Source organism: Physcomitrium patens, chromosome 20 (genome assembly GCF_059467195.1).
Source record: "Physcomitrium patens ecotype Gransden chromosome 20, ASM5946719v1, whole genome shotgun sequence".
NCBI lineage: Eukaryota > Viridiplantae > Streptophyta > Bryopsida > Funariales > Funariaceae > Physcomitrium > Physcomitrium patens.
In genome coordinates, this window is record NC_143429.1 from 15,700,450 (window position 1) to 15,772,538 (window position 72,089).

The window sequence follows — 72,089 nt, forward strand, 5'->3', positions numbered from 1 at the left end:
CTTATTTCAATCTCAATAGAAATAAAAAAGGTTAAAAAGTAAAAATGATCATTTAAAAAAAGTATATTGCCAATCCATGACTCCAACCATATAACCTGATATTCCTAGAAGAATGAACCATAAACAATAAAAGTAGCTATTTCTGTGTGTCCAAAGGTCCTTGCTTTACGGAGCTCTTACATAGAAATACAATTTGGGAAGTTACAATGCAATCATCCAAGTCGATGTAAACAATTCTTTTACTTTATGGGTTGAAGCCAGAACTGTCCTTTTAAACAGAATGATATGAATGTACATAATAATACATTGAAGAAAACAGGAATTCATGCACATTTGTCTGAGTTTCTATGAATCGCCATAAGGAGCTTGGAACTGCACCCATGTCCATTGTTGATGATACGTTGCGAAGCACAGTTTGATGCAGTAAGTGTAAGCATATGAATGCATGGAATGAATCAATCATCTCTCCCTTCCAATGTCCTAGTTAGGCCAGAGTGGAGAATTGAATCACTCGGCGTCTGGTTGTCAAAAACATACTGATATTGGTGACTTCAGAGCATATCCCCGTACTTCAAAAATACCATAGTGTACAGCTCAAAGAGTAAAACTGCATCGAGACACACTTGCAACAGCTTCGTGAAGAGCAAACTTTACTCTCTCCTCCCACGCTTCAAGTCTAGCATTATTTGCTATATTCTCTTCCATTGTTCAAGTTTTCACATACCGTTGCTGCGCTAGATCGGTATGTAATGCTCCATCTCTTGCTGTCTAAGCGCACACCATGGTCCTGAGATTTCATCACCGAGTCAGGTACTGGGTTCACTAGCTCAAGAGGCTGAAAAGACACATTTGTGAGACATATGGTCTAGGCGCAAAAATAAGTAGCTTCCATACAAGTTACACCAAAGAGATCTCGAACCGTCATCAGAAGCGATTCTACTCCATAACTCGCGCTGCTTGTTTTCGCCAACTTTTTTGGCCTCTTAAGCCTGTCTTTCGACATCTACCTCGTTCTCCTCTTGCAACTCATTAACAAACTTTGTTTTCTCATGAGAGGCAAGCAATGGTTCTTCCACATAGTTTCATGAATTTCTATCAGAAAGAAGATCATATCATTTCAAACCGTGCAAAGAGATGATTAACCTAGACACAGCTTTCGGAAGTCCCACTGAGCACTTTAATCCTTGTGAATTGAATCCCAAAGCTTTACACATAGAGCGCTGGGAAGAGAAAGGATACCAGTCTTCCGACGACAATAGAAACCCACGCATCCAAAAACTTTAAAAAGCAGTGTGTTGGTCCCCATCCTTCTCTCCTCATCCTTCAAGTGTTATTTCTTCCCTGTTCTTCCCTGCCTGGCACTGCTTTGTGTATCTGACGTGTCGCTGACCCTACTCCACATATAGCTAGACCTCTTTTGAAAGCTTACAAGGTTTTGAGGTGATGCATAAACAGTATCCACTCCTTCAACACCATTCGACATCAAATCCAGCTCGTGTCCAGGCTGATGGTTTAGGAACATGATAAAATACATAGTTGTCCACAAGTTTTCTGTCAGGCTGATGGGTCAAATTCACTGACTCTGAAAATTTCAATACTTCTTGATCAACAGAAGCTTCGGCTTCATCTGCTTGCGCTAATGTGTGCCTTCGGAGATCTAAAATCTATCAAATCAAGTTCAACCCAATTCTTGGATTCTGAACCACAGCTACTCTGCAAACATTGGTGGAGCAGGATATGATGTTTACATGGCCTCGTTGTACTATTTATCTGCTGCATTTCCCAAGTTTTCCCACTTGACCTTCAGAGGACTGTTCTGGTGTTTGTGACTTTCGTAGACGGTGTGTTCACGTTCATTTCACCTCATCCAAAGAACTCGAATGAATCTACATGCCAAACATTGTACCCAATTATTTCCTGATCCGCTAAAGGTGTATTACATCACCTGGTTCGCAAATAATAGACTGGCTTCAAAACTCACCCTCAAACCACCTTTCGTCGGTCTTCAACAACGCTTACATTCAAATGAAAAGATGTTTGTTCAACTCTTTCCCCTCGCTCCCAGCCGATCAAACCGATGTTGCCAAACAACCCAACGAACCTCTTCCACAAGCTCATATTCAACAAAACGGCATCTAAATATCAAACAGGGCAGCATGCAACTATCAAAGGCAATTGGAATGAACGTCTTATTAAAATGGAACTTCATTCAAGTTGTAAACATGAATGTGCCAAAATAAAGAAAAGAAGTTATATTTTGTGGAACTTGTTATAATGTTAGATAAGTCTTAACTTGTAGTACAAACAATATGGTATCATTCAATACTCCTCCTTTAGAAGTGGGACTTAGTTCTTTATTAAAACAAGACCTAACATATCTTTGAAAGCTAGAAATTTATCTCTAAAAAGAGATTTTGTGAAGATATTTTTTGCCATTTGCTCCGTAGGATAATATTCCAATCCAATTTGTCTTTTTTCTATATATTATCTAATGAAATGATGTTCTATAGCAATCATAGTATGCTAGATTTGTGGCAATAGCAATAGCATTCTGTTTATCTTCATAAATAAGGATCTTTTTTGGCTCAAAAATATTATAATTCCCAAATATTTTATAAATCCACAAAGTCTTTGTTGCTATAGCAGACAAAGCTGCATACATTATTTTTGTTGAAAAAATATAAACTAATGATTGTTCGTGCTTGACCAAGTAATAACTATGGCACATAATACAAATGCATATCCACCTACTAAATGGTGTCTCTCCACACAACCTATTCTATCTATATCACTATACTCCACAAGTTATGAATATGTTTTTTTACATCTATATTCCTACACCAAATCTTTTCTTCTTTACAAGTAATAAAATTTATGCTTTATCACTTGCCAATACAAAACATATAGGTGTACCATGTATTGAGTAAAATATTGATAAGCAAATGCATTGTTGTACTTTATACCATTTGTAAGATATAATAATAAGTCTAAAGCTTTTTGATAAAGTTTTACACTTTTTGCATCCAAAAGATTGTCATTTTTATACTCAATGAAATGACCTTATACTATTGGTGTGGTAATTGCTTTTGCATCTTTCATTCCAAATTCCTCTTACTTTTGATAAATGTACTTAGTTTGGCTTAAATTAATAATATCATTTTTTTATCTAAAAAGAAATTAATGTAAAGAAAATGACTTGATTCATGAAGGTCTTTCATCTTGTAGAACTCTTGTAATTTATTTTTATATTTCATAAAGATCTTAAAGTTCTTGCTACCAATCAATACATCATTCATATTGATAATCAATGCAAAGAATAATTTCTTAATATATATTATGTATAAATAAGGATTTGATTTTGAATGCTCTCAACTAAAATTCAATAAAGATCCATCTAAACTTTTATTCTATTTGTATTCAGATTGCTTCAAATCAAATAAAGTTTTTAGCAATCACAATATCTTAGCTTTATATTCAAATAGAACCTTTAATCCTATTGGAACCTTCATATAGATGTCTTTTTTTTGCGTTCACTATTCAAATAAGCTAAAATAATATCAAGTTGTAATACATTTCAATAAAAGATAGCAACAATTATAACAAATATGCAAATTATTTAAAGATGAGTAATTAGTGCAAAAATCTCTTTGTAATCAAGATCCTTTACTTGAATAAAATCCTTTGCAACCAAATATATTTTAAAATGCTCAATAGAACCATCACTAGTAAGTATTTTTTTTAAAAAATATTTTATATTTACAACCTTCATGCCATTTGATAAAAATGGCATAAATCTTTTATATACCATAATCTTTCAAAAAATAAAATTTTTCTTTCATGGCATAATTCCATTATTTACAAAGGATTAAGCTCATAGCTTATTTAATAGTTTATGGTTCTATATATTTATTAATATAAACATCTATTGTTTCAATTGGTAAGTTATAATCTTTTCAAACAAAATTATTATTATTTTTTCAAGACATACAATACATCTTACTACCACTTATGATATTTGTCAAGTCAATTTGATATATATAATCACTTCTTGGTGATAGAGCTTGAATAATTGCTTCCACTTCTAATTAATAGAATTCTACTAAATTTACTTGTAGAAAGTTTGTTTCTTTGTCAACCATTTTTTCACCAAATCCATTATATACATGTAATCTCAAGGCTTGAGGTTTGAATACTTCTAATTCACTTGGATATTAAAGATCAAGCAAATTAAGCTTGTTTTTATTATTTCTATCTTCTCTATTTTTTACTTCTACTTTCCAAATCTAATATGCAATATATATGTGGTCATTAGTTTAAAAAAATATAAGGCTATAATAACCAAAGTATTCATTAATCCACACAACTAGTAATTTGATAGCATTAAAATTAGTTGAATAAGAATAACTAAGATAAAATACTATTATATCTAAAATACTACTAATATATTTGTGCTTGTATAGATATGATTACATATGGACCTTACTAGTAATGCACAATTCACATATAGGTACCTTATTCTTTTCATCCTTGATTTTCAATGCTTCAATACTATTCATTTTTTTTGCCTCTATTAAAATAAGAATAAGATATAATTATTTTAAATAAGTTGCTAATGGTCAAAAGATAATAAAAAAATGAAAATAATTTAATAATGTAATATCTAGGATTTGATGTGGTGGCTAGGTTAAGAAGAATCTAAGATTAAGTTAGATGGATGAATTCAATTATAGATGAAGTTTAACTATAATAGATATAAACTCCTCCTATAAGTAAAAGATGTTGCAAGAAAAAAACATCTCATTCCACATTTCTCTTGTGTGCAATCATTCTGATTTCTACTTACTTGTGTCTTATTTATTATATTTCTTCAATAGGTTATGGACCCACATACACTTTGTTGTGCCATTCAAGTAAGTTGATGTTATTCTCTAGTGATTTTACTTGTGTGGAATAGATCTTATGGTATTTGCTGATGTTAGAATTTATAAGATCTAAACTTGTATTTTGACATAAGAAGATGCTGATTTTGACCTTATAGATCTCTAGTATTATTTGGTGGATTCTTAATCCTTAAAATTGCGAGTTTAAGACCTTATAGAAAGACTTTAATAGTGTCTTTTTGTATTGTTGAAGTTATTTCACTTATCTTATTTGTATTGTGAAATAATTGCCTATGAAGTAACTAAGAGAAAAGAAAAAGAGCCTCAAAGTAAAGATTTGGCTCTCTTTTCAAGAAAAGACAAGAGAAGCTATTCTAATCAATGTGGCAATGTGAAAACTTGCTTCATTTGTAAAAAACCAAGTCTTTTTGTACTAAATTATTATAAAGCAAAAAAAAAAGAGATAGAGAAAGTGCCAAAAATGTACATGAGCAATTTAGAAGACAAGATTTTTTTATTTATGGCAGTACTTCAATAGCTGCCATATCCAAGCGTATTGTTGATTTGGGTGCCACCAAGCACATGATTCTATACAAGTGTTCATTTGACACTTATGAAGAAATTTGAGCAACAAATATTTCTATGGGCGACAATGGCATTGTACAAGCCATTGATATGGGCTCCATTTTAGTAAACATTGTTGTGAGAGGACAAAATAAGATCAAATTGAAAGGCATCTTACATGTATTCAAGATCAAGAAAAACCTCCTTTTGGTGAATAAATTAATTTCACATGGTTATAAAGTACAATTTGATAAGAATGGATGCTTTGTAAAGATATTTAATAGAGATGATGTTGCCAAGGGCTTTAGAGATGGCAACCTCTACTTCATTAAGTGTAAAAAAGTGAATGGAGTTGAAGTAGACGTATTTGTTGAGTTTCCACATGTTCAAGTCAAATTTGGCATTAAACATCAACGCCTTGATTATTTGAATGCCAAGAGCATGAAAGAACTCCAATCCATAGTAATTAGCTTGGATCTTAGTCAATTTAACTACAATGCCATGATATTTGCTTGTGAAGGTTATATTCAAGGCAAATAACTAAAGGCATCATTTTCAACTAGAGTTGCAACATGTACAAGCAAATTATTAGAGATTGTGTATTTAGATGTTTGTGGATCAATGAAGATACCATTAATTAGAGGAGCAAGGTACTTTGTTATATTTATTGATGATTTTTTAAAGAAGATGTGGATTTTCATCTTCAAATCTAAGAATGAGTGTATTTCAAGGTTTAAGGAATTTAAGGCATTTGTGGAAAAGTAATATGAATGCAAGATCAAGGTGTTGCACATAGACAATGGAGGTAAGTACTTATCAAAGCAATTTGATGACTTCTTAAAGTTTCAAGGTATTTTAAGATAAATCTCTACTCTTTATATTCTACAAAAAAATGGAATTGGTGAAAGAAAAATCTAATCATTATAGAGATGGCAAAGAGTATGCTACATGCTCAATATCTTGGATATGAGTTTTAGATAGAAGCCATGGTAAATGCTATATATACAAAGAATAAATGCCCTACAAGTGCATTCACAACAATGACTTCAGAAGAAGCATGGAGAAGGAAGAAAACTTATATTTTATATATAAAGACTTTTGAATGCATTACTTATACAGAGATACCAGATTGTATGAGGTCTAAACTTGATGCAAAACATATAAAATGTATTTTTTTTGGATATTGTGCAAGTACCAAGTGTCAAGGACAAAGACTCGATGAGGGAAAATATACAAAAAGGCTATCTCGATATAATAAGTCAAAATATAAACAAGTAGGTATATTAAAAGGAAACTGGAATGGCTATTGCCACAAGACAAGAAACTAAAGACTCTTGAACCTAGATTAGAAGCAAGAAAGGAGTTGACAAGAGTGAAGAAGCCTTCACTCTTGTCTCTATATATACTATCTAACTAGGGGCTACATGGCGACGTTCTATAGGACCTCTAATATGTGTTGACTTTGTAGGACACATGCCTTGACTTACAAGGCAAGTTTTTCTACGTGTGGGCCACATAGTTAGCTTTATCTTCAAGCTAATAATATGTGTGGCACATGGCCAACTTGTTGACCACGTTTCTAATCCAAAAAGTCAATTAAAGACACCTATGAAATCAAAGTAGCTTCTAGGAAGTTTCTAGGAAGCTTCTATATTAAATATTATAGAATTAACTTACTTTTATCTACTTTTACTTACTTCTACCTATTTCTATATGTAATTATTAGCTTACATGATTATGGCCGTGACATTACCCCCCCTTCTAGAGACGAGTTCCACGAGGAGCGGTCATCATATGTTGAGGAAATCTATGATGCGACGAATTGTATTCGCCACATACTCTGATCTCTGTTCTCTTCGAAGATGATTGATAGGGCCTCTCAACCATCGGTAGTGTCCCATACCAGGGCGGGAAGACCACTCAGTTATTTGATCATTGTTGAGGCCTTCGTAACTTCCTTCGAATAGAATATTTGGAACACCATCAGGAGTTGTTCCTACCTCTAGCAAAATCACCAAACATCAGGAGTCCCTTCCCAAATTGTGATACCAAACGCGTTGTATCTCACCATCTATTCGAGGAAGAACATGTCGTTCTTGAAGATGTTCATCTCGATTGCGTCGTCTTGAAGGTTGTGACAATCGTAATGTCTCGTCCGGCAGGTCAGCAAACGAAGGTTCTTGAGTTGAATCCGCTGGTTGTTGGTTCTCCATCTAATTAGCATCACAAATGTAAAGAAGTTACAAACAAGGATAGGAAATTGAATGTTATCTTGCCTCAATCTTGTCTCTTTTATAAGAGAGATTTTCATCTTGGTTTCGATGGATGTCATTGATGAAAAACTTTGACTTTAGCTGATGCATTTGCTAGATTCCTGGATGGCTCCCATGTGCGTTCACTAATATCATATCCGCGCCAATGAACAAGATATTCCAGCTTATTTCGGCGCCGCCTTGAGTCTAATATCTCTTCCACCTCAAATTCTTCATTATTATCTACTTCTATAGGAGGCGGAGGCATTTGTCTTCTTCCTTGTATATCCATTGTCTTATATGGTTCAAGAAGAAACACGTGGAATACAGGATGGATCTTCATTGACTCCGGTAGATGTAATTGATATGCAACTGGGTTGATCTGTTCAGAAACAAAAAAGGGGCCAAGCCTACGATAGTCCAACTTATCACAAGGTCGAGTAGTCTTGATATTGCGACGAAGTAGCCATACCTTATCACCCACATTGAGTTGTGGTTGCTCCTTACGATATAGATCTGCGTTTATCTTTTGTCGTTCTTGAGCTTCCTTCAATTACGTCTTCATTATTGCATGTAACTCTGACAACCGATTTGCCATATCTTCTGCTGTAGGATTATCAACTTTTGAAAAATCAAAAGTATCAAGTCGTGGATGATAGCCATAATTGGCAAAGAAAGGTGTTTGTTGCGTGGAAGAATGTACCGTATTATTATAAGCAAACTCTGCCAATGGCAGAAGGGTTGTCCAATCATCTTGTTGGTAGTTGATAGTACACCTTAAATATTGCTCCAAGACTTAGTTTACGCGCTCTGTTTGTCCATCAGTTTGAGGATGGAAAGCCGAAGATAGCTTTATGTCCACTTTTAAAATCTTGAAAAGGGTCCTCCAAAATCTTGACACAAATTGAGTTCCCCTATCCGATATGATATCTTTAGGTAATCCATGATAGCGATAGATATTATCAATGAAAAGCTTAGCTGTTTCTTCACCTGTGATAGATTTTGTACATGGCACAAAATGTGCCATCTTGGTGAAACGATCTACTATCACAAATATAGAATCATAAGATCTTGAGCTTGGAAGATCTGTGATGAAATCCATAGAAACAGAAGACCATGGTTGTTCTGGTATAGGTAATGGCTGAAGAAGTCCGTAAGGTCGATGACGAGGAATTTTTGATCTTGAACAAATATCACATGATTGTACAAAGTCTTTGACTGACTTCCACATTTGTGGCCACCAAAAATCTCTTGATATGAGTTCCAAAGTCTTATTATATCCAAAGTACCCTGCTACTGGAAAGTCATGACGTGCTTGAAGAACACGTAAACGTGCTTCTCCTTCTGGAATATATAGGCGTCCTTCAAAATATAATAGATTATTCTTGAACTCGAACTTAGAAGGATCATGAGATTTGGAAGAATTATTCTCGATATCATAAACAAGAGGGTTTGAGGACATACTGGACTGGATTTGCTTGAGAAAAGTTGAATCAACAGTCAATGTTGATTTCATTGCTCGGAGATGAAATTACTCCGGTTTCAAGAGGACCGTTCTTTGTTGCTCAAAAGCTGCATCTCCTTCTTTTGGTGCAAAATAAGAACGTCTAGATAGAGCATCAGACAAACCTTGTTGTTTTCCTCGCCAATAAGTGATAATGAACTCGAATCTTGACAAAGACATACTCCAACGAGCTTGACGACGATTCAACACGCATGCTGACATGAAATACTCGAGGTTCTTGTGATCTGTATACACAGTGACTGGACTAGAAGCGTCTTCTAGATAATGACGCCATTCTTGAAAGGAATCCATGATCGCAAGAAGTTCTTTATCGTGGATCTCATAATTGATCTCGGTTGCTAAGAATTTTCTTGAATGAAAAGCTATCGGATGAAGTTTGTCATCTGTTCCCATTTGTGATAAAACTGCACCCAAGGCAAAATCTGATGCATCTGTTTCCATAAAAAATGCCTTGGAAAAGTCAACACGATATAAGACTGGTGCAGAGACAAACGATGTCTTCAAGGCTTCAAATGCTGCTTCCGCTTCTTGATTCCATTGAAATTTATCTTTACTAGTCAAGCGTGTAAGTGGAGCTGCAACTCGTGAGAAATCTTTGATGAAGATCCGATAGTAATTGGCAAATCCCAAGAAACATTGGACATCTCTTACCGTCCTTGGAATCTTTCAATCCATGATTTTTTGGACTTTCTTAGAATCCATCATGAGACCATCATTTGAAATGATGTATCCTAAAAAGTCAACTTGAGTAGTGTGAAATACACACTTTTCCATCTTGGCGTACAATCCTGCATCTCTAAGTTTTTGTAATACTTGACGAACATGTATTTCATGTTCTTCGACATTCTTAGAATAGATCAAGATATCGTCTAGATAGCAGACGACAAAATTGTCTAAGAATTCATGAAATACATCATTCATGAGATGTTGAAAAGCAGCTGGTGTATTCGTGAGTCCAAAGGGCATGACATTATATTCGAAATGTCCATACCTGGTTCGAAACGCAGTCTTCCATTCATCTCCTTCTTTGATCCGTACTAGATTATATGCTCCTCTTAGATCTATTTTTGTATAGATCTTAGCTTGATTCAACTGGTCAAGGAGTCCTGATATCAAAGGTAATGGATACTTGTTCTTGATTGTGATCTTGTTGAGTCCTCGATAATCAACACACATTCGTAAAGATCCATCTTTTTTCTTTACGAATAGAATTGGAGCTCCTGCTGGAGATTTTGAATGGCGTATGAAATTCTTCGCTAAATTCTCGTCAATATATGTCTTGAGTTCAGCCATCTCATCTTGCGATAAACTGTAAATTGGTCCAAATAGTGGCTGAGTTCCTTCCTTGAGGTCGATTGAACAATCATATGGACGATGCTTAGGAAGAATATCTGTATTCTTTTTCTCAAAAACGTCTTGATACTCGTGATATTGACTTGGAATGCCACTTGAAGTCTTTACGTTTTGAGAAATAGGTGCAGCATAAATAGCAAAAGTTGATCCTTCTTTTGCTGCGTGTATAAATGCTTTTGCACCTATCAGTACGGATTTTACTATACTAGACTTATAATTTTTTACTTGGTTAGTAGAACTATTAATAACGCTCTGGGAAAAGTCAAGTTTACGCGAATTCCAATCTATTCGAGGGTTATATTTTTCTAGCCAGGATAAACCTAAAATAATTGGATTGGACGGGGATTTAATTATGTTAAAAGCTATGTAGCTATCATGACCGTCTATTGTTACTTTTATAGGATGAGTTTCATGAGTGACATCTCCAGAAGACAAGAGACGACCATCTATGACTTCTACATGTACTGGTTTAGGTTTCTGTACAAAGGGTATTTTACGACTTTTAACAAATTGTTCATCTAAAAAACATGCTGAGGCTCCCGAATCTAATAAAGCAGAGGCTTTGTAATTCTTAGGTCCTAAATATAAGTCTATTATAAAACAAGGAGAGGGTTCTGAGGAGAGGATAGGACCTTCATTAGGAATTGTACAAGGTTCCAGCTGCACGGTCCCTATTGTAGCTGGACGAATCCGTTTTCCGACATGTTGTCTTCTTTGACCGTCGTACCCCTCATTTTATAGTTGCGTCGTTTCTTTGGACAATGTTGAGTAGTGTGCTTAGGTTCTCCGCAATATAAACATAATCCTTCTTGACGACGACGAATCTTTTCTTGCTCAGTTAGAGGTTTAAAACGTACCGCATCAATTTGCATGTCTTCTACTTCCGAATGTACGTTTGGCAAAGATGTTGATGTTGCCATTGAGTAATAACGTTGAGGTTCCCGTGAATGATTCTCAGATCGAAATTCGAAAAGTTGATTATCACATTTTACCGCAAAATCGATTGCTTGACTCAAAGTTTGAAGATCAGGTAAGTTGAGCATCAATTTCTTTACTTCGTATTACAATCTATAAAGAAATTGACTAATGAGTGCAGCATCATCCCACTTGATGTCAATTGTAAGTTGTCAAAATTGTGAAGCATACACTGTTACTGAGCGATTTCCTTGTCGTAGAATTCGGATCTTATTTGTTGCAATACGAGTTGCATCGTGTTCACCATACATAGATCGAAATTCCGCCAAAAAAGCTTCCAAATTGTCCAATATTGGATTTCGTTGTTCAAGAAAAGACGAAAACCATGATAATGCAGAACCAGAAAGTAGAGTGCCAATAAACCTGACTTGTGATCCTGGAGTTGGATAGCTTTGCGGTTGAAGTTCAATTGCCAATTGTACTTGATTGATGAACCCTCGAAACTTAGATCTCGTACCATCAAATTTCTCGGGTAAGGCAATTCTTGGTTCTCTAGTGCTTACAGGGTGTTGTACAATTAGAGAAGGAACGTGATTTGTTGTAGATGTTGAAGCAGCTCCGATCATCTCTATATCTCCACTTTCTGCTATTCTTGTTCTTTCATGTGTTGGTGAATTGAGTTGATGCATCGCAAGCATTAACTCCCTCATTTGCTCTTGCATTTGTGCCATTGCACTCTTCATTTCAACAAGCTCTGCCATAATGACACTAAGAAAAATTTGTTTGATACTGCTCAAGACAAAAGAAAAGAAAGACTTGATAACAAAGAAGATACTAAGAACAATATCAGTTTAGAAGTGGGTAATCCGCAAACTTCTAATACGCTTATGTCTTGTCAAGAGAAAGGGGTAATCCACTCTCACTCAAGAAAAACAAAGCTCTGATATTGTAAGTGTACTCTTGTGAATCTGTCAAGGACAAAGACTCGATGAGGGAAAATATACAAAAAGGCTATCTCGATATAATAAGTCAAAATATAAACAAGTAGGTATATTAAAAGGAAACTGGAATGGCTATTGCCACAAGACAAGAAACTAAAGACTCTTGAACCTAGATTAGAAGCAAGAAAGGAGTTGACAAGAGTGAAGAAGCCTTCACTCTTGTCTCTATATATACTATCTAACTAGGGGCTACGTGGCGACGTTCTATAGGACCTCCAATATGTGTTGACTTTGTAGGACACATGCCTTGACTTACAAGGCAAGTTTTTCTACGTGTGGGCCACATAGTTAGCTTGATCTTCAAGCTAACAACATGTGTGGCACATGGCCAACTTGTTGACCACGTTTCTAATCCAAAAAGTCAATTAAAGACACCTATGAAATCAAAGTAGCTTCTAGGAAGTTTCTAGGAAGCTTCTATATTAAATATTATAGAATTAACTTACTTTTATCTACTTTTACTTACTTCTACCTATTTCTATATGTAATTATTAGCTTACATGATTATGGCCGTGACACCAAGGCATATAAGGTAATGTGTTTAGATACCAAGAAGATCATCAAAAATCATGATGTAGAATTTTTGGAATATAAGAGTGTTTGTAAGTACTCAGAGATATGTCCAAATAGAATTAATGGTGTATTTGTAAATACATCTTTAAATTTAGCAAAAAAGAAGATAAAGATGATGTCAAAAAAGATGGTAGAAGTATGAATAAAAGTAAAAAGAAAATAAGGATGAAGAAAATTCCTTGATAATTCCTAGGACCAGCAATCAAGATGTTAAAGATTATGATGATGATGATGATGATGATGATGATGATGAAAAATACCATCTTTTGAGTAAGAAAAGATAAGCTTTAAAAGACAAGAAGCTTAGAAGAGAGCATGGAATGGAAGAAGATGAATCTTCTGCAAATAAAAAGATGTATCTTTTGAAAGAAAAAAGACCATGTGGTGAATAGTAGAAGAACTCTATCTTTCTTCAAGTAAGTGAAGAACATACCAATATTATACTTCTTGCTGATCCATTGAATTTGTGTGATGCAATGAAATCCAGGGATGCTATGAAGTAAGAAAAAACCATAGAAGAAGAGTACAAATCACTTACGGACAATGAAACATGGAAATTGATTCAACTTCCATCAAATCAATATTTGATTGGTTATAAGTGGGTGTTTAGAATCAAAAGGAATGCAATGGAAAAAATTGTAAGATATAAGGCAAGCTTAATTGCTAAAGGCTATTCATAAGTTGATAGAGTTGATTTCAATAAAATATTTGCTTATATTGTCATATTGTAACATGACTATATAGTAAAAGATGATAATACAGATCTTATTATAGAAGGACTAAGTTAAAAGATAAAGTAGAAAAATATAGATAAAAGATAAGAAGGTAGTAAAATATTTGGTAGTAATATTGCTTTTTTAAAAAAGTGACTTCTACTTACTTTGTAAGACCATAAATAAGACAAAAAAAAGTATTTTGAAAAAATAAATAATATAAGCATCTTTAAGAAGAAGTTAAGAATAAATTCTAATAAAAATTACATAGAAAAACTAGATATTGATATCCGGAGAGTGCCAGTTATGAACCAAGGTTGAAATCAGACCCTAAGGCACAAAACTGAGCTTTGACAAAGATTTAGATGTTCTTTAGTAGATCAAAGATTAGAATTAGAAAAAAAAATTAATAAGATTTTGATGACCATTAGTTTTGGATGATTTGAATTTGTATTGACTTTGTAAGAGCTTTACAAAGTCAAGGTTTGTTTTTGATGATTCTAGATTTGTGAAATAAAATGAGAGATACTTTTTGGAGAATTCCATAAGTTTGGCAATAGATCTACAAGATAAATTTTGATGGTTTTGTGGGTTTATATGTGTTCAATATATGTTGTGAGTTTGAACTTGATTAAAGGGTTGGATTGAGGATTATTGAGGTTTATGTGGGTTGAGATCTTGGAAAATAAAGTTTCAGGCCTAGTGAGGGTTTCTAAGATTTCTTACAATTTATTAGTTGAATTGGAGTGAAAATTATGTGCATAGGTAGTAGACTTATTTTCCTATATATATGAAAAATTTGAAATCAATTGAATGGTTTGATAAGGAAATATTAGCATTGGAAATTCAATATTCAGATTGGAGAAGGAGGCTGGCCAACATCCGAGCAAATATTAGGATTGATCTTCTTTTTGGTGATTTTGATCTTCTTCAAAAAATTTGTACTTGTTGTCAACTTAATTGTTAAGAGGTGTGCAAATTTTGAGTTATAAAAAATAGTTCATTCATTAGTTATTGAGGTTTAAATTTGCTATAGAAATTACTTGGAATTATTTAGGATTTGATTAGGATTTGTTTAGAATATGGTTAAGATTTATTTAGGATTTATTTAGGGTATATTTAGGATTTTTTTAGGATTTTTTTAGGATTTGGTTAAGATTTAGTTAGAATCTATTTAAAATTTGTTTAGGATTTGGTTAGAATTTATTTAAGATTTATTTAGGATTTGACTAAGATTTGTCTAGGGTTTGATTAGGGTTTGGTTAGGATTTTCCTAGGATTTATTTAGGATTTGATTACGATTTGACGAGGGTTTGACTAGAATTTGATTAGTTTTTTATTAAGATTTAATTAAAATTTCTATTTTAATATTTTATTAAGGTTCTTATTTTATTATATTTTTAAATTTCTATGTTATTTCTTTATGATTCTTTAAAGGATCTCTATGAATAATTTGTATTTCCTACATAATTTCTTTGGAATTTTGATTGAATTTGATTGATATTTGATTATATTTACTAATCTTTAATTATAATTTGTTTAAAAATCTATTAGAGTTGTTAGGGCTTGTTGTTACAATTTTTCTTTTATCTTCCACAACTAGGTGCCCGGTGCATTTTCAAGCCAAACGCCATGTAATACGACAGCATAGCCAAATTCACTATCATTAAAATCATTGTAGCCATTGAAAAAGCAATGAACTTTGAGATATATCAAATAGATGTGAAGATGGCTTTCTTGAATGAAAAATTAGAAGAAGATATTTATATGAATCAATCTTAAAGAATTGTTAAAGAAGGCATACAAAACCTTGTTTGTAAGTTGAAGAAATCCTTGTATGGACTAAAATCAAGGATATGGTACTAATGTATTGACACATTTTTTGTAAATGAGGGATTTATAAGGAATGAAGCTGATTATTTTTTATATGTGATATAATTAAATGAATTCATATTGATTTTCATCTTCTATGTTAATGATTTAATCCTATTGAGTATTATCATGAAGAAGATAGATTGATTGAAGGTAAAGTTAGAAAAAGAATATAAGATGAGAAATTTGGGAGATTTCTATTATTGTTTAAGAGTGGAATTTGTAAAAAATCATGGTAATAAGACCAAAATAAGTACATTAAAGAGGTATTGAAAAAATTCAATATAGAAGAATGCAAGTCTATTGGAATATCTTTGAAAGCCTATTTGAAGTTGATGAAGCTTGCGGATAAGGAATTTGCTGAAGTTGAAGATGAAATAAAAGTTATTCTATATAAGACAGTAGTAGGCTCACTTATATATGCAATGGTTGGCACAAGGATGGATCTTACATATTCAATCCATTAGGCAACCATTAAGAATATTATGAAGTATTTGAAAGGCGTTTTGAACTTTAAATTATATTTTGGAGGAAAAAATATTGCATTGCATGGTTATTATGATGCAAATTGGGCTAGAAATTCAAATGATAGAAGATAAATAATAGAATATGTACTATTAGTTGGAGTAGGAGTAATTTCATGGAATTCCAAGAGACAATCAATAATTGCAAGGTCCATAATAAAGGCGGAATATATAGCAGCAAGTCAAGGTGCAATGGAAGGAATTTGCTTAAGACAAATTTTAAAAGACATTGAACTTGAGCAATTGGAAGTAACTCCAATGAAGTGTCATAATCAAAGATGTCTTCTTTTTGCAAAGAATTCAAAGCATCACTCAAAAACCAAGTACATTGACATTCAATATCACTTCATAAAAGAGAAGATTGAAATAGGAGTGATTGACCTAAAGTATTGAGCAACAAAAGACATGCTTATTAATTTGTTAATAAAAGTATTAATAAAAGATAGGCATCAAAACTTAACAAAGGCTCTAGGCTTAAAAGTATTTGATCAATAGCAAAGTGAGAGTGTTAAAATAAGAATAAGATACAATTACTTTAAATAAGCTGCTTATGATCAAAAGATAGTAAAAGAATGAAGATAACTTAGTAATATCGCAGTTAGAATTTGATGTGGCAGCTAAGTTAAGAAGAATCTAATGTTAAGTTAAATAGATGAAGATGATTATAGATGAAGTTCATCTATAATAGATATAAATTCCTATACAATAATTCAAAAAATTATTTCAATGTTGACATATTTTAGAAAGAATGGTATATTATAGATGAATTGTAATAAATAATGACACATGGTTTTTATAGCAAATAAAGTACTCTTTTACATCTATCAAATGAGCTTAGATTGAAAAAAATCCATCAAGTAATTGTGGAGCTATGACCAATCCAATTTGGAACAATATTGAAACATTTTTTTAAGTTTGATATCCAATTACATATCAGTACTTTGTAGGATTTCTTTTGCCTTGACAACTGCTTTCAACCTCCTAGGCATACTTTCTATTAACTTTTGGCTCAAAATTATTTTAATATTATTTCATTCTATAACTATTCTTTCGTATAATTTCTAAACTCCTTTTGGTTTTATCTTCCAAGTATTGAACTGGCATTTAAGGTGCTCCTAAAGATGTTCAATGGAATTAAGATCACAAGACTAAGTACGCCAATCTATTACTTTAATTCCATGATGATTAAACCACTTCCATACTAGTTTTGAGTTATGCTTGGGGTTATTATCTTGCTGAAAAATCACCTCTTCGACAAAAATACCAAATTCTTCAATACTAGGAGATAGATTTTTTTCAAGAATTTCCACAAATTACTTGGCATCTATCCTTCCTTCAACCTTTGCCATCTTTTCAATTCTATTCTATCCTATATAATTCCATACCATTATATTTTGACCTCCATGCTTAACTATTTTTTGAATTTTCTTATGAAGCAAGGGCTAAACTTTTTGTTTCTACATCCATTTTTTGCCATCTAATCCAAATCTACTAATTTTTGTCTCATTTGACCAAATAACCGTCTTTTAATCCTCTATAGTCCATTCTTTGTATTTCAGAGTAAAATCCAAGGATTGTTTTCAATGGTAGATAGATAGTAGTGGCTTTTTTTTCTTCACCACGGCTTTTATATTCTATTTCTTAAGAACATTTTAAATGGTTTGGATTGATATAAGATTATTGATAATATTGTTAAGATTTTTAGCAATCTCAATAGCATTTTTAGCCTTCTTAGTGTTGATTTGGCAAATGATTGTCCTTTCATCTATTATAGTGAGCTTCTTTGATCTATCTAATTTAAGATTCTTTCTATTAAAAATAATCTTTTTTATTAGCCTAAGAATAGTAACTTTATTATAACAAAGTTTAAAAGAAATTTGGCCATAAGATTTTTGAGAATGAAGAAGAATAGAAGAGATGTTGTTTTAGAGAGAGCGGGAAATATGTATCATAGTTGTTCAAAGAATTGACAAGGATACAAGAATCTGAAAAAAAAATATGTCAAGATTAAAGACAAATAATGAAATTGATAGCAAAAGTGGTTCCAAAGATTCCTATTTATATTATAATGAAGATTACAAAAGTCTATGGTACTTTCTATGGAAGTTTTTAGAAATCTAAAGCAGCTTCTAGAAGCCTATGGAACTTTTTAAAAGATTGTAGAAGATTCTGTAAGTATTTAAAAGGTTCTAAAATTTTACAAAAGATTCTATAAGGTCTTAGAATGTGGTAATTTGGAATATGTTTGTGCCAAAAATTATGATTAAAAATGGTATTTTTATAGGTACTAATAAATATTAATGATGTCATTAAATTAATGATAATATTTTCATAATAAATCTGATGATGATAGAATGTTGTAATGTTGAGTAATTGATAGAATCCAAAAATTAGATACCATACTCAAAAAATTGTTTCAATACTATTTGAAATTAGATTGGTCATAGCTCTATAATTATTTAATGGATATATTTCAACCTAGGCTCATTTGGTAGTTGTAAAAGAATACTTTATTTGCTATACAAACCATGTGTCACTCTTCACTATAATTCATCTATAATGTACTATTCTTTCCAAAATATGTCAACATTGAAATAATTTTTTGAATCACTATAAGCAAAAGGTGTTGGAAGAGAGAAGCATCTCATTCTAGATTTTTCTTGTGTGCAACCATTTTGATTTCTACTTACTTGTGTCTTATTTATTATATTTCTATAATAGCCTCTTATATTATATATATTGAAGATGTGCTAATGCTTGATGTTATTTAATAAGTATATAATTCAAAATAGATAAACTAAAAATTGTAGTAATTTCTTCAATTTTACAAGGCATAAGATAAGTTTTACTATTAAATGTACTTTGTGTCACTAAGTCATTCAAAAAAAGAATAAAATTAACTCTATTATCATCCAAACTAAATTTGCAACCTTTCTTCTACAAGATTGTGACTAACAAGAAAATATTACATGTTGTAAGAACCGAGAATATATCCTTCATAACTACAAGAATGTATTTTCTTTTAGGATCCAAAATTGTAAGGTGCATCTTATTCCAGTCTTTTAATTTACTAATGTCACAATTATAGATTTGGAATAAAATAATCATATTTTTACTAAAATAAAAAAACTTAATTTTGCCTCTTTGGACGTATACATCTATTACATTGTCAATAAAAATATAATGATGTAATTAAATCAGTAATACAATCATTGTTTGTAACTTATATGATATCTTTTGAGCTAAGAGATAATAACTCTAATATTTATTAAACCACCACTATTTTTTCATCTGTTTTGAATTAAAAAAAAATACATATGCTTTTAAGTTATTCTACATTATTTTGTCAATGTTTCTTTTATTCATGATCATTAGTTTGAAGAAATACATATGTTTTAGATTTATCAATCTTAAGCTTTTACTTTTATTATGAATGGTACTTTTTTGAGTTTTTTTTTTTTTTTTTTTTTTTTTTTTTTCTTCATGCAATGCTAAAGCAAAAAATAAAAAATTAATCTTTTTTTTTATAGCTCCTCTTTAAAGAATATAGAGTGTATTATTTCTTCCATTATTTTATCTTATTTTTTTAATGTAATCAATTAAACAACAAATTCTATGATTTTGGCAATGTAAAAAGTATAAAAAATATCATCTTTTCATCTAATCAATCAATATAATGGTCAATTGAAGATGATGTTTTATTAAAAAAATCAATCCAATAGCAACAAGCAATAATATTCTATAATAATAATAAATATTGTACAAAATGAAATAGTAGAAAATGATGATACTAAGCTATGATGGAACAACACTTCTATAATATCAGCAAAAAACCAACTCGAGTAGAAGTTAGAATCGACAATAGTAGGAAGACAAGGCTCTTGTAGCAACAAGACATGAATAGTTTATTTGGAAAGAAAATTTATCTAAATACATCATCTACAAAATTTATTTAATTTTTTCATCTAATAATTTTCATCTATAGCACTTATTCATTCAAGGTTCTAATATTATATTAAAAAAATGGAACTTCATTTAAGTTGAAAACATGAATGGGCCAAAACAAAGTTGTTATGCTTGTTTTTATCAACCATTTTTGAAAACATTTCACTTGTCTGCACTTAAAAAAATTTAAAATTGCTACTACATGTAAAATTAGGCCAAGAGTTATAAAAAGATTCTAACTTTTGTTTTTTTAGCTGAAGAACTTACAAACTATTTTTTATATTAACTTCTTTTCTTGGAGTTACAAATTGTAATATTAAGCAACTTAGAAATTGAGATCAATTATAATTTGAGTAATAAGTCTAATTTTTTTTTATTTTATTTTATTTTTGATCAATTCTTTTTATTATAGATTTTATTAAATTTTTTAGTAATTATTTATTTTTTTGATATAAATATATAATTATTAAAAAATATTATATTTATATATTTTTAAAGCTAATATAATTTATTTATTATCAAATAAATTATATATATATATATATATATATATATATATATAAAGTATTAAAAAAATTTTGAAGTTACAATATATAGTATCAATAGGATTGTATACAAAGAGAGTATAGAATAAAATATCTCTCACTTCCAACATCCTTTACTTATAGGTGGTATTTGCTCACTTCAAAGACAACTTCCATTCTTTGATTTTTATAAATATGTTTCTAGGATCTTTTGGCATCTAACTTACCATGAAGATATCCTATGGTCCTAGGATCTTTTAGCATATCACTATTAGTAACTTATCTAAGATAATATTTTATATAAGGTAATTTATTCTACTTTCATTTTTATTCACTTGCTTTAACATTCCTAGTAAACTTATATGATATAGTTTTATACAATCTGATATCTTTGCATAAGTAATGTATGAAAAAATCTTCATATATAAAATACAAGATTTCTTGCCACTCTAAGCTTCTTGTGGAGTCATTGATATGAGTGTACTTATAGGGCAACTATTTCTTATATACACTACATTTACAATGACTTCTATTCAATATTCATGTCCAAGGTTTTGTATATGAAGCATATTCTTTATTATCTCTAAAATAGTATAATTTTTTCTTTCAACAATTTCATTTTTTTATAGAGTGTAAAGTATAGAAGTTTGTCTTGTTATACCTTAAACCTTTAAAAATTCATCAAAATGTTTTGACATATACTCACTTCTATTTTTCATAGACAATACTTTGATCTTGCACTTATATTGTTTTTTTATAAGTCCTTTAAATTTCTTAAATCTTAAAAAACATTCATTCTTGACTTTAAAGTTATAAATCCATATCTTTCTTGAAAAATCATCAATAAATGTAACAAAGTACCTTACTATTTCAATTAATGGCATCCTCATTGGTCTATAAATATCTTAATACATAATCTCTAATAATTTGTTAATATGTGTTACAAATCCATTTAAAAATGAAGTTTTTTATTCTTTGACTTAGATACAACCTTCACAAATAAGTATCATGGTATTATAGCTAAATTAACTAAGATTCAAGCCATTTATTATAAATTAGAATTTTTTCATGTTTTTATAATTCAAATGACAAAGTTTTTGATGCCAAATTCCAAACTTGTCTTAATCTTGTAGAAAATCAACAAATACTATCACTTCAAGTCTATTGACCTTCTGACAATTGATAAAGTAGAGGTTGTTATTTTTAAAGCCATTGGCAATATCTTATCCATCCAATGTCTTCATAAAACATCCATTCATATCAAATCAAACCTTACAACCATATAATACAAGTTTACTCACCAAAACAAAGTTCTTTTTCATCTTTGGCACATATAAGACTTCTTCTAATTTAATCTTCTTTACTTGATCCTTCACAATAATCTCCACCATAATGGAGCCAATTCCAATTACTTACACCATGCCATTGCCTTTCAACCAAACTTTTTATTGTTGAAATTACTTTATAAGTATCAAATAAATACTTATATGAGATCATGTGCTTAGTAGCACTTGAATCTATAATCCACTTGGATATGGCAGCCATAGAGGCTCATTCATTTGTTATGAAAGCATAGTCATTTCTACCAAAACTATCACAAGCATTTTTTTTATTCTTTCTATTTCTATTTTTTTTTATCTTATAGCAATTATTTGTAAAGTGATCTGATTTTTTATAAATAAAGTAATTTTTATATTACTTTTTAAATTATCATATTAGTGAAAATAACAACTTTTGCCTTGTCTTGAAAATAGAACCAAATTGTCACTTTGAAGCTCTTTTTCTTTTTTCTTAGTCACTTCATGGACAAGTTTTGACGTAATATACTTCATGATAAGTTCTTTTATGTTGATAGATTCTAATGCCATAATAAAATAGTTTTAGGACTCCAAATGCTCATGAGCAATATCAACATGATTTTTCTATTGCCAACTCGCATGTAAATAACTACTAATTGATTTGTAAGTGTTTTTACCTTATTGATATAAGCCATGAGGTCATTTCTTTCTTCCATCTTTATCATTAAGAACTTCTTTATTATCCATAAAATATTGGCAAGGTTTCTACTTTTGTAGATATTGCAAAAAATCTTCTATTCTTTTGCTAACCTATTTTAAGCAATTACATATGAAAAGTTGGCATCATTAAGATTTATTGCAATCAATTCAAAAGTCTTCTTTTCATAATGTTTGTACTTCTTCTTTATCTTGATACTAGCATTGTTTCTTAGACACTCTTCACTTTCATCAACAATGTTTCAAAGATCTAATAAAATCAATATAAGCTCTATTTTTTTTTAATAATAAATTTTTTTACCTCTAAATTTTTCAATTACTTTTTAACCTTCATTAAAAGAAGACCAGTCTATCTTCAGAGTCTAAGACCTTTCTATCTACAGCAACATAAAATTTTATTACAAAATAAGACAAAATGAACCAAAACAAAACTTTAAGAAACTAAATAGAATAAGACATGAAAGAAAAAATTAAGAAAAAAAAAATAGAACAAAATTGAGTTTAACAAGAAGATGCAAAACCAAATTTTACTAAGAAAAAAGGTCCAAAGCTATACTTACTCAGATGCTTGAAAAGCCCTAGCTAATTTTATATATATTTTATTCTATTATCCTAGGCTTTTTAGAATGTTTTTAGATCATAGATCTCACTTAGATAACCACCTTAAATTCTTTCTAGAAGGTTCTATGGTAGATCCTACCTAAATAACTGCCCTAAGCTCTTTGTAGAATGTTCCACAGTGGATCTTACATAGTCTACTAACCTAGCTCCAATTCTAGAAACTTCCATAACTTCTCAAATATGGTTCCAACTATCTATTCTTATATGTCAATAATACAAATATCTTATCTATACCTTGTTATATTCATCTTCATTTGAAGCCATGTCTAAGGAAGAGGTATATCAAAAAAAATCAAGAAAAGAGAAAATAAAGCTTTTAAAATCAATAAGAAGGTGTTATTGCCTTGGAAATCCAAAATATCTTCTTTATGAGTAAGCTAGTGATTTCACTCTTTAATCACTTTTAACTTCATTTATAATACTTTTTACAAGTTATATGTTCTATTTAAACCTCTTGTATAAGTTTTGCCAATCTTTAATTATCTCTAATCTTATATAAAACTTCTAATCTTACAAAATACCTCTTATCACTATAAGAAGAACTTTGAAGAACTTAAGCACATGAAAGTATAATATTAGTGCATCAATGATGTAATTCAACAAAGAAACAAAATGCTAGTATTTAAAAACATCATTCTAAAGTATCTAATAGCATCAAAGAGTATGAATACACTTAACAATAAATAAGAAAAAAAATATATCAATAACTGCATACAAAGTGGAGTTTGAAGATACAAAATCTTGATATTAGTAACAACCATAAGATCTACTTTTCACAATAAGAAAGACTTTAAAGAACTTCAAAAATCACAACTAAATGTGAGTGGGCTATAACCTATTGAAAAAAGAAAAAAAAAAAAAAAAAAAAAAAAAAAAAACTTTGAAGTCACAATACATAATATCAATAAGATTATACATAAAAAAAATATAGAGAAAGATATCTCTCACTTCTAACATTCATTACTTAAAGGTGGTGGTTGCTCTCCTAAAAGTCAATGTCCATTCTTTGACTTTTATAGACATGGTCCTAGGATCTTTTGATATCTAACTTATCATAAAGGTATCCTATGGTCCTTGGATCCTTTGGTATAACACCAACCAAAAAAATATCCAATGCCAAATACTAATTATTCTTACTTAATCTTTAGATATTTCTTAGTTGATACTTTATCTTTTTATTTTGATTCTTAACCCTTAACCTTGTCATATATCCATAAAATGTACTTTTCATAGATCAAAAGTCAATCCTTTGACCATTAGTAAGATATCTAAGATAATATCTTCTATAGAGTAACTTATTCTACTTTCATTTTTATTTATTTATTTTAATAAAACTATTGCATGTTCTTAAATTGTATATTCTTTACCATTATTTTTCTTTTGGATCTAGAAAGCCAATAAAAAAAAATAATAATAATTTATTATATTCTTTATTTTGATTTTTAAAATAAATTACCATCTTCATTAATTATAGTACAATAAATACATAATAATTATTAATAAATTTTATTATTTAAGATACATATTTAATTCCTAAATTTTCTAATAAAAAGAATTTCAATTAATACATAAATATTAAGATTTTTATAAGTTTATAAAATATGATTTTTAATATATATATGATAATTAAAATAAATATATAGATATAATTTAAATTTTATATTTATTTTAATATTAGTTATTTAATTTTATTTATAATTTATACTAATAAATTAATTTGAAAACTTAAAGATATAATATGCCATTTTTTATGAAAGTGTTATTAATTTGATAACTACCGATATTTTTGTATAATATTTTTGAATCTAAACAATAAATTAATTTATGCTTTATATAATAATAATAATTTCAAAGTATATTAATTTTTAATTAGTAATAATACATGTATGTTTTAAAAAAATTAATCTCATGTGAAATTGCAGCACATCAAAATCCGGAAATTGTAGCACTACCCAAAAAAAGAAAAAAGAAAAACTATTTCAGAACCTTCCAAACTGCAGCCTATTTGTAGGAGCTGCTCAGGGTTTATGACATTATTCATATTACAATATATGAATATTCATATGATAATGTAATATGCATATTCATGTATGTCAAAAAATGATTTAATGTATAATTTACTAATAATAAACATTGCATTTACTTTGCTTATATATTTTATCTTTAATCTTTATTTCTGAAAAAACTTTTAAAAATTTTATTATAAGTATTATGAACAAAAAAATTCACTAGATATTATTCCATTTCTAAAGAAATTAATTTAAAATCCAAAATTTTTTAATAATAGCAATTTATTCATCTTATAAAGTTTATAAAAGTCTTTGAATTAAATCTTGTAAAGACTATTTATAGGAGAATACTATTAATGTTTTTTTTTCTATTTGACATATTTGTAGATTATATCTTATAAAAATAATTTATCAAAAATAATGTATCATTTGTTCCTTGAATTTAATACATGTTTTAAATGATTATATATATATATATATATATATATATATATATGTGTGTGTGTTTGTGTGTGTGTATGTGTGTGTGTGTATTTAAAATTATAATAAAATCATTGTATATTACCTTAAAATCATATAGTCTTTTAAATTTTTGTTAGATCTTTGCAAATTGATGTATTAAATTGTATTCAGTTTTTTTTTCTTTTCTTTTCTTTTTTCTATTTTATTAAATATAATTTTTTTCTATACCATCATCGAAAATACATTAAAAATCTAAAATATGTCTTATTATTTGCACTTCATAACACACTATTTTTGTAGATAATAACACTATTATTTTTACATTATCAAAATCTTTACTTTTCTTCTTTTGCTATTTTTTTATTATCCTTGGAATTTTCTACTCGAAGTTGTTTTGAAGAACAATGTATGTTTTATTTTGGGATATTTCTACAAAAACTAATTATTGAAGGAAAAAAAAAAAAAAAAAGTAAAAAAAAAAAAGAAGATTGTTTCAACTTTGTGCTGCAAAGCTTTTTTCATAGAACTTTGATATAAAAATGAATTTTCTGTTTCTTTTTTTATTTTTGGTTCTAAAATAATTAAAATAAATAAAATAAATAAAATTAAGATAATACATTTAAAATTAAACTATTAATTTTTTACATTATTTTTTTGAATTGATTATTATTCAAAAAAGCTATTTATTTTTATTATATATAAAATATAGTTCTTTTCATTGAATTTAACAATGATTTTATTTCTAGAGGATGCTGTCATATCTATTATTTGTATTATTAATGTTTTTATTAAAATAGATATTTATTAAATTAATAAAAATAAATAATAAATAAAATCATATAATGAAGCTAAATAAGTTTAAGATTAATATTCAAGTTTCTAGAAACATTTAAGGTTACAACTTTTATACATGGAATAAAAAATTTAAAAAATTAAAATACAACTGATTTTTTAAATCTGATATATATATATATATATATATATATAGATTTGAAATTAAAATTCAATTCAATCTTTGTACAATCTATGTAATAAGCTTAGAAATGTAGGTTTTTTAAAACGATATTTAGCTATAATATAATTTCTCATACTCCTAATTTTCATTTATTTTAACAAGATTTTAATCTTGTATGATTTACACACCATGTAACCAAAACAAAATCTTTTTAAGAGGGCATATGTATGTACAGATAGATAAATATTTATTGACAGGAAAAGCATTTTACTGTATTGAACACAATTGATAAGCTTGTACAGCTTTGAACCCCCATGGAACACTAATACTTTGAAGAAACAAAATGAGAATTATCTGGTTCTAGAGGAAACCACCTCACTTCCAATTATTAAAGGACAATTACAATCAAACTAGCAATGAACACAATTTTGTCACGTATGAATTTTGTCACAAATGATAAATTGTTACTTTTTTAGAAACTATACTAGTGTTGAAAGTGGGTACCCATTCTGAGATTTTGGCTTGTTTACTGTCTGGAACTAAGACCATATCAAAAAAAAAAAAAAAAAAAAAAAAGCCATGTTATATTGGCTTGCAATTGCTCCTTTCCAAACTACTATGAAACATATTTATCAGGTTGGTCCTGTAAAAGTTGGGTTGAGGCTTTGGCATCCAGGAAAAGCACTGCCATATCCTTCAGACCCCTAGCATCAAAAGAATTAAGTTGTATTGAAATGAAAGTACAAAATCCGTTGCAGGTTATATGATGGCAACTCTGTATAAGAGCTTAGCAATGCCATGTGAAGAGCATCAAGTATTGTGATTTAGAGTGTGCTTACACAGAAGTATCTTGCAACAAAGCATCTTCTAATTCACAAGACTTTTGGAAGATGAACAAACCTTGCTAATCTGATTGCCACCACTGGGTTTTGCCACAATGCTGGCTGGTGTTAAGCTTTCTTCAGTTGCTAGAATGGTCAAGATCTGCAATCACAAAATCCACAGCAGTTTATACTCTCAATTTAAAGAGGGGATTATGAAAAAACACATCAGAAATTTTCTGACCTAAGCTGCGTTGGTATGAAGTCAATTCATATTTTAAATGATGGCAAGTTTAAAATTAACACAGAATATGCTCTAGGATGATGTGATTGTTCATACTCCTGTTGAATGAGGATACAGAAAATTACAATAGCACACCTGGACCATTTCTGTGATGTGTAGGGTAGAGTTCTGATAATAACCAGATGATCTAACACATCAACAGGAATACCATTTGGACTGCTGATATCAGTTCCTGTGCAAATTCCAATTGGAAGAAACAAAATGAGAATTATTGGAGAGGTAACTGAACAATTCTATCTTACATATTAGGGAAAGAAGTCTTCTAAGATTTTTGGAGTGGAGTGACAGATATAAGGAAGCAGGATAGAGCAGAGGAAGAACTTTATGTTGCAGATATGACAATGGTACCAAGGAACTTTCTAAGGTACTGCTCAAATATGTAAAACATTCCATATCAAGCATGTGCACCTGCAGCACACCATACATTTGTAAGATAACCATTCTGTCATCATTCTTAAAAAAAAATGCAGCAGGGAATTGAATTAAATTGAACTTGCTCACAATATGCAATTGTGGGATCCATATATTTAGAAGAGCTAGGTAGGTGTGCTGTAATATGATTGGTTCACCTCATCCATGAAGAGAACACCTGGAACAAGCTCTGCCATACCTTGATCAATGTTTCTATTGACTACCTGCACAGTGGATGAATAAGAAATTATTAGCCCTAACCTGTAACTCTCCTTGCTAGATATATATATATATATATATATATATATCACTTGTTTGACAATATGAAGATCAAACAACACTATATTGTACAAGACTCCACATTCACATGGAGTTGAGACCAAAAACATTTATACCTTGTTAATTTCTTGACTTAGCTTATCAGTAATTTCAGTCTTGTGAGGTTTCATCATCTGGCTCATTATGGACATAAACTCTTGGTTGCTTCATTGAGAGTGAGCATTTGCAGCATCTAGATCATGGAGCATCACATCTTACATACCACAACAAAAATTACAGAACATGAGAAAAACACATGAATGAGATATGAAACATGATACAGGAGGAATCAAGAGCATAGCTAGTATATGACAATGTGCACAATGGTCAAAGAACCAACCCAAACAATCACTTCCCTTTTGGTAAGAGAACAAACTTCTCTGCCTTCAAATCAAACTCTGTGACAAATGCATCACTTCTGCCCACCCACTTCACCACTACTCTATTAGCCTTGATGTAATTCCCATCACCATCCAGCTCTTGCATGACCATACCCTACATAGCACTTATGTAGATTCTCCATGCAGAAAAGTCCTTCCTTATAGCACAACCAAATTTCCAATATAAGTTCAACATTGCATTCAGCTTTTGCCGTGAACATCACAAATTCTTACATTTTCTTTTATAAGAGCATGGTAAATAGTTGGGTCTTGCTTCAACTGCTTGGTTCCCTTCACAGTTTCAGCCCAATTACAACTTGACTAATGCTCTTGCCATTGCCTCCTGCAGTACTTTCTGTTTATTCTGGTGAGCTGGGTCACCTGAATAGGACACACAAATAGCATTCTAACCTTACATCCATGGGTACCCTGTGTCATAGATATTATATTTGGAAGTCTTAAATGATAAAAGTGAATAACCTAGACAATTCAGGAGATTATAATCAAATTGTTCAAATACAGACGGACCACGACCCTCTAAGAGACTAACCAAGCATGGTAAACCTATGCTGATACAATTAGATAACAATCGTGAGATCTATTCATGAAATAAAGCAATGCTCAATTTGCACTAAGAATATGAGCGCATGGTTGTTTCTACTTTTCTTATAACATGATATAAAATCGATCTATAAACCTCTACGGTTAAAAGATGATGGCAATTTTGTACATCTCTCGATTCAAAAATCCACCAGTGTATATGAATCATGTTGTTGCTTGCCTCGTCCTCGTACACCTCTTAGTTTTCCTAAATACGAAATCCGATTGCGCAGTGGAAATTCTCCATGAGCACCTCCGTCTTCTTAACTTCGGATGAGTAAACTTCGGACCCTACCATCGGACAGAACAGAATCTGTAAGATGAGGAATAAGCTACGACTTTATGAAACGGTCGGACACCAACGTAACAATCATGCTCAGAAGACGAAGATTTGGAATCGCTTGTAATGCATTCAATCAGTGTTTTCAAACAACACCTGAGAAGAAACAGGAAGGAAATTGAAGTTTCGCTTCAAAAGAATTACGAGCACGGCATGCAAGTATCTCATGGACGCAGGAATCCTAGAAGAATTGACATGAAGGATTACAATGTTAGAGCAGCGGAGGCCATTTTCTTGAGTTGAGCACTCGTATGTGGCTCGACAGAAGTCCAGAAATTCGGCAATATCTAGCCCTAGCATAATTGGAAACACAGGAAAAGAACAGAAATATGATGATAGGCATCTGTGGTAGATGTGCCCCCTATTTGTTGCTGGGCTTGTGCACAAGTAGACCACTCTCATCCTTGACCTCAATCATGCAACGTTTCGTATCGTCATACGATCACGAGGGGCCAAGGGGGGTTGGATCTGGACAAATACCCCATTTAAGGCAAGGCATGCAATCAGCCGACATGTCACAATCTCAGAGGCAAACACTCAACAACGCATAAGAGCAGAATTAAGCATCACAAAACCTTGGAAGGTATGTCTCCAGACATACGACAAAGAAAGACAAGTATGTGTTTCAACACAGATTCTCATATTTCATAGTCATCAATGCAAACCAATCAAAGATTCTTAAATCAAATCTACATACAAGAAGCACGCTACTCGCTAGTCACCACTTCAATAAAAGCTGGGATGATATAGAGCGTATTCCGCACCGTCAACTGCAAACTGTCCTACTTTACAAAAGCTCCCTAGCCAATAAAACAACCAAAAAGCATCGTGATGTCTATCTCCTGCAAAATATGTTGACTGCAGCAATCACAGCCAACCTTCGCCACTGAAGGACCTCACACAGCACTGTACAATATATGTGCATATCCCCGCCCCTCCGGAAAACATCCCAGGCCCCGATCTGCTGCAGGCTATAAACTGCGCCGGCATCCTTGCTCTATAATCCATGCACATGAACCATGGATCATGGATCCGAATGCCCACCTCTTCACTACTTTTTTCATCATCATCTGAAGTTACATGTTCTTCTGTCTCAAAAGACGACATAGAACTTATATCAAGAATTCAGCGGCGTCCATACGCCAAAGTTACCCAGAGTTACTTCCTTTATATATCTCCATTGCAAATAGAACAGTTGCCAAGGTGTGCTATTTACTACTACTACTTCTCCTTGACTGCTTACATTAGTAGATCCGCGGGTGAGAGACCGGTCTTCTTCAGCACCGATGTCCCAACAAGACTCGATTACAAAGCTTGCACCTCGCTTTCTGACGATGTGAATAACACCAAGTTCAAATTCTGATTCCCATCTCCCAGTCAACAACGCTGATCACGACCTCCAGACACACCAGTTAAAAGTACACACTTATCATTTAGTCTGAAGCAACCCAAGCATGCCCACTCCTCGAAATCAGATCATAAAATGCGACTTGCATGCATGATCGTGTAAAACCAAAAGCCAATTCGTCCCGCCGCAAGCCCAACCATGCTGCATAGTAACAGTTTTTAGCGATCTAGCGCAGAGATCACCACCCTGCTCAAAGTGAACGCATCATCCATCAAAAACATGCAGATGGTTACAAAGACGGCATAAATCATCTCAAGTATTAAAATGGTGGTTCTTATACCAAGTATAAGAAAAGGAATAAGTTGTCCTTGTGCTGAACTCGACACACCTAGGTCTACAATGCATTCCAAGGGAAACGAAATCAAATGAGAAATAAGTAACTCGACATAAAAACTTACCAGTCATACACCGTGGGTGAGGTTGGCGGGGGTACGTGCTCAAACTTGCCGGAGCAGCTTCGTGATATCTCCCTGCCGTCCGGATGAAAAACACTGCGCTGCCTTCGATCCTTTTCTCTAAACACTGCAGAACACAGAGAGTTTCCATGAGGCAGAGGTACCAATGAATTCCCCGATGCAAAACATGTGATCGAGAATGCGAGATGTTCCTACGTTGTGCGTAGATGCGTAAGAAATACAGACGAAGATCGCGACGCAAATAAGTCAAAGATATGCAACGCATTCCAGCATGCGCTAGAAAACTCACTGCTAGGAGAAGGTGAGGCCAAAGAGGGCGATGCAGGAGGGCTCGAAAACTCTCCATAGCTTCCAAGGGAATTTGCAGGAGAGTCGGTGTCTAAGGGACGAAGCATGAGCGGCTTCTTTATCGAAATGCTCTGGGTGACACGACGAGCCTCATTCTGAGAGCGCTGAAATTCGGCACTCCTCCGACGGTCCATCATCCGCTGAGCAAAATCCTCATTGTCTGTAGGACCAAATCGAACACGTCGTCACATTCACATCCACAAGCACCAACATCACAAATGGGTGTCCTCATTCAGCCTAACACGCCCACGCCATACACAGAACTCTACCAACACATGTACCCCCCCCCCCTCCATTGCTTAAGAAAAGAACCACGTTGTAAGTCATGTAAATGGACGAAAGCAAACTTGTTCAAGTGTATAGAAGAAACGAAAGTAGCATACCGTCTTGGAAAACATCTGACAAGCCCGCAGCCAACCGCTCCTTGCGTAGCTTCTTCAAGCCCCGGTCAGGCTGAGGTCCCGCGAGAACATCGTCCCAGAGCTTGTCCAACAACCCCATTCTCGAAAAATTCAACTAGAAGTGATAAAACAGAAAATGAATATGATTACCACAAAAGCAGATCAAGCTGCTGTATCTCACGCGACAGCTTGAGAACCTTGCTTCAATGGCTTCAAACAGGTCTTCTGAGATTCGGAAGTCCAAAGAGCAGGGGCATAAGCTTCAATTCCCCCAAAAATTGACCGCAGTTCCTCTGTTCTAGCTACTGAATTTCACACCAGCACGATACTCGACAGACTCTGCGTTAGAACGCAGCAAAAATTGGACAAAACTTGTCCGATTTGGGCTATTCCGGACAAAGCTCGGCAGGGGAAGAAGGGAGCATGCAGGGCAGCAAGAGTAATCGGTGGAATGACTTCGATCAGCAGCGTCAAACGAGACGATCGGGATTGAGAAAAGCTCGGTGCGAAACGAGGTGGGAAAGATTTGGGCCCGGAGGAAACAGGCCCTCTTAAGCTCTATCTGCAAGGCATGCAGGTCCCCCTTGTACGTATAAAATCCCCTCCAAAGCGTACATACCCGAGGTTATCTCCGGGTATCTGAGAGCGGATATCGCCGGGCATCTGAGGGCGGATATCGTCAGGCGGATGGAATGTTTGCAGTGAGGATGTCGCATGATCGCCCCTTTACACAACCTTTTCCCAATGCATTGACATTTTCAAACTCGAGAAAAATCACTAAAACGCAAAAATTAAAAATTAAATTAAAAATATACACTTTTCGTCTTTAATACGTATCTTTTCTGCCTCTGAGACCCACCAGGTAACATGGATATTATGGTTTTAAGATGGTTGTGCTTACTTATAAGCATCAATATGATGGGTTTACACTGACTTGTTTTTCTTTCTGGTTTTTGTGGGATTTGTTTCCTGTTCCTGGCAGTTTTGGTTTCAAGCAGTGTGTTTGGGTAAAACAAGAGCAAGACCACGTATGTATGTATGTATGTATGTATGTATGTTCATGATTTACTCTTCAAAAAGTGACTTAGGTTCTCCATTGTCCTTGGAAATGTAACAAGTTTTTACAAGCATGGAATAATTTGGGCCAGAAAAGGAAGGAATGAGGGGAACCACTTCCTTACATCTTTTCTGCTAACTTTTTGTATTTAAAAACAATTGTTCCTTTCTCTGTCCTGTAATCATCAAACACTTGGTTGTTTTTTTAGGTTTTCTGGAGGAGATGGCACCTGCAAAGGAAGGAACATTCTCCTCCTTTTAGAATGAGCCCCATGGTTCAGTGCTAAAAGACTGGGATGGGCTCAAAAAGACAGGAACAACTCAACAACATGAGGGAGGCAATGTTCCCAGTTGCTGTTCCTGGTGATCCAGAACTTAAAAACTATTCTATCTTGCATTTGTGGTAAGTAAAATGAATGGGTCATACACTGCTCACTGGTTTCAATTGGCAGTTTCATGATTTCACCAATCTCTATATGATACATGTTTTCAAGGAGGATCGCAAGTTGGGTACCTATCCATTCTAAAATAGCTAGCTGCCTGAGGTCCATATTCTTTAGTTATTTTAATTTTGTGTGGTCACAATGGAGAATGAAATAAAGCTCAACATTCAATAGAGCATTGCAACTATTACAAGTTCTTTTACTCTTCTTTTTACAACTGTACAATAATTATATATATATATATATATATATACTGTTCTTTGTTTTTCTTATTACATAGATTGAAGGAGATGATGGATAAAGATCCTGTGTGTCCATGTAGGTGAAGATGTCAGTGCAATTGTCTGCATAGAGCGATGCATGGGAATATTGTTCTGTAACCATATAACTTGACAACAAGCACAGGGCTAAACATTTGTAGAGCAAGTCACAATCCCACGAAAACAATGCCCATTTCATGACCAACATTCATCCATATACCCACAACAATTTTCTAATTGCCTGTCCATCCAGGGGCAACCCACATCCAAAGAAGATAGAGAGCATGCCTAATAATGAGCTGGTCTCTGTCCAATGCTGCCATGGCAGTCTTGTCATGAGGGTATGGCTCAGTACTGCAATTGGTCACATGACTTATAGTCCCAGTGCCATGAATCAGGTTTTGAGATCATTGATTCACTGTGGAAACAAGCTCCCACTTGGAAGTGGAGGGCTGTGGAGGGACCAACAGGAAAATTTGGGTACATCTGGCAAAAGATGCTGTGACAGAACCTCCCCACAAACCTGCTCTGTGCATTTTCCTGGCCACAAGATCAATGCTGTAATGGAAGAGAAAGCATGAAAATGAGATTAGATTTGGATATGCTTTTAAAGTTGTGGGATTGGCAATTAAAATAGGGTTCATATCCATGAGTCCCCCCATTCATGTCACAAAATGATGGATGTCACATGTGTGTCTGTGAATTGGAAGTTAATCGCAGTGTAGTTTGTTCAATTTTGTGGATGTATTAAACATGATATGCCAATTCATTCATTTAGAAGATTTCATTTTCCAATGTGTGGAAAATTGCCAGCACTGCACCTCTGTAAATCCAGTATTCCATTTAAACTGTGTGGATTTTTATCCTGTGCAAAAACAGCTTCTAGAAGCTGCTATGTCTTATTTCTTATTTCTTTCTTTGCTAACCTCATGTTGTTTGCACTGGGCTGTGTTTAACCACACAGAACTCTAAATTTTACTTATGTCCCATTGTGTGCATTTGGTGGAATTTGATCCACAAGGGAGAGAACAATATTCTTGTCCACACTTTTAGCCCTTATGGGCAGTGTTGGATCTGATGTGGAATTCCTGCTTTGTTCACACATGTTTTCCTTCAGAGTGCATTTAGGGCCCCACAATCTGCATGGCCCTTGATCACTGTGACCCAACTCTTGGTGGGTGCCTCACAAATTCTACTTTACTCTCCAAAAGTGAGGTCAGATGTCACTGATCTGTCCATATGTGTAACTTTTCCATCTTTGAAGATGAAAAAGTATTCATTAGTCTTGAGTTGAGACAATCCTGTAAATGCCCTTTTTGCATTAACACAGCTAAACTGCCTGCTTTACTCTCAAATCCTAACGTCACTAGCATAATAAAGCTTGCAGTTACTCATTGTTCAATTTAAGTGGGTAAAAATTTTACTATAAATTTTTTGTATCCCATTATCTATTCAATTACTTACAAAAGTTACATCTGGTGTTGAAATTACTAAAAATGGATCAATCTTTTTGTGTGTGGATATACATACACCTACACATACTGGCTATAAATAAATGGGAGACTAAGAAATGGAATGTATGCATGCCTACTATGAATGATGAAAATATTCACATTTTAAGTGTGTGAGTTGAAAAGAATGCTAAAGAAGAATAAGATGATTGACAGTAAAAAAAAAATCTTTGCCTTTGTCATTAAAAAATAAAAATAAAAATTGATCCTGCAGAAGACACAAGTACAATCCTTGCATCTTACAAGCCTCATGGTTACCTTACAAACCCTAATTACTTTTACTTGTTTTGTTTTGTTTTTTGTTTTTTTGTTATCTTTTCCCCATGGATAGGATGAGAATGTGAGAACATGTGACAGACGTGTTTCTCCTATCCTTAATAAGGGGATCAATATTTAAGCATGTTTTGCTTGAAGTATAGTTCAAGAAGGCTTTTATTTTGACTGAAAGAAACATGCTTCACTTCTTTATTTGTAAAGTGGGTCTATTACAGTGTATTGCACACCTTTGATTTTCAAGTGTCATAACCCTTGTTTATGAAATAAAAAGTACCATATGCAAAATCGTAAGAGAAAACAAGAAATGCTTTGGGTTTTTAATAAGGTATTGAAGAGAACCATCCGCATTCATCCAGAAAGCTACGTCCATAATGAAATCAACATTCATGGTGGCCCTATTGTTGGCACCCCCAAATGAAGACGACGATTCCACCCTAAATCTAGCAAACGTCAACAAGGTCGAACGCAGATTCCGCGCACTCAGATCCAGTTCATTTGTCGCGTTCAGAATTAAACCTTAAAATAATGAACCACCCAAGTGTTCGCTTCGCTTGGATTCCTTTGGATGACCCCACAAGTGAGGGGCAAAGTGAGGGGCAACGACCTCCGTGTCGTGCGAGAAACAACCTTCGAAATGGAAGGGCAGTCCTTTTGGAGATTTGTTCATCCGCCCCGAATTTCTGCCCTTATCCGGATCCTGATGCACGCTCAAATACTCTCGCTGACCGCCACAAAAACCTTTTCTCCAATGGGTTCATCGTGGGATCTTTCTTTGGTGACTCTCCACACTGTGCCCTAATCCAGTCATTAATGGGAGATTATAGCACTGGAAGCTTCTTATCCGGTGCAAACTAATGGGTAACGTGGACGCTTCTAACTGTGATCCACTCTCCGAATCTCTAAATGCATATTAAAGGGCAAGACTCTGAATCCACCACTGTTAACTAATCCGCGCATCCAAATTTCTGCCTAACTTTGTCACGGCTAAGTTTATTGTTTCCAGTTTCTATTGCATTGCGCGCGTGCGAGAAGGACCCTTAAGAAGCCAGTGTCGGCGGACTATATTGGTGGCCCTGCAGAGGAGATATAAGTTAAGTTAATCCATGACAAGCTCTTTCTGTGAAACGGTGTGTGGTGTGAGAAGTTTCTAGAACTGGTTGTTGTTGCTGTGACGAACGGACGAAGCCCTCCAGAAAGGTTTCTCGGGGGGAGGGCTGGTGTGTGGGGGCCATGGGAGCAACTCCCGAGGAGCATTTAATTTGATTGTAGGGCCTCCCGCGAAATATCTCCAGCAGGATTGGGTACGCGGTTCGACAAGTGGATTATCTACGTCAGCATTCTAGACGACTACGTGTCACGCGGCTTGTAACTTCTGCCAATTGGAGCCAGGTAAGGACAGTACCCATTTTTTAATTTTAATTTTTCAATTTTTGTTATTTAAGCAATTACCTTATGAGAGGAAATGTAAAATGATATATTTGTGAGTCAAAGAGGTTTAGGCCACATAGGTCATTGATAGAGGTGGAGTTACAAGTGGGTTTTGGATGGAATGGACCATTGTAGAGTAGATGGGACTCTATAAGAACTGGAGATTCTGCATGGATTAGACAAACTGGGGTCATGTAAGGGTGACAGTTGGTGGCTGGAGAACACATTTTTCAACCTCTTCTTCATCAAGTCAAAGCTCTTTCGAGATTATAATTGCCGATAGTTCTGTAGCATAGGGAAAAAAGCTCTGCTTCTATCATGTTGTAGTGTTCTTGTTGAAACACAAAGCAAATGTTAGCAGCTGCTCTTTCCCTTAGGGTTAGCACCCTTCTTCAATACTGTTCCCAAGATGAGAACTTTGTTCCTTACTGATCCCAAGAGTCCCCATCACAATACTTAGTTTGTATGTTTCTTCTTCGATCAATAAATTTACAATTCCCTCCAATCAGTGGATACACTATTCTTGTATGCAAAATGCTTCGCACAACACACGTGTATCCAACTTTCTTCATGGTATTAGAGCATCGATTGTGTTTAGTCATAAGATCCTTTCTTTCATGTAATAAAATATGTCAAACTCAAGGTCCAATTCCAAAGCTACAATTAGCAACATACGACATGGCAGAGAGAGTAATTACACTTCTTCTCCTCCACCACATCACATTTCCAATACAATAGTCTTTAGCTTGCCACAAGGCATGTACATACTTTCATATCACCTCTTTTATACGGAGAATTATAAAATATGGATCTTTTGTCTTGAGAATGTGCTTAAATAGAATCATTTATATAAGTGGTGTACTACCCGAGCCTCTCCACCACTCTCAACAACTAAAAAAAATATGATAGGAGCAGGCCTTGAGTAGCTTCAATAGTAACACCAAGTAGATCGCTCATCAAATAATTAAAGGATTTTTTGATCTATACAAGTGTTGGAGTAATTTCAAATCAAGGTACAAATTCAACAACAAATTCTATAAAATTTATTTGATTGAAAAATTCTTTAATATCAAAAAAACAAACATGATATTTAAGGATGAATACTTAATAAAAATAAAGGAGACAACCAACATCCTTGAGGATATTGGAGTTCCTTTCTTTGAATCAACTCTAATCTAATATATGATCTCCAATTATTCCTTAAACTACAACATCATCAAGCAAATGATTTTGGACAACAATAAGCTATCGATCTACTTTGAACTCAATATACGCCTTTTCAATGTGGAATCATCAAACATGTTTAGAAGCCTATCAAAAAAGACATAGAAGCTCCATCTCCTATTGGAATAATCTTAAGTGCTCTTATAATCAATCTATGTCTCATCAATCTACATTTGTAATATTTGTGATATGGTGGAATAACTTTTCTATTTAGAATTTAGACTATGATCTATTCAACATAATAAGCCTCTTTTAAGTTAAACCAACGCTGTCAAAAATTACTTCCATAGTAACTATAAAGCTCCTCTATTCTCAACAACAACTATCACAACAACAATGCCACTATTGTAGTAGATGCTTGTTTTGTTGGGGTTAACATTGCCAAATCTAGCTCATCTCTTTTTTCTTGGTACTAAGATTCTAATGCTTTCTACCATGTTATAAGTGACTCTAAGGTTTTTTTTTTTTTTTTTTTTTTTTTTTTTCTTTCCTTCATTATAATACAAGCTTTCAAATAATATCAATCGATAGGCATAAGCATAGTGTCATTGATATTAACAAAGTAGCAATCTGTCTTTTCAATGACTTTATGTCAAGGACAAGAACTCGATGAAAAAATAATTCAGACAAGTGAGCCTTCACTCAAAGAAAGGTAATAAAATTTAAATAAACAAGTATGTATATTGAAAGAGAAACTGGAATGGCTATTGCCAAAAGAAAACTAGAGACCCTTGAAACTAGACTAGAAGCAAGAAAGGAGTTGACAAGAGTGAAGAAGCCTTCACTCTTGTCTCTATATATACTATCTAACTAGGGGCTACGTGGCGACGTTCTATAGGACCTCCAATATGTGTTGACTTTGTAAGAGACATGCCTTGACTTACAAGGCAAGTTTTTCTACGTATGGGCCACATACTTAGCTTAATCTTCAAGCTAACAACATGTATAGCACATGGCCAACTTGTTGACCACGTTTCTAATCCAAAAAGTCAATTAAAGACACTTATGAAGTCAAAGCAGTATCTATGAAGCTTCTAAGAAGCTTCTATATTAAATACTATAGAATTAACTTATTTTTACCTACTTTTACTTACTTCTACCTATTTGTATATGTAATTACTAGCTTACATGAGTATGCCCTTGACATTACTCCGCCTTCCAGAGACGAGTTCCACAAGGAGCGGTCATCATATGTTGAGGAAATCTATGATGCGATGAATTGTATTCGCCACATACTCTGATCTTTGTTCTCTTCGAAGATGATTGATAGGGCTTCTCAACCATCGGTAGTGTTCCATACCAGGGCGAGAAGACCACCCAGTTATTTGATCATTGTTGAGGCCTTCATAACTTTCTTCGAATAGAATATTTGGAACACCATCAAGAGTTGTTCCTACCTCTAGCAAAATCACCAAACATTGGGAGTCCCTTCCCAAATCGTGATATCAAACGCGTTGTATCTCGCCATTTATTCGAGAAAGAACATGTCGTTCTTGAAGATCTTCATCTTGATTACGTCGTCTTGAAGGTTGTAACAATCGTAATGTCTGGTCAGACAAGTCAGCAAATGAAGGCTCTTGAGTCGAATCCACTAGTTGTTGGTTCTCCATCTCTTGAACGTCACAACTACAAAGAAGCTACGAACAAAGATTGAAAGTAGAATGTTATCTTGCCTAGATGTTGTTTCTTTTATAAAGAAGGTTTTCATCTTAATTTTGATGGATGTCGTCGATGAAAAGCCTCCACCGCCTTTGTTGCATTTGCAAGATTCTTTATTGGCTCCCATGTGCGTTCACTAATACCATATCCGCACCAATGGACAAGATATTCCAATTTATTTCGGCGTCGCCTTGAATCTAAGACTTCTTATACTTCAAACTCTTCATTATTGTCCACTTCTATAGGAGGAGGTAGAGCTTGTCGTCTTCTTGGTATGTCCACTGTCTTGTATGGTTCAAGAAGAGACACATGGAATACTAGATGGATTTTCATTGACTTCGGTAGATGTAAACGATATGCAATTGGATTGATTTGTGCAAAAATAGAAAATGGTCTTAACCTTCGATAGTCCAACTTATCACAAGGACGAGTGGTCTTGATATTGTGACGAAGTAGCCATACCTTATCATCTAAGAGAAATGGTGGTTGTTCCTTTCAATAGACATCCACATTGACCTTTTGTTGTTCTTGAGCTTCTTTTAACTGCGCCTTCATCGTTGCATGTAGTTCTGATAAATGAATCGCCAAATCTTTCGTAGCAGGATTATGAACTTTTGAAAAGTCAAAAATATCAAGTCGTGGATGATAACCATAATTAGCAAAGAAAGGTGTTTGTTTTATAGAAGAATGTATCGTGTTATTGTAAGCAAACTCTGCCAATTACAAAAGAGTTGTCCAATCATCTTGTTGGTAGTTAATGGTACATCTTAAATATTGCTCCAAAACTTGATTAATACGCTCCGTTTGTCCATTAGTTTGAGGATGGAATACCGAAGATAGTTTTATATCTACTTTTAGAATTTTGAAAAGAGTCCGCCAAAATCTTGATACAAATTAAGTTCCTCTATTTGATATAATATCCTTGGATAATCCATGATAGCGATAGATATTTTCAAGAAAGAGCTTAGCTGTTTCTTCACCTGTGATAGATTTGCTACATAATACAAAATGTACCATCTTGGTAAAACGATCTACTATCATGAATATAGAATCATAAGAACCTGAGATTAGAAGATTCGTGATGAAGTCCATAGAAATAGAAGACCATGGTTGTTCTGGAATGGATAATGGCTGAAGAAGTCCAAAATGTCGATGACAAGAAGTTTTTGATCTTGAGCAAACATCACATGATTGTAAAAAATCTTTTATTGCCTTCCACATTTGAAGCCACCAAAAATCCCTAGATATCAGCTCCAAAGTCTTATTATATCCAAAATGTCCTGCTGCTGGGAAGTCGTGACGAGCTTGAAGAACACATAAACATCCTTCTCCTTCTGGAACATATAGGCATCCTTCAAAATAGAGTAGGTTGTTCTTGAATTCAAATTTAGAGGGATCATGAGATTTAGAAGAATTATTCTTGATATCATGAACAAGAAGGTCTGAAGACATACTTAACTAGACTTTCTTAAGAAAAGATAAATCAATATTCAATGTTGATTTTATTGCTCGAAGATGAAATTGCTTCGGCTTCAAGAAAACTGTTCTTTGTTGCTCAAAAGCTGCATCTTCTTCTTTTGGTGCAAGATAAGAACGTCTAGACAAGGCATCAGACAAACCTTGTTATTTTCTTGGCCGATAAGTGATGATGAACTTGATTCTTGATAAAGACATGGTCCAACGAGCTTGACGATGATTTAATATGCGTGCTGACATAAAATATTTGAGGTTCTTGTGATCCATATACACGGTGAGTGGACTGGAAGCACCTTTTAGATAATGACGCCATTCTTGAAAAGAATCCACAATTGCAAGAAGCTCTTTGTCGTGGATCTCATAATTGATTTTTGCTGCTGAGAATTTTCTTAAATGAAAGGCTACTGGATGAAGTTTGTCATCTGTTTCCATTTGTGATAAAATCGCACCAAGAGCAAAGTCTGATGCATCTGTTTCCATAAAGAATGCTTTGGAAAAATCAACACGATACAAGATTGGTGTAGAAACAAACGCTGTCTTCAAAGATTCAAAAGCAACTTTTGCTTCTTGATTCCATTGGAGTTTGTCTTTACAAGTCAAACGTGTAAGTGGAGCTGCAACTCGAGAGAAGTCTTTGATGAAGATCCGATAGTACTTGACAAATCCCAAAAAACATTGGACATCTCTTACTGTTTTTGGAATCTTCCAATCTATAATAGTTTGAACTTTTTTAGGATCCATTATAAGTCCATCATTTGAAATGATGTAACCTAAGAAATCGACTTGAGTAGTATGGAATACACACTTTTCTATCTCGGCATAGAGTCCTACATCTCTTAATTTTTGTAACACACGATGAACATGAAGTTCATGTTCTTCAAGATTCTTAGAATACATCAAGATGTCGTCTAGATAATAGACCACAAAATCATCCAAAAACTCTCAAAAAATATCATTCATTAGATGTTAAAAAGCTGCTGGTGCATTTGTAAGTCCAAAAGGCATGATGATGTATTCAAAATGTCCATACCTAGTTTGAAACGCAGTCTTCCATTCATCTCTTTCTTTGATGCGTACTAAATTGTATGCTCCACGAAGATCTATTTTTGTACAGATCTTAGCTTGATTCAGCTGATCAAGAAGTCTAGATATTAAAAGTAATGGATACCTGTTCTTGATGGTAATCTTGTTGAGTCCTCGATAATCAACACACATCCGCAATGATCCATCTTTTTTCTTCACAAATAGAATTGGAGCTCCAGCCGAAGATTTAGAATGGCATATGAAATTCTTGGCTAGATTTTCTTCAATATACTCCTTGAATTCAATCAACTCATTTTGTGATAAATTGTAGATTGGTCAGAATGGCAGTTGTGCTTCTTCTTGAAGGTCAATTGAGCAATCATAGGGATGATGTTTCGGGAGTGTATCTGCATTCTTTTTTTTGAATACATCTTGAAATTCTTGATATTGGCTTGGAATGCCACTTGAAGTCTTTTCACCAGTAGAAACAGGTGTGGCATAAATAATATATGGTGATTCTTTCATAGCAGCATGCAAAAAAGCTTTTACACCTATAAATACGGGTTTAATTGAACTGGACTTATGACTCTCTACTTGATTAACTACACTATTAGTTATACTTTTAGAGAAAGTAAGAGTTTGGAAAATCCAATCTATTTGAGGGTTGTATTTTTCTAACCACGATAAACCTAAAATGACTGATTTAGAGGGAGATCTAATGATATTAAATACTACAAAATTATTATGACCATTAATTATTACTTCTATAGGAAGAGTTTCATGAGTAATATCTCCAGAAGACAATGGACGACCATCTATGACTTCTACATGAACAAGTTTAGTTTTCTTTACTAAAAATATGCTATGTCTTTTAGTAAATTCTTCATCTAAAAAACACGCTGACGCTCCCGAATCTAACAAGTGTCACGGACACAAAATACAGACTTGAAATCTAACAAGAAGTTCAAGAAGAAGTAGCAGAACTAGATTAAACAGATGAGTACAAGAACAACACGAGAAAGGTGAGCTAGAACTCCAAGAGATGTGTTGTCGAGACTGAAGAACCCTTCAGCCTCGATTCCTATATATACTACTGAATAGGAAGCTTCTCGAGCTACTTCCGCTAACTAGGACGCTTTTCCAACAACTTCTACTAATTAGGAAACTTCTCGAGCAACTTCCTAGAATCTATCAGAATATTCTAGAACCTTCTAAAAGAATCTTTAGGGAATATTCTAAGAATCTTCTAGAACCTTTTAAAGGAATCTTTAGAGAATCTTTAGAGAATATTCTAGAAGAATATTCGAAGAATCTTCCAATGTATGTCCATGACAACAAGACAGAGACTTTGTAATGTTTAGGTCCTAAAATAATATTTAATGTAAAATAAGGAGAGGGCTCATAGGAGAGAATAGGACCTTTACTAGATGTTGTACAAGGTTCCAGCCGCACGGTCCTTATTGTAGCTGGACAAACTCGTTTTTCGACATATTGTCTTCTTTCACAACCATACTCCTCATTTTGTGATTGCGTCATTTCTTTGGATAATGTTGAGCAGTGTGCTTTGATTCTCCATAATATAAACATAATCCTTCTTGACGATGATGAGTCTTTTCTTGCTCAGTAAGAGGTTTGAAACGTACTGCATCAATTTGCATATCCTCTACTTCCGAATGTATGTGTTGAAGAGGTGTTGATGTTGGCCTTGAATTATAGTAACATTGAGGTCTACTTCTACGATTCTCAGATCGAAATTCAAAAAGGCGATTGTCGCACTTTATAGCAAAGTCAATTGCTTGACTCAATATTTGAGGATCAGGTAAGTTGAGCATTAATTTTTTTATCTCATATTGTAATCCATAGAGAAATTGGCTAATAAGTACAGCATCATTCCACTTGATATCAGTTGTAAGTTGTCAAAATTGTGAAGCATACAACGTTACTGATCGATTGCCTTGTCATAAAATATGGATCTTATTGGTTGCAACATGAATTACATCATGTTTTCCATACATAGATCGAAACTTTACCAGAAAAGCCTCTAAATTATCCAATATTAGATCTCGTCATTCAAGAAAAGATGTAAACTACGATAGTGCTGAACCTGAAATAAGCGTACCAATGAATCTAACTTGCGATCTTGGAGTTGGATAGCTTTGGGGTTGAAGTTCAAACACAAGTTGCACTTGATTGATAAATCCTTGAAACTTGGATCCGGTGCCATCAAACTTCTCAGATAGGATAATTCTTGGTTTTCTAACATTTGAAGGGCGTTCCACCATAGGAAAAAGGACATGATTTGGTGCAGATGTTGAAGCAGCTCTAACCATTTCTTTATCTTCTCTTCCTGCCAATCTTGTTGCTCCTTGTGGTGGTAAATTGAGTTGATGCATCGCAAGCATTAACTCCCTCAATTGTTCTTACATTTGTGCCATTGTATTGTTCATTTCAACAAGTTCTGCCATGATAAGACTTAGAAAAGAGAAGATGTCTAATATTGCTCAAGACAAATAGAAGAGAGGACTTGAGAACAAAGAAAATACTAAGGACAATATCAGTTTAGAAGAGGGTAATCCGTAACTTCTAATATGCTTATATCTTATCAAGAAAAAGAGGTAATCCACTCTTAATCAAGATTAGACAAAGCTCTGATATTGTAGGTGTACTCTTGTCAATCTTTCAAGGACAAGAACTCGATGAAAAAGTAATTCAGACAAGTGAGCCTTCACTCAAAGAAAGGTAATAAAATTTAAATAAACATCCTACGATAAAAGTAACAATGCTCCAAAATGCTATCTACTTCATATTCTTGTTGCTCATCAACTACAAGTGGTGGTAGTAGTGGTTGGTATCGATCCAACAAGCACTTTGGCTTGGTATGAAATTCCTTCAATTGCAAAATATGGAAGATTGGATGGATCCAAATATGTGGCGGAAGCTCAAGGCAGTATGCAACATCAGATATCACTACAAAACTACAAAAAGCTCCAAGCCATCGAGGTGCTAGTTTATGGATTTGGATTGATGTAGCAAGTGGCAAGTTAGCTTTGGAGAGTAATACATGATCATCTTCTCAAAAGGTCTTGTATTGTTGATGGTTATCCGCATACTGCTTCTATCGATTTTGTGTAATAAAGAGGTGGTGCCATGCTTCTTGTAAGGCCATTGTAATCTGTTGTATAAATTCTTTTATTATCAGATTATTGGTATCAATGGGACAATAGAGAGTTGTTGGCATAATTGGATGTTGACTGGTATTAAGAAAAAATGATGAATGACGTGCACTTGCTTGAATACTATCATTATAAGCAAACTCCAAGGATGTCAAGTATTCATTCCAATCATTATGATGAACTACTACTAATGCATACAACATATCCTCTAAGGTCCAATTTGCATGCTCTATTTATCCATCTATTTAAGGATAGAAGGCTGTAGACATGGCAAGTTGTGTATTTAGTAGCTTAAACAAGGCTTGTCAAAAACTTCCTGTGAAGCATGGGTCCCAATCTAAAATAATGACACGAAGTAATCCATAGTGACAAAAGATGGTATCAAAGAAGATTCGTACAAGCATTTGAGCATCAATATTCAAGCGCACTATAGCCAAGTGAAGTTGCTTCGAGAGTCAATCTACAAAGACGAAAATTATAGTATGAATATGAGGCGTCTGCAACAAATACGTAATGAGATTCATAATCACCTACTCCAAACATGCCATAGGTAGCAGAACTAATTGCAATAGTCTAAGAGATGCTGAGTTGTGTGCTTTATTATATTGACTTGATTCACAAGAGCATACAAAGGCTCAAGAATTATGATCCAAACTTGCCCAAAATCATGTCCTTGAGATCCGTTCTAAGATCTTTTCTTGTCTTAGATGTCCAAATATTGGGATATCATGTCTCTCCTAAAACATGTGTGTCTAGAGTTTAACATTATTAGATACATAAATTTACTTCTTGAAATAGAGCAAGCCTTTACTAAGAGTATAATCTTGATATTGTATATTTTCCACCTTCAATTGATCACTAACCAACTTGAAATAAGAATCATGTTATGTAGCTTTCTTCCATTCTACCTCTTTGGTTAGATCTGAAATGATACAATTAATGGTAGCAACTTTTTCCTTGTCTTTCAATTTGTCCTTCAAGTCTAGTCTTTGTGATAAACTATCTGGCAGAGTATGTTGTCGCCCTTATTTGTACTCAAGCTGAATATCAAAAAGCTGTAATTATTCTTTTCAACGATGATGCCATAATTTCATATTTTTGAAGTACAAATCATGTAGTAAGGGTCGATGGTCAATCCAAATAACCACTGACTTCTCTAATAGATAGTATTGCCACACCTTTGTTGCATATACAATTGCTAATTATTCCCAATCACGTGTAGAGTAATAGTATTCTATCCTTCCGAGCTTGCGTATTTCATATGCCACATGTTGAAGACCCCTACCAAAGTCTTGTTGAAGGACCGCTCCAATAGTAAAGTCGAAAGCATCAATGTTAAATGTACAAGAGAGATTAGGATCATACAGTTGTAATATTGGAGCAATAATGAATGAATCCTTCAACTTATCAAAGGTATTTTCCTACTCTAGTTTCTATTTAAATGGAGCACCTTTTTCTAATAGGTTTATCAATGAGGCAATAATGTAAGAAAATTGCTAAACAAAATGGTGATAGTATCCCATAAGGCCTAAAAATGAGCAAACTTTAAAAGCATCCTTAGGAGTTGGCCAATCCTCTACTGCTTTTATCTTATCTTGTTTCATATGCATGCCTTTGGAAGACACCACATGTTCCAAAAAGGTGACTTCTGACTTCTAAAGTTCACATTTTGATTGCTTGCAATGAAAGAGACTATCTTGCAGTTGATACAACACCTCTCGTAGGTGTTGCTCATGCTCTTCAGGGATTTTACTATAAAAGAAGATATCATCATTGAAGTTGACTACATACTTGTTCAAAAGGTTTCAAAACAATTTATTCATGTGATCCATGAAAGAAGCTAAAGTATAAGTCACTCCAAAAGATAAAACCAACTATTCAAAATATCTATAGTACATACAAAATATCATCTTTTCTACATCTTCTCTTGCAATAGGTATTTGCCAATATCTACTTCAAAGATCCAATTTACTAAAGATGATTGCACCTCAAAGTTGATCAAGAAGATCATCCATGTGTAGAAGTAGATATGCATTTTTAATATTCTACTTATTAAAACCTTGATAGTTGAAGCAAAGGCATAGTCCACCATCTTTCTTAGGTAAAAAGAGTACAAATGCTCTCCATAGTAATATACTTTTTCAAATGAGGCCTTTTTCCAAGAGTTTGTCTAATGTCTTCTATAGCTCTTTAAATTCTTTTGGTATTAGGCAATAAATTGGTCGACTTGCTGATTTGGGTCCAGACAATAGTTCTATTTGAAAGGGGGTACCTCGATCAAGAAGTACACCACTAGCTATGTCAGTTGGAAAGACATCTTGATATTTTTGTATGAGTTGCTTTGTCTGTTTTATTCCTTCGGCTCTCTTTCCTACTACTAATACAAGATTTGGAACCATCATATATATTGGTTGCTCATGTTGTAGTTGCTTCTTCATAAAGGTCGTCCCTACTAATAAGTCTTTGATTGCAAATTGTCTTTCTTCTTTACTTGATGTGGAGGTACAAAGAGTAACCTTGCATCTTCCATCTTTAAAATAGATTGTCCTTGCTACCCAATCAACTTACTTATTTTCCACCTCCAGCCATGGCATACCAAAGATAATATCATACCTTAGCTTTATTACTTTGAATCTCTCTCTTAAGAAATAGGTGTCCGTTAATCTCAAGGTTTCTTCTTCACACGTTTCACTCAATACATTTTCTTGGTCTTGTGCCAGGTATATACTTCTTCCTTAGATTTCCTTGCTTTTAATTCTAAGTCAGTTGGTAATTTCAATTGAGATGTAATTTCCTGTAGAACCACAATTTACAAGCACTCGACATGGTTGTACTCTTAATAGTCCCGTTAGATGCACCAGTTAACTCTTTTTATAGTCGTTCAAGGTTATGATATTTGTCTTTGAGAGACAATAGCTACATCCATTATTAGACCCTAGTGCCTTTATTGGAGAGCTCCATTTTTTTACTTTGACTCATTATCGACTTGATGATTTTTGAGACTATGAACTTGCCTTGTCTTGCTGGTACTTGCACTTTGATATTGTAGACAACCTCCAATCTGATGGCCTGACTCTAGACAATAGAAATACAATCTTTTTTGCACCAATATTTGTCGTCTTTGTAGTGTCAATGATCCTTGTAAGGCATCAATCTCTATTGGCATTGGTTGTTGTAGCATAATATTATATAGCAATATAGGACTTCATGCTATAAGTCAGGCTCTATAATTTCTGAAATCTATAGCATCAACACTCTCTGCAATCCGAATTGCCTCTTCAAATATTTGTGGATCCCTTAGCTCCACGTCTTGTTGGACTCTAGATTTTAAACCTCGTAAGAATCAATCCATCATCTTTGCCTCCAAAATATTACCAATTTGGAGACATAAAGACTTGAATTGAGAGACATAATCTTACATCGACGTAGCTTGTGTAAGATTTTTCAAGTAATCATATGCTATCTTTTTCGCATTGGTGGACCGAAATTGATTCCTAAATTCAATCTCAAACTCCTCTCAGTTACAAAATCCACCTTGAGCTCCATAACTTTGAACTCGATGTTGCTACCAAATAGCTGCTGCATCTCTCAAATAGTTGGCTGCATATATAATTCCTTTAGTGGTATTTGCTCCAAATAGGTGGAGGTATTGTTGCATATTAAAGAGCCATTGACATACATCTTCTTGTCTTGAAGTTCCATAATATGTACTAGGCTTACTCAATTTCAACCTAGCAGATGTTGACTCTCTTGTCCTCAAGGCTTCTATTTGTCCTTGCAAAGTAGCTATCTAACCTAAAAGGTGTTGTATTTGAACCTCCATCTGTGATTACTCTGCAATATCTCCCATATTATAATTTTTGTACTGGATTCTTTTATTGTAATGCCTTCTCATCTTATGATTGACTTTTTAAGAGTAGCTTATGATAGCCTCAACACAGTACTTAATGTCACCACAACAACCAACCTTGGATCAAATGATGATTATTCACATGCTATCAAAAATAAATAGTCTAACACTTATTCTGATAACAATAAAATAGGACTAGACTAACTCAAAAATCTGAGATTGTTCCAATTTAGAATAATATAAGGCCTCTTTACAAAATAAGATAAAATAGACTAGAATAAAATTAAATAAAACTAAAAAAAATAGGACATGAAAGACAAAACTGAGCAAATGAAAAGAAAATAGAACATATCTGAATAAAAAGATGCAGAACCAAATTTTACTAAGAAAAAAGATCAAAAGCTATACATAATCAAATGCCCTAAAAGGCCCTGACCAATCTTATTTATATCTTATCCTATTACCTTAGACTTTCTAGAATGTTCTTAGGTATTAGGCCTTATCTAATTAACTACCTTAAACTTCTTTTTTAGAAGGTTCTATGGTTAACCGCCCTAAGCTTTCTTTTAGAAAGTTCTATGGTAGGCCCTATCTAAAAAACCGCCCTAAACCCTTTCTAAAATATTCTACGGTAGATCCTACGTGGTCCACTAACCTAACCTCAAATCTAAAAACTTCCATGGTTCTAATTATCTATATAATTATCTTATCTATACCCTGTTATAACAAGTACATGAAATAATAGATGCTTATTTTTGGAAATTTTTTGATAAAAATAAGTTAAATATCTTGTAATTTATTTTTATAATATTCTTTTAGTTAAGAATTGTTTTTGAAGCAATAGAGCATATAATTACCATCACTATATGATCAATAAGATGCATGATAGTTGAACTTCTTTCAAAATAATATTTTTTCTTTAAAGAGCATAGTTAATTAATTGGCTTAGATCATTGAGGTTTTAAACACATAAATTTATGAAAGAATAAAATACATGAATCTATTGTATATGGAATTAAAAAAAAATTGCAAATCAAAACTTACTTGAGGCACAAAGGTTTTTACAAATACATGGTATTAGAAATAATTGACTTGGTTTTAAGACTTTTAATGTGCTCTTTGAATTTCTAATGTAATTCTTTAAAAAAGTATACACATTTTATCTTATATCAAATTGAATAAAAAATAATTAAAAAAATCTAAAGCTTTGGCTTGAAAAGATATTACAAATAAAATAATAATAGTAAAGAATATTGCTTGTTTCTTTTACATCAAAGGAGATAAAAGAATTGTTTGATAATAGAACAATAAAATACAATGTGAAAAATGAAATGAAAAAGTATTTAAGAATATTAAAAAAAATAAATTATCTAAGACATGAATGAATTGGATCACTATTATAAATAAAAATTAATCAAGAACAAACCGTAATCCTAAAACCTAAATCATAAATTCTTGCTTATTTTAGAATAAATAAGATGCAAATTGGATAAACAAAGCACATGAAATATTAATATCATAAAATGGATTGCATACTAATAGAATAAAAAAACTAAATATTAATTAATAAAAGAATTATAAAATGGATAAAAATTATATATATATATATATATATATATATATATTAAAGAAATAATTTTAGAAGATTTTAAAGAATAAAAAATACATTTTAAAATTTATAGTTTAAAAGTGGAAGAATATCAACCTTTTCAACTATAAAGAAGTTGAGGAAATTCCACCAACTACTATGTAAGTAAAGTATTAATTTATGCACTTGTTATATGTATGTATTTTCTTGAATATCATAATTATTATAAATAAAATTTTATAAAATTTATTACTTATTGTGAGGGAATTTTCATAAATAAATTGTAAAAAAATAAGATATATTACAATAATTAAATAAGAAAATTTAACTTTGAAAATCTAAAATTTGCTTAAAAAATCTAGTGAGTAAAATTATATATATATATATATATATATATGTATATGTGTGTGTGTGTGTGTGTGTGATGTAAGGAATTGTGTAAGAAAAAAAAATTAATAATTATTAGAAAAAAAATTTAAAAATAGATTTAGTGAATGATATTCTGTTTTAGATTAAATATTAGAATTAAATGATTTCATATACTTATATGAAATAATAATCTTACAAATTGATTAAAGTTAATTTTTTTAATTATGTTAAATTATTATTATTCTTACTTATAATACTAAATAAATTAATTTTATACTTTTTATTTAAGTATTTACAGTATATTCTATTTTTTTCCATTGACTATGTGTTTTTTATTAAACCTTATTCTGTTTTTGAACTTTCAAAGTAAAGAAAGATCAATCATTCAATAGAAAGATTTACAATCTTTGTATTAATAGAACATTGTCTTCTTGATTCAAAACCCTAGATTAAAACCCTTATGCCTTAAAGTTAATAAATTAGAAGTATGCAATAAAATAAAATTATACATATGAAATGTAATGATATTTTATAATAAATTAAAAATAATAATTGAAATAAATTTTATAATTTTTATTAGACTTTAGTAAAAATAAAAATTTGATAGTTTAGAAATTTTCTTATCAAAGTTCTATGTCATTAATTATTTTGATTTATTCTCTCTTTTTTAATTTTTTTTTTTTTATATGTCATCAAATATGTCATCATTTTAAATTTTAGATGTCAAAGTATAAAAATTAAATAGCATCTATATTATTTTAAAACTTGGATTTTAATTTGATTCTAAAGAAGTATATATATATATATATATATATATATATATTTTTTAAATGTGCTATTAAAATTAAAATTAGTCTTTAAAATATTTTTTATAAGCTTTAGAATTTTGGCCTTAAAATAGTACCTAGGTTATAACCTATGTCAAACTTGTGGTAAACTTTGTTCTAAGAGAATTATGACTATACCTTATAAAAAAATAATTTTTTAATTTACTTTAATTAGAGAAACATTTGATCTTATTATATTTCAAGGGAGGCCTCTTGAAATGTGAACAATGAGGTGATTATTGAAGTTTTATTAATTTGCCAATATTATGCTTAATAACCTCTTTCTCAAATAAGATACATAAATATCTTTATTGAAATCAAACAGTGTCTTAAACAAGTGTTTTTGTTTCGTCTTTGTGTACTAGATTGCTTGCCATTACATATCCATTTTTGTCATTCAAAACCTTAAAATCTTTCTTGTACACTCTAACTTTTTGGATATGTTTGAGTAGTTATGAAACTTCTATGCTTTTATTCTGAGTTCAATTCTTCACCTTTCACACTACCACTTTTGTTTTTTTGTTGCTAATTTGTCATACACAATCCCACTTTTTTTCCTCTATAGGCAACAAAGCCATTCTCAATAACTTAAATGATTTTATAACACCATGAATAAATTAATGAGAATATTAAGTAAACCAATGTTATTATTAAATAGACCCACCCTTGATGAAAAATATAGTTATCATGATGAATATGATTGGTTTTTATTGGTTGCAGATCCAATAGTAGAGAAATGAATCTAGAGGTCATTTTCACTTTTTTAAGATGATTAGAATGGGTGGGTCGATTTAGTAAAAACTTTGGTCTATTTAACATTCCTCTTAAGAGGAGCACGTTTTATTCACTTTTTTTTTACAAAAATTACAACATACAATCAATGCAATCGAATGGTTTAGGGTTCCGTCAGGCTCTCTCTCATTATTAGAGAGGACTATGATGCGAAAGCAATCCAAATCATCAGGGCAAAAGACTGCTTTGATTGATTGATTCTTACGTATTAATTAGTTGCTTTACATACAATTATGATTCATGGAGCTGAATTTACACGGCGCCTCTAACGCCTCGTGCCGACTGAAAGGAACGCGAGTTGAAGCGCGAGGAATCATGCGGTCGACATCGCAAACTTGAAGAATCTCATCCCTACTCGTCTCAAATCACACCCCGGACCAGCAGCAAAATTGGGTGCGTCGCTTGTGACCGATTCAGTGATAAGAGGTGGCGATGGCGGCATCAGAATGAGGAGCTACCGCAGTATGAGGCTGATCTTCTTACGACTTGGGTGCGAGAAATCCAGTGAACTTGCCAAGGATTCCAGGTGAAGACTCACTGTGCCCTGTGGCAGGAATTGTTGATGAGGTTACCAGCCACCCAAGAGCTTCAGTGATCTTCTCGCTGAGCGCTTTGTCCTCCTCCTTCGACACTGGAACATCGGCGCCGATGACATTCACATGGTTTGCACAACCTTTGGAGGTGTCGATGGGCGCGAGAGTGTTATCTGCAGTTTCTTCCTTTCGGGTTGTGTCAGCATTGTTTGTTGAACTCTTGGTGGTGTCTGTTTCAGATGTGATGGAATCCCTGGTGGTGTCGACCGCAGATCCCTCCGTGTCCTTGGTCTTGTCCACCTCGGAATGCCCCTCGGATGGCTGGTTCATGCCCCACTTGTCGGTAACCGTGTCCTTCGTCGCGATTGCAGCAGCATTGGTCGCCTTGTCCGTGTAAGTTTCTGAGTCCCCAGTGGCATTGTTCAAATCATCCGCCTTCGATCGAGCAGCATCTCTCATCTCATATGCCGGAGCTGTTCCAGTGCCTAACACAACAAAGCTTAATATGCATTTCCTGGCACGAACAATGCTTACAAATATTCGCATTGCAGATGTTATTGTGTGGATACTGCTCGAAAAAAATTAGTGCGAAATTTACTCACTTGTGCTTGAATGAGGACCCGGCGAAGAGCGGGGCTCGGTACAGAGGGTCTCCGCGGTTGCATCATTGCCACTTGCTGCGTAGTCATCTGCTGTGCCATTGCTGATTGAATCCTTGGCCTTGTCCACCACGGAAGGCTCCTCGGATTGTAGGTTCGTTACAAATGTGTCTTTGGCAGCGTCTTTTGAACCTAAGGCGGCTCCACTCTCCTGCTCCGTGTCCATCGCTGCGTCACCGTTGGCATTACTCACATCCTTCACCTTTGACTGTGCAGTATCCCTGGTCTCGAACGCTGCATCTGTGGCGCTGTGAGGCCCCCAAGATATAGCCTTCTTCGATTGATCGTTAACTTCGCTGTTTTCCGTATCAGTGCCCTGAGTAAGTGCTGCAGCATCATATCCCCTTCTTCCAGAGTTTGGGGAAACCCCTGACAATTCCTCCGCTGCAGATGGCTCATGTGTGGTAGATTTCGTCTCGGGCGCAATATTTTGCGTCTCGCTGATACTGAGTCTGCTCATGACGGAAGCTGAGTCAGTATCTCTCTTATCTGTATCTTCGGATTTACGAGGCTTAGGACTCGGATACGTTCCAAACACACGAGGCACCGATGTAGGGCCCGAATATGGAGTGACCTTAATGGCAGGGGAGGTAGGCGACGACAAACCAGCCTGCAACACCAATTACAATGTTCAACGGTGCAATCCAACAACTATAAACTTCAAACTCGTATATTGATTTCCGCAAAACAACTGGTGAGAACAACCAAACTCGCTCCCAAGAAACTGTAGACATACATTACTGGAGCTGGTGGAGCTTGTGGCATCGCCCTCTTCTTCACCCTGATCATCATCATCGACGACGATAGTGGAGCCATCACCGTTGCTCCAACTCTTACCAACATTATGCTTTATTTTAGACCCAGCCTTCTTCGTCTTGTCCTTGAATTTCCCGAAGATCGATGACCTCTTGTGACCATGATGATCGACATGGTCGCGACACTGATCTTCCGAAGTCAAATCAGTATGCTCTTCACCTGATAAATCTTTCACGAATCAATTTTTTCCGACTTCCAACCAGTCCAAGGCTTCGAAACTCGACAAAAAAAAAAAAAAAAAAAAAATCTCATAAAAAAAAGAGAATCCAATTCGGCTCAACTCCCCCTCTAATCAAAATGCCAGAACACCATCAACAAAAGATCTAGTCTCTCACCTGGAGGGGAAGCAAGCTGATCGAAGCCATACCCTTGCAAAGGCTGCGCCATCTTGCGAGTCTGCACACTAGACCACACTGTCCTCCTCAACGCCGATCGAACTTTTCTCGACTCTCTAACCCAATGGGCACCGACAAAAGACAGAAAGAAAGATAAAAATAAATAAATAAATAAATTATAGTTCAGGTGGCACAAAAGCAAGAGAATGAGGACCCCCAATTAGTGTGTGGCAGGGAAGATCTATAATGAGATTAGCTCCGAAGAAGAAGAAGAATGTGACATAGTGTGAAGCTCTGGTGAAAGCCGAGGAATTCAGAAAATGGAGGATTCTGTAGAGAGGAGGACACGGTTATAAGGCCTGGTTTTGTGTAGATGAAGGGGCTTAGTTTTGCATGAACAGTGGACGTGGCAGCATGGATGGGATTAGGGGAGGCCACCGGCACTTGGCGGTGAGCATCCGGGCTGAGCCGGTGTTGATATTTTTGATTCGAGATTGTGCCCTTTAATCCGAGATATGTAAGATTCCAATCATGCCTATTCATCCGCTTCCACTTGTACTAACGTGGCAAATTTTCAACTTCTCTAAAACAAACCTACTTTTTTTTTATAAACAATACTAATAATAATACTTAATTGGTATGAAATTTACCTCTCTTTAAGGTATTCAAAATTTCTTTAATGATAATTTACCGATTGAAGGAACTATTCTTGTTTAATTTTTTTTCAAATGAAATTTAAATTCTAAAGAAATGCATACTTATTTAAGTTTGATATATCATGCACATTATAATTACAAAGCCACGTGTGAAGTTTTGTACATGGCATACATAATTATATCATCATCTATTATTAAAACTTAAAACTTAATTGGTATAAATATGTAGTTTCAAATCTTGATTTTAAAAAGATTGATTTGTATAGAACTTCATAAATATTTTGTAGAAAATACTAGTGACTATGAAAGTATAGAAAAAGTCACAATAGAACCAAATAAATTTATTAAGCATGATATTCAGGTGGTGTTGGTCATGTTTTCTTTACCACTATAGTGAAATCCTACAAAAGCCTTGTAGTTTCTTACTATGTCTATATTTCTACAATTCTCTCTTTTTGCAGCCATATTATTTTTATAATAATGTTTACTTTTAGTAGTTAAGTGGATAATTTTCTTAGCATGATAAATTTTACAACAAAATAAAAAGAAGAATTGGATAATTTTATCCAATTTTTGCATATTCCAATGAATTCCTACAAAAGGATTATTACAATACTAATTTTGAACTACTTTTAAAGACTGTCAATAAACCTCTATTTGATATAGTCTCCAATAAGTTTTGTATATATATATATATATATATATATATCACTAGAAATACGTAATAAAATTAACTTTTACACAAAAAAACTTTAAAATGTAATCTTAAAGATTTTATTTTTTATTTTTTTATAAAGCTTATAAAAAGCCAACTCATTTTTTAAAAAAATTAAAAATACATGCTTTTAAATTATTCCTTTTTATATTTCATAAATTTTTAATTCAATACTATCCTTAAAATGTATATATATATATATATACATCTATATATTATTAAACTGGTATTAAATTGTGTATCTAAAGTTCTTAACTTAACTTACAATCACCATCCTTAGAAAATGTAAATTTTACAAAAATATTTATTAACTAAGTTATAAACTATTTGGATCTTTGAAATCCTAGATTGTATATTGGCCTTAAAATAGGCAAAGATAAAAACACTCAATTATACTTTTTGATATATAAATAACCATAGTTTTTTTTTAATATTGTTAATTATAAAAAATTGGTTAATTATCGTTTTTTATAATTTTAGTAATATGTACAAAGATTACTAAATTAAATAGTATTCTATTTTGAAAATATTATAGAAATAATTAATTTTATGCCAAAAAAACATGGCTTAAAAATAAAAATAAAAACACTAATATTTTGATGAACAAAAATAAAAGAATGTATATGTATATATATATATACATTTACAACTATAACAGAATATAATAGAATATACTATATATAATATACATTTACTTTGCACTTACTTTGTCTTTCTTTAACTACTAGTACAATAATTGATATGGGAAATATGAAAGAACTAGTAGTAATTATTGATTTTTGGTAATTACAAAAAAAAAATCTCTTGATAATACTTTATATAAATTGTAATATATTATATTATGATAATATTATTTAAAACATCCTTAAGTATTTTTTCTAACTACTAACTTGTTTTTACTATGAACATTTAGTAAACTATATTGATGGAATTTTTTGGACTCATCTCTGCCAAAATGATCTTAAATAAGTAAATGTATTAGATAATATTAATATGTATATATTAGAAAAAATTCATGAAATAAGATGTATGTTGTGTTATGTAAATTAAATAATATTTTCGACCTATTAATGAAATATGATCAGTTAGTAAGAAATTAGAAATACTTTTATTTATTAAAATCATGAAGATTACTTAGTTATAAATAAAGTAATTGCCAATTACTTCTTAAATTCCGTGTATTAGTTTGAGATTGTTATTCTTTTAAAGAGTTTCTTCTGTTACACCAATGATTGGTTCTATTAAAATTTTAAAATAAGATTGTTTCTTTTTTCAAAAAAAAAATATTATTGAAACATCGGATTAACATAGAATATCTTTTAACATTCTAATAACAATTTAGAGGGTAAAATCTATTTTCATCATAAATATTCCTAACTTATTCACATTCTTGCAGAGCTTCCACCTCTATAATTTAAAAAAATTAAATTATTATGTCATTAAAATATGAGATTGTCCTGTCTATTTCTTTGTAAAAAAAAAGCACCACTTTGGTCGTATTTTAGTCCTCAATCTAAAATAAAATTGCGTAAGAAGTATTAAAATATCCAATCTGTTTATAAATTTTTTCAAATTAAGTTTTTTTTTTCTATTAAAAACAATATCAACATATGTTTGATAGATCCACCTCATACAGTAATTAGTGGCCTTATGTTAGTTCTACTTATGTAATTATAGTTATGTAATCTCTCCTTAATAATGAATTTGATAATATAAAACAATATATTATTCAAAATTATTGTTGTATAAACAACATAACAATATTATAGTACTATATCTTTAAGTTTCTTGGTTCTTACCAAAAATAATTAAAATTGGTCAACCATCATCTTACATCCAAGTTAAAAATATTAAAAAAATCACACAAAAAATATTGAGAAAATAAAATATATGTATAATAATTTAGAGAATTTTTTTTTGTGTTGAGTATAAACAAGCACAGAATAAAAATTAAACAACGTATGTCTAGCATTGTGGATTCTCATTTTATGATCTCTCCTATTCCAATTTTCAAGACTACATTATACAACACAACTTATTTGTTAGCATAGAAGCATGAATTCACTTGTGTTATTTTTTTTACTTACTTATTTATCTTTTATTTTTTACCTTTTCTAAAAGTTAGAACAATAAGTTATCATATTTGGATTACACCAAATATGTTTGACTTTTTAATTATAAGAATAGTAATAATCATTTAACCAATTTAAGTCTCTTTCATCACCATTATATTATTAACATGTGTCTCAATTCTTGACATGGTTCTTTTAAGTTATTTATAGTGTTTCTTCAACAAACCCAAAGCCTTGAAACCACCTTTAATTTTATTACTTACTCAAAGTACATACTGTTGAATTTAATCAGTTGATGAAAATCCTAAGCTATGTACAGAAACACATTTCTACTGTAAACATTATTGAAGACTAATTCTTGACCTTTATTAATTTTTTTTGAACAATAGATAACCCCCATCCTCTCCCTTTCTTCCATTTTTTTTTTTTTTTTTCTTCTTCTCATGTAAAACTCATCTAGACTTAGTAGAACCATATTATAATCCATTACTTTATAGCCACAGGCAGTGACAGAAAAAATGATTGTATAAATATAAATATATATATATATATATATATTAAACTTGAAAATCCAATTGGGAGAGTTTATGGGACAAAGCCTCATCGTTTAAAAAACTAATCGTTCTAATTTGGAATGTGTAACAAAAGGGTATTATGGTCAACTTTAGAGAAAACTGATCTGTCCTACAACTTGCAGTTATTTTTGCTTATGTTGCATACAAATAAATAAATTATTCACTATCTTTCATCAATTTTTGTTTTTGTTTAAATTTCAATATAATTTAGAACTAGTACATCACCTTCTTTAATATAATCAATTCCAATCGCTCTTTTAAAACCCTACAAAAACCTCCAGATTTCAATCTGAGAACAAAATCATAGGTACAATGTGGTACATCCTCACATTAATAATCCCACACCGATTCAAACTAGAGAAGGAAAATTCAAAAAAACACCCTCCAAAACGCATATATATATATATATATATATATATATATATGGAAATGTTTATCCCAAGCTTCTACTAAATTGACCCTCCTATTGTGAAGAAAAAATAAAAATGACCACTAGATTCAAAACCAATAAAAACCAACCACATTCATCATGATTATCATAGTCTTCATCATGAGTAGGTCGATTAAGTAAAAACTTGGGTCTAATTAACATTCCCCTATATATATATATATATATATATATATGTATTTATACTGAATAACAACTAGAAACAATGTAGATTTACCACCAGAAAAGGACCAAGAGTTCTCTAGAATGGTTCACCTGCAAAACACTCACACCCAGTTCAAAAGTTAACCCAGTGAGTTAATTACTTAGTTAATTAGTTAATTAAGTGCTCAGAGTTAGCAACAAAGACCCAATTGTGCCAGAATGGTGCGGCAGGAGTCATAGATTGAAGCAGTGAAACAATGGGGTACTTCCTGTTCCCAGCTTAAGACCAAAACTGAAGTGGCAAAATTGTTCCCTTCTAGGAACCTTCGTTGAGTTCAATTCGGCCCTGCAACTTGTTCTCACGGTTGGGAAATTACGCAAGTGGGCACTGTCATCCATGACATCCCTGCAACTTAATCATCCATATATAAACCCATCCATCCATCCATCCATCCATCCATCCATCCATCCATCCATCCATCCATCCGTTTACGAAGAGTATGGCTCCCTTGTTCATCGATCGACTCATGAACCGCGCGCCCCCCATGGCCGTGGGTTGCTGCTGCTGCTGAGCATGCTTGAAGCATGCAGAGAGGGATCGAGGAAGCGAGCGAGGGAGGGCGAGAATAGTGGGGATGGATGGTTTGCAGGGTTTAGGTCACTATTTCGATCCCACGCCCGATTTCTCCATCTCCATGTATCACTCAACTGCAATTGGAGTATGCTGCCCGTCGCACTGATACCCAACTTCGTGAATTATTTACACCGTGTAAGGGGGGAGGGGGAGTAGTAACAACGCCAAGCTATTTGACGAAGAAGAAGAAGCGCAACTGACAGCTCCGTGCTGGATTCGAGGAGCGAGGAAGAAGGACAGAGCGAGAGACAGAGAGGCAAGAATTCAAGGGGGAGAGAGGCGAGTTGCGATGACAGTTGAGGGACTAAGCAGACTCCCCTCGTGAGGATCGGACGCACAACAAGTGGCCTATGATGGTTTTGTTCAGGAAGAAGCCATGCCGTGATGCCATTCTTATAGCTTGTTTTGGAGGTTGGAGGTTGGAGGTTGGAACTTGATTCTCGTTTTGATGTGTCTGCAAAGGGACTACCTCCGGAAATTAGCAACGAGGAGCTCGTGAGCGGTTGGGGTGCGGTGGGTGGGTTCCGGGGCATACGCACTGTTGAGGTAGTGATGGAATTGAGAGTTTTGAGATTTTTGGGTAATCAATCAAGCTAGGCTGTCGATTGATGGATTTTGACTCCTCCCGGACTGTTTTGTTTTGTTTTGTTTTGTTTTGTTTGTTTGTTTTTTTTTTTTTCTGGAATTGGTTTCATCGCCTCGCTGGGAGCATTAAATTTACCTTCATTTATGTCAACCTGCGATGGTTTTGAGGATTGTATCCATATGGGTTAGCATTCACTGTGGTGAGGGTCTGACCAGTTCGGTATAGTGGCTCCCGTCCTGGTTGGGGTTCTACATATTGTGCGCGGTTTGGGGCCCGGATCGTATCACGTGTTGCACGGGGGAAGCATCTGCCGAGAGAATTGGGGTTTAAGGGATCTTTCCTCCTGTGGCTTCCAGCTCGAATTCTGTGTTCGCTGGCTCAACCTGCCCGACTAGCATGTCGTCTATATCGGTGGTCCGCTTTGCTGCTCCGTACTGATCGTATCTCTCGTTTCGATCTATCTTTGTTCCTGTCTTTCCCCCTCCTCGATCCTCCCCCCAGCCGTTTGGTGCATCTCTTTCGTCCTCTCCACCTGCTCTCTTGCATCAGGATAGCGGATAAACCTCAATGAGGATCTCGGGTTAGCGGGTCTGCTGTCACCTAAGATTATAGAGGGGATAGTCGATGGTACTTTGGACTTGAGAAGACGCACTTGGCATTCTTAGATTGATTTTGAAAAGGATGAAATTGGGCATTTCAGTCTTGTGATTTTTTACTTGTCCAAGCCATATTGATTACCAGGCTGTAGTTACGGTATCAGAAGCCTTAATGGGTATAGATGCTCAGGTGCACAAGCCACTCTTTGCCTGTGAATATATCTTAATCTTGGGACATAAAGAAATCTCGCGTACAATTCGATTGTGTTAAAAGTATATGTTCTTTCAATCTACAGATTGAGGATGAGTGGCAATCTCTCTGCTGTTCCAAGCTTGCTAATTTGGTATGTTTTGGGAACCGACCACACTGTGAAAGAAGGCGAATGGGTAGGAAAGATTGATTGAATAATTAGTTCGGGTGTCTTAGCTTTGAAAAACCGGACTAGAGAGACCACATAGTATTGGAGTGATATCCTGAGATTACAAGGCCAACTGGGTAAAAGTCTTAAGGAATATTTCTTTGCTATCGTGCTAGTGGTAGCAGCTCATCAGTCGTTGAAATACAACGGTTTTCGTGTTGGTGTACGTGTCGCCTGGGTTCGTACGATGCATGTCGGATAACTTGCAGATTAGATGCTTGTGGTTTTGGAAACAATAATTATCATCCTAGTCGTTCCTGACACAATTATTGACTTAGATTTTGGGTTTTAGAGTGCAGCTGGAGCGTGGCTAGAGCATATTGATCTTTACCGGAAATATTAGTCTCATGCATAGTTGGGAGTTATAACTTTTCAAGAATGGGGAAGCACAGAGCAGACATCGATATGCCTCTGCGATGCTTTATGTTATCAATATGCCTTTCACTGATTTGGAGCCAAGTTTTAGCTGCCATCACCCTTACGGATGAGGATTGGGAGGCTGGCTTAGGCGCAGATATGTGTCCTGAAAAGACAGACATACCAGTTGACTCGGTGTTTCCGTCACGTGGTGTTTCTGCCGGTGTTGCACGCGATGGTGTTGGTGCCGGTGATGACAGAATGGTAATTGCGGAAATGAAGCAGCTGCTTAGAGAACAGTCAGCTCAGGTAGAGAAACTGAGCGATCTCATTACCCTGCTCCATCAGTCACTTCAGAAATTCCCTGACCGAATACCCCAAGTCGTTGCTCCTATCAACAGGGAGCAGAGTGTAGGTGGTGATACTAGTCAAAAGTCGACATTTGGCAACAGCCCAGACCTCGCTAATGTGAAATCCATTTACACGAGTGAGACACCCCAGAGTTCACGGTTAGGAGACGCTGCTGCTTCAGATTTGGAAAAGTCGAGAGATGTAGTCCCTGAAGTCTCAACTGCCAGGCCCCCCAAGTCACAAATAGGAGTGTCTGGGCCCGGGGGTGGAATGACAATTGCCCGTTACAAGCCAGCTTGGGCGGAGCACTTCCAGTTTGTTTCGGCTGTTAAGGTGGACGTCGACGTTTCGTGCCTGCACGTACTTCCTCACGAAGGTGATGATGGTATGAGCCGGTATGTGGCAGTAGGGGATTCAGCGGGACGTATTTACATATTTTTCATATATGGTGATTTACTTGTAGACTATGCTACTCTGTCTAAAGCCCCAGTGACTGCCATGCTTTCCTTTACACTGCGCAAAAATGAATCATGGCTGGTGACTGGCCATGCGGATGGCGCTGTGCTTGTGCATCGCATTTGGGAAATAATGCAAAGAGGTTCCCAGTCTAGTGATGAGGCTCACCAGTTAGGTCTAGAGTATGTGCACTCGCTTGTGGCTCCTTCCTATGAAGATGTAGGGAATTATGATCTGAAAAGCATTTTTGAAACGGGAGCTGAAGTCCCGCACACCGAGGAGGTACTCGAAGGCATTGGAAGCAAAAGCAAATTGATTACTCATCTGGAGATGTACAGAGTGGGCAAGATGAGGTACGTGCTGGTGGCTGACTCTACCGGCAAGATGCAAGTGTTTCGAGAAAACGGAACTCTTTTTGGAGCTGCTGATTCATCAAGTCGTCCGCTTGCGTTTCTGCGAACACCCAATACACAGCGATTGTTGTTCCTCACAAAAACTGGTGGTGGTTCTCTTGACCTGCGGACTATGACTGTGCGGAGCTGTCCCTGCGATGGACTGAATGGCTCCACTGTGGTTGCTTATGCATTCGATGCCGCAGGCCGATCTCGTGCATATGGTGTCACTGAAGAGGGCGACCTTGTGTATGTTATCCTTTCTGGAGATACGCTTCACTTTGAATGCCATGCCAGGACTACCAAGAGAAAATTAGACGTAGAAGGCCCTGTTTCCCTGCATGGTATTAAGGGCTACTTGGTCGTTGCCACGCCAAAGAATGTATTTGTTTATAACACAACCCTGCAGCTTGGTTTCAGCTATGCTAACATTCGGGGTAGTGCTGGGCCCCGACCTCTCTTTAGTGCCTCCTTGGACGATATATCCCTCTCTTTCCTTCCAACGCCTATTGCTCCAGGAAAGTGGCCCATGATGGCTTGCAATCGTGACAAGCTTATTGTGGTCGGGTTTGGTGGTGGCTACGTTGGCATATACCGATCCACTTTACCAGTTCATAAACTACCAGATTTCAATGCCAAGCTTTGGAGCAGCCCCATATTTATTTCTGTTATCCTCCTTCTAGTGGCTTGGCAATTACTCAGTCGTAAACGTGATCCAGCCCCAACGGATAATAATAATGCGGTGATGCAGATTGCATCTAGCCCTGCATCTGGGTTTGGCTACCGAGAGAATCGTGATGGTGCTGGCAGTCTCAAATCACGAAGCCGCTATGAGTCCCCTTCTCGTAGCTACACCACTAATCCTGTGGGTTATGGTCAAAGCTCTATGAATTATCGAGCAGCCTCGTCAGATCCTAGCTACTCCACACTGCGGGAGCCTCTTTTTTCGAACCAGACTGTTGGTGATTTACGGCATTGATTTTTTAAAGAAAACAATGATGTTAGTATCTTTTTCCAATATCTCTCTGCTGGTAGTGTATCGTCATGGAATGTTTGACGTGCCTAACTCTGGTAAAGACCAGAACATCATGGTCTTCGTTTTATGCATTCTTCCTTTGGTTTCTCAATCTTTTGTTGGTGGTGGTTGGTTCTACAGTCTCTCTTTTACGTCATTTTCAGAAAACATCATCTGATGTACCACGTGGCAACTATCTACATAGTATGTTTACGTGTGACGTCTGGTGGTATGGCATGAAGAGCATGAAGATGCATTTTCAAGAAATAGGACTCGAAATACTTGTTCAAAATCCTCAGCAATCAGACAGGCCGGATGAACCTTGTTCGATGGCAATTAATGGAGGCTTTTGCACACTTCGTTGGATTACAGATATGATAGGTGGGCTTTTGATCACCAGATGTGCAGACGCAAGTACTTGTGGTGTTTAAGGTACTAAGTCTTGTACTGCGAACCTATTTCTGTCCCTGCTTTAACCAGTATGTTATGCTATTTCTTTATTCTTTTTTCCTGGTTTGTTGATGGAGCATACGTTCGACCGATTCTGTATTGGTGGATGGACTTAAGCAGGTGATGATGACGTAGCAGGTGTCAGCTCAACCATTTCAATGCCAACCATCCTTATTGGGTTGTAATCAGCCAAGAGTCAGCTATGTTAGTTCGTAGTGTCGACTCTACTTGTGTGTTCCAGCTTCTGGATTGCGAAGTGAAATTTGTCATCATCTACATTAATTTTATTTAATTTCACACTAAAATCTTAAGTACCTATTTATGGTACTACAAGACAACCCTTTTATAAAAGGCTGCTTATGTTGATTCGGCCATTGATGCTTTTTCTTATTAGAGCTGGTTTAATTTCTTAGTAGAGACTTGATTGATGCAATTAGTCCAGCATTTTCAAGGGGTTGCAAGTTGTCCAGTATTGGACACTTTGCCAGCTCTTGTTCTTCCCAACAATGCAAAAACTTACACACTGCCATCAATGGTATCAGCTCATGCGGAACCACTGTCACAACCGTGAATCTGTTAGGTTTTGCCTCATCCCAGGTACAAACTAGTCTAGTCATGGTGTTGTTCTGGCTTTCAAAGGGAGCCCTAGTTGGTAGATAATCGTTTTTGGACTGACCGTGCTCTAAGCTGAGGAAACTCAATATACGCGCCTGGGCACAGCATGCCCATGTTCTTTTCTTGCTGGCCATCAATCACATGGGTTTTGCCTTAGTGTTTATAAATCCTCTGCAAAACTTAAGAGCTGGTTCCTCAGCTGTTGAAATGATCACAGAGGTTTGTTAGTACGATCCCAACGACATTGTAGCCTTGAGTAACAATCTAAGTTTTTAATGTGTACATTCAGCATAACACAGTAAGAGTTACTAACGTTGGTTAAGTCTAAAAATTATTTTGTAAAAACAAGATGAAAAGACCATCTTGTATTGTTATACTATCTATAATTTTTTTCAAATTTAGACTTTTGCGATTATTTTATAAGTATTCAAAAACACCAAGCATAGAAAGGAAATAAAAAGAAATAAAAAGGATATTTTTTTATAAAATAGTAAAATATTAAAATTATAATCAATAGGCTAACTAACAAGATTACCAAAAAGAATTTATACGAGAATCTATATTAATGACTCACTTTTATAAAAAATATATAATCTATATATTTTTAGTAGTTTTATAATATATATATATATATATATATATATATGTAATGAGTTTTATAATAAATATAGTTTTTATAATTTTAAAAATTATAAAAATTTATTTTAAAAATAAATAGAATTTATATGGTATCAACATAGAAAAAAAAACATAATATGTTCAAAAGTATCTTCCAAAAACCTTAATATAAATTGGGCCTCTCAATAAGATGTAATATTGCCTGAAAGTCTTAATATTAATAAATAATTTTTAAGAAAAATTTAGTTTTTTTTTCACTACTTATAGTTTTTGTATATTGTACAAAATATGCCGTTTTGATTAAATTATCTACCGTCACAAATATTAAGTCATGAGAATTTGTAATCAAAAGATTTGGGATGAATTCTATTTAAGGAGATAATCAAAGTTGCTTTGAAAGAAGTAGGCATTTAAAAATCCATAGGACTATTGATATAGAGTCTTTTCTCAAGAGAAAATTTTACAAGATCAAACGAATTCTTTGAAAAACTTCTACATCCAAGACCACTAAAAATTTCTTGAAATAAGCTCCAAATTTTTGTTATATCTAAAATGTCTTGTTATAAAGTCATGTTGTACTTGAAGTGCATATAATTGTTCTTGATGTTTTAGAATATATATATTCTTTATGATAATAAGAAGATTGTCCTTAAACTAATTTTTTTTTCAAGTTATTAAGACTTTTATTCCTAATATGAAGAAAAAAAAAAGAATTATAAATGTATTTGAATGAACTTCATTGAGCAAAGTCGAATCAACTAGAATTGTTGATTTTATAGTGTAAAGATGTTGTTGATTTAGTTTTAAACAACCTATTGTTGATCATATACAAAAAAAATTTCTTTTGGTGCAAGATAAGAATATCTAGATAAGAATCACTTTATAAGCATATTTATTTTCTATGCTAATATGTAATATTAAATACAAATTGTCACAAATTCATACTTTAACATGCTTGGTGACATTTTAAGATACATATTGACATAAAAAACTCAAGGTTCTTGTGATTAATTTATAGTGTGACTTAATAAGAAGTACCTTCTAATAAGTTTTTTTTATATTTAGAATAAATCTACAATATCAAAAAGATTTTTGTTGCAGATTTCATAATCAATCTTAGTTGTTAAGATTTTTTTGAATAAAAAAGATTAGGCTAAAGTCTTTCATCTATATCTTTTTGAGATAAAATTGTACATAATAAAAAAATTATATATATATATATATATATATAGATATATTGCTTAAAAACATCTACACGAAATACAATGAAAGTTAAGCCAAAAGATATTTTCAAACCTTAAAATGCTTCTTCAGCATCTTGTCTCTACTCCAATTTGTCTTTGCAAGTTAATCATGTATGTAAAGTGCCAACTTGATAAAAATTACTGATAAATTTTTTATGATAATTTAAAAAAAATTTAAAAAGTTTAATGATTATGTACCATTCTTAAAATTTTCTAATCCATAATATTTTGTACCTTCTAAGAATCTATTTGAAAGCCATTGTTTGAAATGATATATTCCAAAAATTCTACCTAAGTTATATAGAATACAAAAAAAAAATCTCAATATATAATAATACATTTCTATATTTTTTGGTAAAAAAAAAACATGTTTTTCATACTCCTCCATATTCTTAGAATAAATGAAAAAAATAAGTGATGAATACATAAAATCATTTCAAAATTCACAAAAAACATTATTTGTCAAATATTAAAAAAAAAATTGGCTATATGTAAGTAAAAAAGATATGATGTCATATTTATAATGGCCATACTTATTTTGGAATAAAATATTTTATTCAAAATTTTTATTTTTTATTTTTAATACTTATCAAATTCTAAACATATAATTCTATATATATATATATATATATATATATAGATATTAACATAAGATAAGAAAAAATTTAAGATTGAAATATATGCGGTCTATTTGAGGATTTTTTTTAACCTCAAAAAATCTTAAAATAATAAGATTGGTTGAATATTTTTATAATATTAAGTTTTATTTGACTTTTACAACCTTTTGCAATTACTTCTATTTGTATGGTTTTGGACATGGAATTTTTCGAAGATAAAATTGTCCATCTACTACTCACATATATATAGGTTTGAGTTTTTGTACTAACAATATTCTATAATACTTAACAAAATTTTCATCAAGAATACAAGTAAAGGCATTGAAATATAATAAGTTTAAAGTAAAAATAATAAACTTTGTAGATTCTAAATAGACTTGTACTAAAAAAAAATGATTTAGAAAGTAATACAAAGCCTTTATTAGATGTTGTGATAAAAAAATGTTTTTAGAAAATTCTTAATGTTGATGTATAATCTTATTTTTTAATATATTATCTTTTTTTAGAATTTACTCTTAAACTTATGATTTTGATGATTTTTAGGATAATATTAAGTAATATATTTTAACTCTCTACAATAAAGACATTATCTTTCTTGTCAACATCAATTTTTTTCTTGTGTTATAAAAGATTTGAAATATATAGCATTAATCCACATGTCTTTTATATTAATTTATATAATTGATTGGTAGAAGTATTTTCTGCAAAAATATAAAAACATTTGATTAATAAATTTTTGGAATTGATCAAATTATTCAATTTGGTTAATGAATTATTAAAATTTGAATCTAATACTATCAAATTTCTCTAAAAGAACAACCTTTCATTTCCTAGCTAGTACACTTACATAAGTTACTTGAGGTGGTGCAACTGTTGAAGAAACTTCTATAAATAAATACTCTTGATAATGATTGCCGTAGTAGATAAAATTTATGCATAGTAAGTATCAAATTTCTTATTTGTTCATAGATTTGTGCTATATCATTCTTTATTTCTTCTAAATTTTCTATACCTTTAAAGACATAATAATTTCTATACAAAAAGACAAAAAGAAATAGGGTTAATAAAATAATATTAATTTAATATAAGGTAATTTATATCTTCTAAATGACTTTGATGTTTTTAAGGAAAAAAATAAAATAAAATAAAATAATTTTTATCAAAAAAATCAAGATTTAATAATACTAATTTTAATCTTATCAAACTACTAAAGTTATCAATCTACAAAAAAAACTCAAAAGAAAAATTATTATGTATTATTAATAAAAAGAAAAAGAAAAAAAGAAAAAGAAAAAAAGAAAAAAAGAAAATAATAAGATAAATAATAGCCTTCAAATTTTCTTAAAAAACATATAATCTACCTAAAGTATTCTAACTAATTTAATTTGATTTTTATTTGTATTGCCAAATCATTTCAACTGGCTTTTAATAGTAATATCAAACTTAAAATTCTTTGATAGTGTGCACCTTTTACAACACGGTTCTTTTTTTTACAACTAAAGTTTTATCTATATTTATATAATTTATTTTTAAAATGATATATTTTTAGTTTTTTTTATAAAAAGATGTCAAATTTTGATACTATAAATTATCAATAAATCTAAAACTAATTTCTTTACCATCTAATCAATAGTGATACCATATTACATTTTTTTATTACTAAAAACTCAAAAATAAATCTTATTTATCTTAATTTATATAATTTATAGTAGCTATTATAAACTTAGATTATATATTTGTAATTAAGTAAAATTATTAGTTAGTTCTCTTGGTATTTTTGTATATATAGCATATTTATAGGTGCTTAATAGCTTCCTACTTTTTTCTAACTAATTTTTTTATAAAAAACTAGTTTGACTAATTTGTTCTAAATTATATCTTTTTTAGTTAGAATGCATTATTTTTAAAGAATATTAGGTTGTTTTTTTAATTTATAAATAAAATAAAATACAGTATGACATCTCAAAGAACAAAACATTAATAACAACAAATCAAAAATAAAAATAAATCTTTAAGAGTTTTTTTTCTAGTAATTAATATATATATATATAAGATAATTCTATAATTAAAATTAAATTTTTTATTATTTATTATTAAATATAATATAATTTAAAATCCTTTAAATACTTTTTTATATATAATTTATGAATTGGAACTTTTGTGCATCAAATCTTATCTTTTGAAATTACTTAAATTGCTACATTTTGGTTTTTGTTTAAGAATAGATATTCTCCTATAATATTTTATTTTTTTCAATAAAATATGAATATCTTATAGGTAAGTTATTATAATCTATTAAAAATAATATTTTTAAGACTCAAAATAATAATGACTTAGATCTAAAACTTCCAACTTAAACTAGAAAATAAAGTTGGACAAAAACTTGATTTAAGAGTTTTGTGGTTGCTTGTTGTAAGGATAAAATTTATCCCTTAATTCAAATTATAAAATTAATTTAATTAAGAGATTCTTAAAATTGATGGTTGAAAATTTGAAGTAAAATTTAAAAGAAACAAGAAAAGAAAAATGATAATAAAACAAATATACAATCTAAGACTTGTCTTAATTTATTTACTAGATTTTCACTTTAAAAAACATAAAAGATATAAGATAAAATCAAGTTTTATATGGATAATTCTTTTATCTTTTCAATAGAATATATATATATATATATGAATCTAAATTACTATGCATAAGTTATAAAAGATAAATAATTAGATTTTATTTCAAAAATAATTTGCTTAAGTAGTTAAGGATTTGAGCCTTAGCAAGGCTCAGAAGTATTTTTGAGGATGTTCAAGAAGGTCTATGATGCCTTAGTCTTATCCTCCTCCATATATCTAAGGTGCTACAATTCATATAAGATATATAGACCTCCCTTCTTACTCATAATAATCTAACTATTGATCAACTTATTTCCTACTAATAAAAACATCATTCTTTTGAATTTTTTACTTCACCATGGTATTAAAAAAATACTCAATTAGCTTAGAAACTACTCATTGTCTTCAAATCTTCTAATTTTTTTTATAATGGCCTCACAAAGTAGTAAAATCATTTTTACTAGAATATTAAAAATATATTAAAAATATCTTAATGAATTTATAATAAATTCTAAAAAATATTTGATATTTATAAGATAATAATATTAAATTAATTCTTTTATCCTATCTTAGTGATTTTTTTATAGTAAAAATATTGAATCTAAAAAAACTTTAAATATTATTTTCTACACAAATACTAAATCAACTAAGATAATTATGTTTAAAATTCATTGAAATTCTATTTTTATGATTTTTTTCTAATAAAACTTAATTCCTAAGAAAAAAATAAATAACCAAATATGATTTCTAATTTTAATATTTTATATCTATAAAACTT

At 32.8% G+C, this 72,089-nt stretch overlaps 3 protein-coding genes and 1 pseudogene across 14 annotated transcripts; 1 reads left to right on the forward strand and 3 right to left on the reverse strand.

The window, feature by feature from the left end:
- Positions 1-551: 551 nt before the first annotated feature.
- On the reverse strand, positions 552-31,432 carry LOC112273406 (ruvB-like protein 1; annotated as a pseudogene).
- Positions 30,499-32,965, reverse strand: LOC112273405 (auxin-repressed 12.5 kDa protein). The gene is made up of 4 exons (XM_024502135.3): positions 32,433-32,965; positions 31,991-32,209; positions 31,684-31,807; positions 30,499-31,471 (listed from the first exon to the last, which is right to left on the reverse strand). The coding sequence occupies exons 1-4, from the start codon at positions 32,548-32,550 to the stop codon at positions 31,444-31,446; spliced, it is 489 nt and encodes a 162-aa protein (XP_024357903.1). The 5' UTR covers positions 32,551-32,965; the 3' UTR covers positions 30,499-31,443.
- Positions 32,966-53,572: 20,607 nt separating this feature from the next.
- Positions 53,573-56,055, reverse strand: LOC112273103 (uncharacterized). Of its 3 annotated transcripts, XM_024501498.3 has the most exons (5): positions 55,963-56,055; positions 55,749-55,809; positions 55,334-55,572; positions 54,541-55,207; positions 53,573-54,423 (listed from the first exon to the last, which is right to left on the reverse strand). In XM_024501498.3, the coding sequence occupies exons 2-5, from the start codon at positions 55,798-55,800 to the stop codon at positions 53,885-53,887; spliced, it is 1,497 nt and encodes a 498-aa protein (XP_024357266.1). In that variant the 5' UTR covers positions 55,801-55,809; positions 55,963-56,055; the 3' UTR covers positions 53,573-53,884. The 3 variants fall into 3 exon arrangements, with proteins under 3 accessions (XP_024357266.1, XP_024357265.1, XP_024357267.1); XM_024501497.3 differs by having other exon boundaries at positions 55,749-56,013; XM_024501499.3 differs by lacking the exon at positions 55,963-56,055 and having other exon boundaries at positions 53,573-54,411; positions 55,749-55,947.
- Positions 56,056-60,977: 4,922 nt separating this feature from the next.
- On the forward strand, positions 60,978-65,988 carry LOC112273313 (putative membrane protein At1g75140). Of its 10 annotated transcripts, none has more exons than XR_002966979.3 (4): positions 60,979-61,538; positions 62,886-65,149; positions 65,407-65,596; positions 65,735-65,988. XR_002966979.3 is itself a non-coding variant. In XM_090245081.1 (3 exons), the coding sequence occupies exon 2, from the start codon at positions 62,972-62,974 to the stop codon at positions 65,126-65,128; it is 2,157 nt and encodes a 718-aa protein (XP_090101207.1). In that variant the 5' UTR covers positions 60,978-61,538; positions 62,886-62,971; the 3' UTR covers positions 65,129-65,149; positions 65,407-65,988. The 10 variants fall into 10 exon arrangements, 5 of the variants coding, with proteins under 5 accessions (XP_090101207.1, XP_024357704.1, XP_024357708.1 ...); XR_016498838.1 differs by having other exon boundaries at positions 60,987-61,538; positions 65,306-65,596; positions 65,732-65,988; XR_002966977.3 differs by having other exon boundaries at positions 60,987-61,538; positions 65,306-65,596.
- Positions 65,989-72,089: the final 6,101 nt, after the last annotated feature.

Bases quoted from the DNA above. Each gene is read 5' to 3' on its own strand.
- LOC112273405 (XM_024502135.3), bottom strand. From the start codon at position 32,550: ATGGGGTTGTTGGACAAGCTCTGGGACGATGTTCTCGCGGGACCTCAG. The intron at 31,808-31,990 runs GTGAGTTTTCTA...TGTGTTCTGCAG, and splicing joins GGCCTCACCTTCTCCTAGCA to TGTTTAGAGAAAAGGATCGA. The intron at 31,472-31,683 runs GTAAGTTTTTAT...CACTTTGAGCAG, and splicing joins TCACCCACGGTGTATGACTG to GGTGGTGATCTCTGCGCTAG.
- LOC112273103 (XM_024501498.3), bottom strand. From the start codon at position 55,800: ATGGCGCAGCCTTTGCAAGGGTATGGCTTCGATCAGCTTGCTTCCCCT. The intron at 55,208-55,333 runs GTATGTCTACAG...TTGGTGTTGCAG, and splicing joins GCTCCACCAGCTCCAGTAAT to GCTGGTTTGTCGTCGCCTAC. The intron at 54,424-54,540 runs GTGAGTAAATTT...TTGTTGTGTTAG, and splicing joins GGGTCCTCATTCAAGCACAA to GCACTGGAACAGCTCCGGCA.
- LOC112273313 (XM_090245081.1), top strand. From the start codon at position 62,972: ATGGGGAAGCACAGAGCAGACATCGATATGCCTCTGCGATGCTTTATG.